The sequence below is a fragment of the Takifugu rubripes genome, unplaced genomic scaffold, assembly GCF_901000725.2.
Source record: "Takifugu rubripes unplaced genomic scaffold, fTakRub1.2, whole genome shotgun sequence".
Lineage (NCBI taxonomy): Eukaryota > Metazoa > Chordata > Actinopteri > Tetraodontiformes > Tetraodontidae > Takifugu > Takifugu rubripes.
In genome coordinates, this window is record NW_021821639.1 from 156291 (window position 1) to 228210 (window position 71920).

At 44.5% G+C, this 71920-nt stretch overlaps 3 long non-coding RNA genes, 4 other non-coding genes and 1 pseudogene across 7 annotated transcripts in view; 1 reads left to right on the forward strand and 7 right to left on the reverse strand.

Moving 5' to 3' along the window:
* The first annotated feature begins 11980 nt into the window (after positions 1 to 11980).
* Positions 11981 to 13286, forward strand: LOC115248541 (uncharacterized). The gene is made up of 3 exons (XR_003887370.1): positions 11981 to 12020; positions 12939 to 13115; positions 13226 to 13286. It is a non-coding gene; the product is annotated as an uncharacterized lncRNA (long non-coding RNA).
* A 6236-nt stretch (positions 13287 to 19522) lies between these two features.
* Positions 19523 to 20373, reverse strand: LOC115248532 (uncharacterized). Its single transcript, XR_003887363.1, has 4 exons — positions 20317 to 20373; positions 20142 to 20219; positions 19813 to 19867; positions 19523 to 19715 (listed from the first exon to the last, which is right to left on the reverse strand). It is a non-coding gene; the product is annotated as an uncharacterized lncRNA (long non-coding RNA).
* Positions 20374 to 26412: 6039 nt separating this feature from the next.
* LOC115248571 (uncharacterized) lies at positions 26413 to 26521 on the reverse strand (annotated as a pseudogene).
* A 22361-nt stretch (positions 26522 to 48882) lies between these two features.
* On the reverse strand, positions 48883 to 49001 carry LOC115248566 (5S ribosomal RNA). Its single transcript, XR_003887395.1, has one exon. It is a non-coding gene; the product is annotated as a 5S ribosomal RNA (ribosomal RNA).
* Positions 49002 to 50010: 1009 nt separating this feature from the next.
* LOC115248559 (5S ribosomal RNA) lies at positions 50011 to 50129 on the reverse strand. Its single transcript, XR_003887388.1, has one exon. It is a non-coding gene; the product is annotated as a 5S ribosomal RNA (ribosomal RNA).
* A 1061-nt stretch (positions 50130 to 51190) lies between these two features.
* On the reverse strand, positions 51191 to 51309 carry LOC115248557 (5S ribosomal RNA). The gene has a single exon (XR_003887386.1). It is a non-coding gene; the product is annotated as a 5S ribosomal RNA (ribosomal RNA).
* A 1014-nt stretch (positions 51310 to 52323) lies between these two features.
* On the reverse strand, positions 52324 to 52442 carry LOC115248560 (5S ribosomal RNA). Its single transcript, XR_003887389.1, has one exon. It is a non-coding gene; the product is annotated as a 5S ribosomal RNA (ribosomal RNA).
* Positions 52443 to 71803: 19361 nt separating this feature from the next.
* The window catches only part of LOC115248533 (uncharacterized), a 548-nt gene continuing 431 nt past the window's right edge, over positions 71804 to 71920 (reverse strand). The window contains exon 3 of the long non-coding RNA XR_003887364.1: positions 71804 to 71858. This is a non-coding gene — a long non-coding RNA (uncharacterized lncRNA). The remainder of the gene's footprint in view (positions 71859 to 71920) is intronic.

Genomic DNA, 71920 nt, shown 5'->3' on the forward strand with positions numbered 1-71920 from the left:
CCGGCAGCGCTGATGAAACCATTTCATTCCTTCAAAAAAGCAGAACATGAAGCTCCAGAAAAGGTTTTTGGATCAAGTTTCCAACAGAACGAGGACAAGTGGGTAAAAGCGCCACTTTAAAGCCTCCACGCCTCAGAAAACATCCACCTTTAGGATGCCTGACTTTAGAGGATCGTCGGTTCGCTCCGAGCACAAGAACAAACATGTTTAACCTCAGTCCAAGAACATCTGACCTGAAATGATCAAAAACCTTCAGCGTAAAAAGATGGTGGAGAGAAAGCTGCTGGGAGGTTCTCAGAAGAGAAGTGGCATTAAAGCCAGCTGGAAGAGTCCAGCCTGCTTCCTGCTCCTCCAAACAGGCGTCTCCACACCAACACTGAGGAACACGGGCTTCTGTTCTTCCTTCTTCTCTTCTGACTATTGTGTGTTTGATGAATGCAGCATCCACTCACTGCCACCCCCCCCCCCCCCCCCTCATTTACACTGCTCCTGGTTTCACAATGCTCCTCAGACAGATGCAACCAGAGACACTGATGCCGTCAGACAATAAACCTGAGTGTTGTTGTGTCCGGTTATTAACATGTTCCATGCTTTTCCTTCTGCAACAGTTCATCACACCTGCTCAGGGAAACCTCGGTGTAAAGGAGGTGAAGCCGTGCCTCAGTGACTCTACTTTGCTGTTTTAGAAACTAACAGTTATTAGATGAATATACAGTGTGCACGTACGCGCACACGTGTGTATAAACACTTAATACACGCATGTGCGTGGATGTAGACTTTTTAGTACTTTGGGTTCATAGACTTTTTAGTATTTTGCAGATACGTGTCTGTATATAAACCAGATCCTCCTGTAATAAAGAACTAAAGGCTGACTGTTGTCACGTGACCTGTCTCCGTCTGTGTCCCATGATGGAACCTGCCTGGAACATCTGGTCCACAGAAAAAGCAAAACAGCTCACAGAATTGGCCCAGTTTAGACCCAAAAATGACAATAAATAATGAAAATGTGTGACACAGTAGAACAATGGACGAACTTTCTATTGGTCATTGACAGTTTCACTCATCGTCATCAGAATTCATCAAAAATATTCAAACCAACAAATTACACATCGAACCGCAAAGTTTAGAGCTTAAAGGGAGCGACAGGTGAAGATTTAAAGCTCAACGCAGCTGAAGAAGTTCCAAAAAGGAGAAATATCATGTGGTGCTTTACCGCCACCCGGTGGACACGCATGGAACTGCAGACAATAGTTAAACGCGCTCCGACACATTCTGACCTCTGCTGCTCCTCCTGGACTCCAGGGCTGCAGAAATATGCCGCTTTTACAAGTCTTTCTAAATCTGTGAAGCATCATAAATCTTATTTATTTAACCAGGTTGAATAATGGTGGAGAATGGTGTCCGAAAAGCGTCTTTATTTTAAAGTGAACAAGAACAGTTCGGTCCGCGTTCTCAGAGAGGCGGAGAGACCTCGACTGAGTCTAAAACAAGTCCGCTAGGAAAACTCTCAAAAATAGTCAAGCCACAGAAGTCAGGGTTTGGCGATGAGGACGAAAACCCTCCGCCGCTGGCAGACGGGAGTTCTGTCCTTAAATCTAACGGGAGATTGAAGAGAGACCGCAGGTGCGTGTGTCTGCGGGGCCAGCTGTGGCTGATGAGCGGCTCCTCCACCCCCCCTGCAGGTAGACACCCGCAACAACGGTCCCAGAAACTGGGAAACTCAAAGAACTGTAAACCCTCCCAGAACGCTTTTATGGTAGTAATATATACGCCATGAAGCTGTTGATTGGGTTGTAAAAGTGAAAGTATTCTGTTCAGACAAGTATTATGCTGTTAACGTTGTTAGAGAGTCTTAACAGGTATTAACAACATTTTAAAACTTTTTTGTGACAGGTGAAAAGCTCTTAGAGTTATTAGAGTTGTTCAACAGTCCAGGTCACAGCTGGATATTTTGATATTACCTGTCAAACAACATCTAATCGTGTGCAAGTTAGCATCTCTCAGCCGGACCAATTTAAGACAATAAACTAAATAACTAAATCCACACAGGATCACAGGACACCAACAGGATTTTGGGTTCATGTTGCACGTTTTCTCACAGTGGTTTATTGTTCTATGTTGTGGAACCACTGTGAAAGAAATGCAGGAGTGGGTGTCATTTCTTTCATCTATTTTAAATAGAGCAGTGATCTTTGAGGACTTGGATTATAGAAATAATTGAAGAGGGAAACAAATCAAATCAAATCAATCTTTATTTCTATAGCGTCTTATACTGTTAAACTGTTGCAGAATGCCTGCTACTGTTCTTGAATGTGCCCTCATGCTGACACCAGTGCACCAGGTGAAGCAAATCATAATAAATGACTGATGGCTTTCCTTTGAGCCAAGATGTATGTTGATTGAGAGTAACCTGCCAAAAGAACTCTGGACATATGCAGTTCAGACTGCTGCAGCTGTCCGCAGTAGATGCTACAACAAGCGGACAGGACAGACTCCATACTACATGCTGACTGGGAAAGTGCCTGATCTGACAAGAATGAAATGTTTTGGGTCGGTATGTTATGTACACAAATATAACAAAAGGAAGCTTGACTCACAAGAATAGTCCGGCATATCTAATCTTCTACCCTGAAACAGGGAGAGTACTCAAAAACAGGTTGGTAAAGTTTATCAGCAAATGTGTGAATGAGTGTCAGACTCGGACAGACCAGGAGACTGAATACATCCTGTATAGGGAGAGGGGTGAAACCACTTTTCCAAAAAATGATGTAGGGACACCAATCACACAGGAAATTAAAGCTGAGATTTGTGACACAGACAACACTACAGGTGAGGGTGAGAGTGTTAAAAATGCCCGATATCCAAAGAGGGAGAGGAGACCACCTAAGTACTATAATGATTATGAATGCAAGATAAAATGTGTGATGATGATGGTCAAGGCTTAACTGTTGACTATTGTTACCAGGTTATGTCAGATGCACCTCGAACTTTGCAGGACGCCATGAGCTCACCGAAATCAAATTTGTGGGTTAAAGCTATGAAAGATGAAATGGACTCTCTGAAAGAAAATGAGACATTTACGCTAACCACGTTGCCAGAAGGTAGACATGCAGTGGGGGGAAGATGGGTTTACACTGTAAAAGAAAATCCAGATGAGACAAAAACATACAAAGCCAGGTATGTAGCAAAGGGTTATAGTCAAGTTGCAGGGGTTGATTATAATGAAAGCTTTTCTCCAACTGCTAGTATGACATCTGTGCGCAGTCTGATGCAGCTCGCAGTGCAGCATGGCTTAGAATTGCACCAGATGGATGTTAAGACTGCACACCTGCATGCTCCTATTGATTGGGAAGTGTACATGGAGCAGCCTGATGGGCTTGAAGTTAAGTCAGAGATGGGTGAGAAACTAGTCTGGAAACTTAGTAGATCATTGTATGGTCTGAAGCAGTCGGGACGAAATTGGAACAAAATGCTTCATGATTTTCGATGTGAAAATGGTTACAGTCCAAACCCGGCTGACCATTGTGTTTATAGTAGACAGACTGCAAGTGAGAGGGTTATATTGTTCATCTGGGTTGATGACCTTATCATTGCTGCTAATGACAATCAAACTGTGAAAAATGTAAAAGAAATGCTGGGAGCAAAATTTAGAATGAAAGATCTTGGTGAACTCAAACATTTCTGGGGTATTGATTTTGTGCAAAGAGGAGGTGAAATAAAGATGAGTCAGAAAAGGTACATTTCAAAGATTTTGGAGAGGTTTGAAATGATCAACTGTGAACTTAGATTTACTCCATGTGAAAACAAACTGAAATTTGACAACGAGGGTCAACCTGTTGATCAAAAGAAATATCGTGAGGTTGTTGGCAGTTTGCTTTATGTCATGATATGTACAAGACCAGATCTAAGTTGGATTGTAAGCAAACTGTCACAATACCTGTCTGGACCAAAAGAACAACAGTGGGTAACAGCAAAACATGTGTTGAGATATTTGAAGGGAACTGTAAATCAGGAATTGTGTTTCAAAAGAAGTGATGTAAATCTTAAACTTGTGGCATATAGTGATGCAGATTGGGCAGAAGACCAGAATGACAGGAAAAGTACAACTGGGTACTGTTTTAGTTTGTCTGAGACAGGGCCTGTTATTTCCTGGAAGTCAAGGAAACAGCCCCCAGTTGCTTTATCCACATGTGAGGCCGAGCACATGGCCCTGGCAGCAACAACTCAGGACAGCATGTATCTCGTACAGCTGGTAAATGCAATGGACTGTGACAGTGAATATGCACCAGGGACAGTTTTGGAGGACAATCAGGGTGCTATTGCTTTGTCGAAAAATCCGGTATTGCGCCAGAGATGTAAACATGTGGACATCAAATATCATTTTGTTCGGTCTGCTCTCTGTGATGGGAAAATCTGCATTGAATATTGCCCAACTGTTGACATGGTGGCAGATGTATTAACTAAACCTGTAACAAGGGTCAGGATGGATAAGTTTGTGTTTTTTATGTTTGGGAGGAAGTGAAATGTATGTCATGTTACTGTAGATCTTGCTGTCAGTATCAGATCAAGTGGGGGTGTTAAACTGTTGCAGAATGCCTGCTACTGTTCTTGAATGTGCCCTCATGCTGACACCAGTGCACCAGGTGAAGCAAATCATAATAAATGACTGATGGCTTTCCTTTGAGCCAGTTCCTCCCCAGTCAAACAAAGACCACGATTGTGGCGCTTTCCAGAATCCCAGGGCCTGACCCCAGACAAGCAACAGTGGCAAGGAAAAACTCCCCTTTAACAGGAAGAAACCTTGAGCAGGACCAGGCTCATGAAGGGGGACCCTCCTGCTGAGGGCCGGCTGGGTAGAGAGGGAGGAGAGGGGGGAGGACAGGTAGAGGATAGAATAGGTAGGAGAGGAGAGGAGAGGGGTAGAGGAGAGGAGAAGTAGAGTGAAGGGGAGGTAGAGGAGAGGAGAGGAGAAGGAGAAGGAGGAGGAAGGGAGAGGAGAGGGAGAGGAAAAGGAGAGGGAGGGGGAGAGGAGAGGAGAGGGACAGGAGAGGCACAGAGCACAGAAACACACACAAAAATACGATATACAGTATATATATATATATATATATATAAATAGTAAGAATAGTGCAGGTCCATGCAGGAGTAGTGTATTGTTCGTGAGTCCGACTGGCTGCTGTACATGGTGCTTAAGTGATAAGTCACTTGGTGTTCAGCAGCCTGATGGCAGAGGGGAAGAAGCTGTTCATGTAGCGCAGTGCTTCTCAATTATTTTCTGTTACGCCCCCCCTAGGAAGAAGAAAACATTTTGCGCCCCCCCCAACCCCCCCCCCCCCGGTCGTGACTATAATTAGTATAATTTGTCTATGAAATTGTTATAAGTACACCTCTGCATAACATTGTATCCTTATTAATATTAAAGAAAACAAAAGAAAGAAATATAGACCAAAGCGGGATGATTGTTGCCAATATTCGGCACGTTTTTTGCCGAAAAAACTCAAGCGGCTGATCAGCGTGACTGGGGTGTAATGTCTTTAAGTTAGGGTTAGTGCTAGGGTTAACCAGGGTTAGGGTTAACCAGGGTTAGGGTTAACCAGGGTTAGTGTTAGGGTTAACCAGGGTTAGGGTTAGTGTTAGGGTTAACCAGGGTTAGGGTGAACCAGGGTTAGGGTTAGTGTTAACCAGGGTTAGGGTTAACCAGGGTTAGGGTTAGTGCTAGGGTTAACCAGGGTTAGGGTTAACCAGGGTTAGGGTTAACCAGGGTTAGGGTTATTAGCGTGACTGGGGTGTAATGTCTTTAAGTGAGGGTTAGGGTTAACCAGGGCTAGGGTTAACCAGGGTTAGGGTTAGTGCTAGGGTTAACCAGGGTTAGGGTTAACCAGGGTTAGTGTTAGGGTTAACCAGGGTTAGGGTTAGTGTTAGGGTTAACCAGGGTTAGGGTTAACCAGGGTTAGGGTTAGTGCTAGGGTTAACCAGGGTTAGGGTTAACCAGGGTTAGGGTTAGTGCTAGGGTTAACCAGGGTTAGTGTTATCAGCGTGACTGGGGTGTAATGTCTTTAAGTGACACCTTCATTTATTTGGCTTCATGCTGTCCTGCCAACATTTTTAGACACAGTAAACACACCGGTCTTTCCTCGTCTCCCACCGTAGTCGCAGTGAAGCCAAGCGCTATAAAGGCTTCGTCATATTTCCTCGTCTGAGCTTTCGGGAGACTTTCGTATGTCTCATTATCTCCGTCTCTCTCCGCCTTTCTTTTCATCACTGTTAAGTATTTTTTCATGCTGTCTCTTGGTGGTTTGTTCACTGCACTTCCTGTCTCTTGCTCTGTGGTGTGTGCGCGCGGGATGTGCAATTACACTTTATTCTAGTACGGCAAAAAAAAAAAAAAAGTTCTCCGGGGTCACACGTGCCCCCCTGGCATCGCACCACGCCCCCCCCCCCCCCCGCCCCGGGGGGGGCGCGCCCCACTATTTGAGAAGCGCTGATGTAGCGGGAGGTTTTGGTCCGAATGGACCGTAGTCTCCTGCCTGAGGGGAGGGGGGAAAACAGTCCGTGACCAGGGTGGGAAGGGTCGGCCGTGATCCGACCTGCACCCCTCCGGGTCCTGGAGATATACAGGTCCTGGATGGATGGAAGCCTGCAGCCCATCACCTTCTCGGCAGCGCGCACGACGCGCTGCAGCCTCAGTCTGTCCCTGGCGGTGGCACCAGCAAACCACACGGTGATGGAGGAGGTGAGGATGGACTCGATGATGGCCGTATAAAACTGCGCCAACATCCTGGGAGGCAGTTTGAGCTTCCTCAGCTTCCGTAGGAAGAACATCCTTTGCTGGGCCTTCTTGATGAGGGAGCTGATGGTTGGCTCCCACTTAAGGTCCCGGGTGATGGTGGTGCCCAGGAAGCGGAAGGAGTCCGCGATGGTGATGGGGGAGTCCATGAGGGCAAGGGGGGGCAAAGGGGCTGTGACTTTCCTGAAGTCCACAATCATCTCCACTGTCTTCTGAGCGTTCAGCTGCAGGTTGTTGTGTCCGCACCAGGACACCAGTCGAGCCACCTCCCTCCTGTAGGCAGTCTCGTCGCCATTGGAGATGAGACCGGTGAGGGTGGTGTCATCCGCAAACTTGATCAGTTTGACAGACTGGTGGCTTGAGGTGCAGCAGTTTGTGTACAGGGAGAAGAGGAGGGGGGAAAGTACACAGCCCTGGGGTGATCCAGTGCTGATGGAGACAGAGTCCGAGACTCTTCCCCAGCCGCACATACTGCCTCCGATCCGTCAGGAAGTGAGTGATCCACCTGCAGAGGGAGGCAGGCACACTAAGCTGGGACAGCTTGTCCTGTAGCAGAGCGGGGCGGATGGTGTTGAACGCAGAGCTGAAGTCCACGAACAGGATCCTCGCGTAGGTTCCCGGGGAGTCCAGATGCTGCAGGATGTAGACTTTTTAGTACTTTGGGTTCATAGACTTTTTAGTATTTTGCAGATACGTGTCTGTATATAAACCAGATCCTCCTGTAATAAAGAACTAAAGGCTGACTGTTGTCACGTGACCTGTCTCCGTCTGTGTCCGATGATGGAACCTGCCTGGAACATCTGGTCCACAGAAAAAGCAAAACAGCTCACAGAACTGGTCCAGTTTAGACCCCAAAATGACAATAAATAATGAAAATGTGTGACACAGTAGAACAATGGACGAACTTTCTATTGGTCATTGACAGTTTCACTCATCGTCATCAGAATTCATCAGAAATATTCAAACCAAGAAACTACACACAGAACCGCAAAGTTTAGAGCTTAAAGGGAGCGACAGGTGAAGATTTAAAGCTCAACGCAGCTGAAGAAGTTCCAAAAAGGAGAACTATCATGTCGTGCTTTACCGCCACCCGGTGGACACGCGTGGAACTGCAGACAATAGTTAAACGCGCTCCGACACATTCTGACCTCTGCTGCTCCTCCTGGACTCCAGGGCTGCAGAAATATGCTGCTTTTACAAGTCTTTCAAATCTGTCAAGCATCATAAATCTTATTTATTTATTTAACTAAGTTAGTCAGTTTTAATTTAAATGCAAAAACATATTTATGGCATTAAAATAGCAAAACAACTTTTAATCTTGAACCCTCCCAGAATGCTTTTATAGTAGTGGAATATTAATCAACAGCCATAAAGTTGTTCATTAACAGAGGAAAAGGTAAGGTAAAAGTTTTCCGTTCAGACTGAGCAGGAAGACTGAAGACCGACAAGGTGAGTGGAAACGAGAGCATTATTGAAAAGAATTGACAGTTGTGATTGGAGATAAAATCAAGATTTGAAAACATTTTTGTGACTATTGAAGAGCTGCATAGAGCTGAAGAATTCTTGGCTGAAGAAAATTCAACTAGACTTCATATTTAGTTTTAGCACAAAACATCGTTATACATTATAAATGAATCGGTCTTATTTAACTTTCTTATAGTCTGGCTTTAGTTATAGTTGAATAGTCTTCCTAAGTGAAGTTTAGTTTATTTTTCTGCTCTTTGCTACTGATCCTAAAAGAACTTTAAACCCTCCCAGAATGCTTTAATGGTAGTAATATATACGCCATAAAGCTGTGATTAGGTTTTAAAAGTTAAAGTGAAAGTATTCTGTTCAGACGAAGCAGGAAGAGCAACAAGCTGAGTGTAAGGTGAGTATTGTGCTGTTAACGTTGTTAGAGAGTCTTAACAGGTAATAACAACATTTTAAAACTTTTTTGTGACAGGTGAAAAGCTCTTAGAGTTATTAGAGCTGTTCAACAGTCCAGGTCACAGCTGGATATTTTGGTATTACCTGTCAAACAACATCTAATCGTGGGCAAGTTAGCATCTCTCAGCCGGACCAATTTAAGACAATAAACTAAATAACTAAATCCACACAGGATCACAGGACACCAACAGGATTTTGGGTTCATGTTGCACGTTTTCTCACAGTGGTTTATTGTTCTATGTTGTGGAACCACTGTGAAAGAAATGCAGGAGTGGGTGTCATTTCTTTCATCTATTTTAAATAGAGCAGTGATCTTTGAGGACTTGGATCATAGAAATAATTGAAGAGGGGAACAAAGGAGGGAAGTTAAAAAGTCCTGACTAGCATGTTTATGTAGCACCAGATAATTTAGTGGCTGAGCTGAAGACAGTCCTTTCACCATGTTGGCCTGTGGAAAACCAGTGTTGTGGGCCGATGGACCAGCGTCCCCGTCGTTGCCGGACCACCGTTGGCCACCAGTTGGGTTTTGGGATCAAAGTGGGGGCGTTTCCTGTATCCGGTTCTCCTCACGGATCCATGACTACAACATGTTGCTGCAAGTGCAGAGACGTTTGCTCTGGAAAGAACTTTAGAGCACATTCAGTGCTGCAGGATGAGGGGCTGGAAAAGGTGCCAGTTCTTTTCTCACTGCAGGGAACAGTTAAAAAAAGCAGCTTAAACTCTGAAAACATGAAAATGATACAGAGACATCATTGATTTATTGATTCAGTTGTTATCCAGAATGGATTAGAAATGTTCCTGTTTGATAAAAATGCAGTGAATTGGGATTATTGAACTACAACCTCTACAGATTATTTACCTTCATCACAGTCTCATCACTATTTCTGATGTTTCCTCAGGATGGACAAGGACAGAGCAGAGTCCACAGTGCCCAGCTGGGTGTCCCTGAAGAGTGACCGGTCCAAAGATAGAGGAATAGACTTCAGAAGTTCAGAGGAAATGTGAGAAAACTAAAGCGTGATGATGTGTTTGTGTGGCAGCTGTTAGTCACATTAACAGCAGCAGGTTGTGAGTTTATTATTGGAGATGTTTAACACTTAAACCTCAGACAGTCATAGAGTTACAGACTTAATGTGAATATTGTTGATTAGAAACAAGAATCAGGTTTAAACTGAAAGATGAATTCAGACATAAATGCTGGAACAATATTGAGTCTTGATCAGGTTCTTTCATCCTATAAATCAAAGGACTAATAGAGATGTGTTTCATAGAGAGGGGGGAGCACATCCTATCAAACTGGGACCAGTCAGCTCCACCAGGAGAGTCCTCTTGTTCACAATCTGGAAGCAGATCTGGAGATGCTGAAATGAAGCCCAAACAAAGTAAAACTGTTCAATATGAGATTTAATTTGTGATGTCATGAATTTGTAGTTGTGTTGATGATTTATTATAGATGGAAATCATTGGTTTACTTATGTTCAGGAAGTGATCTGCAGGAGGTGATAGAAGGTCATAAGATGAGTCTGAAGAGAAGATGTGAACATGTGACTGAAGGAACTCATGAAGCAGGAAGTGGAACCCTGCTGAACAAGATCTACACTGAGCTCTACATCACTGAGGGACAAAGTGAGGAGGTGGACACACAACATGAGGTGAGACAGCTTGAGAGAACCTCCAAGAAGAACATCCAGGACACTTCAATCAAGTGCCAGGACATCTTCAAAGTCTTATCTGAGCAACGGGGACACATCAGAGTGGTTCTGACCAACGGTGTCGCCGGCGTTGGAAAAACCTTCTCAGTGCAGAAGTTCAGTCTGGACTGGGCAGAAGGTTTGGAGAACCAAGACATCAGTCTGGTGCTTCCGCTCTCATGCAGGGAGCTGAACTTGATCAGAGATGAGCAGCACAGTCTTCTCTCACTGCTTCATGTTTTCCATCCAACATTACAGAAGATCAGAGCAGAAGATCTGACTGTCTGGAAACTTCTGTTCATCTTTGATGGCCTGGATGAAAGCAGATTTTCACTGGATTTCAACAACCATCAGCTCATCTCTGATGTCACACAAGTATCGTCAGTTGAGGTGCTCCTGGTGAGCCTCATCCAGGGGAACCTGCTTCCCTCAGCTCTCATCTGGATCACCTCCAGACCTGCAGCAGCCTATCAGATTCCTCCCTCGTGTGTTGACAGGATCACAGAAGTACGAGGCTTCACTGACTCCCAGAAGGAGGAGTACTTCAGGAGGAGGTTCAGTGATGAAGATCTGTCCAAGAGAATCATCTCACACATCAAAGCCTCCAGGAGCCTCCACATCATGTGTCTGATCCCAGTTTTCTGCTGGATCACTGCTATAGTTCTGGAGGACATGATGACCAGAGACCAGAGAGGAGAGCTGCCCCAAACCCTGACTGACCTCTACTCACACTTCCTGATGGTTCAGATAAAGAGGAAGAAGCAGAAGTATGGAGGGAAGCAGAGACCAGAGGAACTGACTGAGGCTGATAAAGAACTCCTTCTGAAGTTGGGTCGGCTGGCGTTTGAACATCTGGAGAAAGGAAACATCATGTTCTACTCAGAAGACCTGGAGCGATGTGGACTGGACGTCTCCGAGGTGTCGGTGTACTCAGGAGTTTGTACAGAGATCTTCAAAAGAGAGAGTGTGATCTTCCAGAAATCAGTCTACTGCTTTGTTCATCTGAGCATTCAGGAGTTTCTGGCTGCCGTCTACATGTTCCACTGTTACACCAGGAAAGACACAGCAGTTATAAATCAGTTCCTAAAATATTCTGAACCAAAGGACTTTTCCTGGTTTGCTGGGTTGTATAATAACGATCCAGTCACATCTCTTGATGACTTCCTCAGGAGAGCACTAATGAAATCTCTTGAAAGTGAAAATGGCCACCTGGACTTGTTTGTTCGCTTCCTTCATGGTCTCTCTCTGGAGTCCAATCAGAGGATCTTGGGTGGACTGTTGGATCAGAGGAAAATCCACCCAAAAACCATCCAGAAGGTCCTCAACAACCTGAAGGAGGAGAACAGTGATGGAATCTCCCCAGACAGAAGCATCAACATCTTCCACTGTCTGATGGAGATGAAGGATCAGTCAGTCCATCAGGAGATCCAAGAGTTCCTGAAGTCAGGGAAGAAATCAGAGAGGGAACTGTCAGTGATCCACTGTTCAGCTCTGGCCTACCTGCTGCAGATGTCAGAGGAGGTTCTGGATGAGCTGAACCTGCAGCAGTACAACACCTCAGAGGAGGGACGACGTTGCCTGATTCCAGCTGTGAGGAACTGCAGGAAGGTCGAGTAAGTAAAGATTTCTCGGGTCGGACATCGGCGTTTAAATCAAGCGAGTGGATCATGTCAGGTAGCAATACCCCCTCCAGTGGTCATTCCTTCAATTCTTTATCTCCATTGCAGCGTCCATAAATTAAAAAACAACAATTCATCCAGAAATGTTCAACACTGGCTGGATATAAGTTCAAAGGTCAATCCAGACAAACCAACATAAGGCAGGAATAATAGGAGCCACAAGTTAACTGACTATCATGAAATTACTGTCATGTCATTAAATCACTTTTGTTTGTTTGTATACATCGTATTCTAACGACAGAAAAACACATTTTAACTAATGACACGTGACTATTTTGCTTCATTTGTTCAACGTAAAAACAGCCGGCCTCGTTGGTTTAAATGGGTGTTTTAGGTCTTTGTGGCGGTTCCGTTTGGAGCCTTTATGTTAAGTTGTTTGACCCTTTCCACACCCGTTAGGTGGCAACTTCATCACTAGCAACAAAAGGTGCAGTGAAAATGATTTGAAGGGAAACAGGCAGATAGAACAGAAGCTGAGGGCGATCGATGCAACCAGAGACTCTGATGTCATCGATTGGATCGCTGAATTAAGACTTGACGCACGATCGTACAAATTGGATGAAATGCAAAATATCCAAAGAGCCGATAGACAGATAAAAATATGCACGTTTCTTTAAACCATTTGCTACAATCGTTTTAAATATTGAGTAATTATGAGCTGTTCTAAAATAAGACAAATGTTGAGAATAATTCAGTTGCATTTCAGATCTGATGGTCGTTCAAACTGTTGCTCTACGGTGTTGAATTTAGCTTTTCCAGGAAATGAGCTACATTTGTGTTGAGGTAGATTCTCAGATAAGTTGATTAGAAATCCCAAAGTTTGACTCACTATTTTTGTTTCATACACAACAGACTGTCTTACAGTGTTCTTTCAACGAGTCATTGGGAAGTTGTGGCCTCAGCAATGACGTCAAACCCTTCTCATCTACGGGAGCTGAGCTTAATCTGGAGCCAAAGCCTGGCAGATGCCGGAGTAAAGTTACTGTCTTCTGCAATGATGCATCCAAACTGCAGACTGGAGACGCTCAGGTCAGGAGGCCTCTGTTGGTCTTTTCTAAATTTCTTTACATTTTCTGCTTTTCTCTTCATTTTCAGATTTAGAAATGTGTTTTTATTTGCCCCATTTATTCCTTTTCCAGGCTGGGGTGCTGCAGTTTATCAGAGACCAGCTGTGGCTCTCTGGCCTCGGCGCTGAGGTCCAATCCCTCCCATCTGAGGGTTCTGGACCTGGGTGGGAACCAGCTGAAGGATCCAGGAGTGAAGCAGCTCTGTGGTGCTCTCCAGGATCCTCTCTGTGAGCTGGAGACTCTCAGGTCAGTCAGAGATGATCCAGTACTTTCCCAGGTGTAACTAGTTAGACAATAACTGTTTACATGTTTGATCTTTGTTATAAACGTAGTGTTACAGTTCTCAGGAAAAAGACCACACAGGACAGATTTGCAGTATTAAATTGGTTGTGGAAATCTGTCCCATGTGAGGATGGTCATCAATGACTAGAAAGGAAGTATCAGTTGTAGATTTGTCTTGTTTTATTTTAGGCTAGCCACAAAACCACCCAAACATTCAGACCAATCAAAAATGGTTCTTCCTGTCTTTTAAAGATCAGAAGGAAAACTAGAAACCCCAAAAAGAAAGCTGCTGCAGTGTGCCATGCCCCTTCTCTCCTGAGAAAAGCCATCCCAAAAAAGAGAAAAGCCCAAGTGTGAAGTGAGCACCCTGTTAAACCTTGGTACCGAAAGCCTGCAGTCATTCTCATCTTAGGTGGCTTCATTCCAGCCAGAAGCCCAAACCTGCCTCCCTCTTAAAGGGGCAGCAGGTCAGTCCAACCACAGAAACCTTCATGAAGATCTGAAGCTTTCAGCATCCACAATTGTTGCACCTCACTTCCATTGGAGTCCAAATCAGAAGTCAACAAGTTGATTCTACACCGATTCTACACAATGCAACCGTTTTAAAAAGGTTTCCATCCATAAGTTTTCACACATTTTTATATAAATCTGTTTGTTCATCGCCTCCTTCTTTTGTAATGGTCATTAAAGAAAATGACCTTATTGGAGTTTTTCTCCTCACAAATATGACTTTCTATGAACGATGCAATAAATGCAGCTTGCAATCTAAGACAATATGGAAGTATGTGTATATAATAGTAGTGGAAGTAGCTCATAAAATAATACATTTGCTCTTCTCATCGAATCTTTCTATGTTATTAAAGAAAAACCTGCTCTTAGTCAACAACATCTAAGACATCAACCAAAAATCCTAATTTTCTACAATCTAATATAAAACAGTAGAGAAGACTCTTTCTGCAGAGACACTGGTGGCAGGAATGCAGAAGTATCACCTGCTCAACTTGGAAGGTGGAGCAGAAACCACCAGCTGAGAAGGTCCTCAGCGAGAGGAAGTGGTGGAGAACCATGAAACTTGCTAAGCTCCACCTCAGCTCCAGAGACGGGCTGAGCTGGAGCTGTGGCACCAGGTATCGCCCAGAAGAGCCTCCAACAAACAAGCTCTTCTCTTGGGAGGATAGGGCTTTGAATCTCAGCTCAGTGTGCTTGTCTCTAGTAGGTGGCAGCTGCACCTTTTCCTGAGCTCCTTGTTGATGCCCTGAGGGGAATTGATGCTCCTGCAATGTTTTCTGGCAGCATTGAGCTTGCAGTGGGGCAATCAAACACACTGTGGGGTGGCTCTCTTTCCTTCTCTCATCTGGAGAACAAGTGACACCAGCTGCCAATCATTGTTGGAGAAATGTGCAGTCAGGGGAACGATGCGTCCAGACTATAGCCACCCTTCCAGCATCCAGCAGTGTCTAAAACCTTTGATTTGGTTTCACCAGAGAGTGTAGGGATTGCAGGGTCGCTGCAGCATCGCCCACAAGCTATCAGGAGTGGGTCGCTTTGTCCCAACTCCTGACAAGAGTTGAGTGCTATTGAGAAATGTGGTCTCACAAACTTGGAAGGTATTTTGACCTACACACACTTTACATACGGTGTAGATCTTGTCCAACCGCCCTGAAAGAACCCAAAATAGGAACATACGGCAGATAAGCCGGTGCAGGACCAGAGGTTTGTTGCTTGTAAGCTGTGTTTTGCTCTGGTACATGTTGATTTTTATTTGTCTTCTCTCAAAATAATTGTTATTTTAGACTAAGAGGATGCAGGTTATCAGAGACCAGCTGTGATTCTGTGGCCTCAGCTCTGAAGTCCAACCTCTCCCATCTGAGGGTTCTGGACCTGAGCCACAACCCGTTGCAGGATTCAGGAGTGAAGCGGCTCTGTTCTGGACTGAAGAGTCCAAACTGTAAACTGGAGAGGCTCAGGTCAGTCTTCATTTTTCTACCTATATACCAGCTGCTAAGATGGTGAAGTGAGGCTGTTCTCAACACTGCTGTGATGCACCACATTAAAAAAATTCCTTGGAATATCGTGAATTCAGGTCTGACCCCACTAAGAACTAACGTAGGTTTAGTACTGACGCAGATAACATGCAGACCTGCACCGTATAACCTCATCCTGCATTTTTCAGATTGATTGGCTGCAGCTTATCAGAGATCAGCTGTGACTCTCTGGCCTCGGCGCTGAGGTCCAATCCCTCCCATCTCAGAGAACTGGACCTGAGTCAGAACCAGCTGCAGGATCCAGGAGTGAAGCTGCTCTGTGGTTTTCTCCACTTTCCAAACTGCCGACTGGAAACTCTGAGGTAAACACCATTCTCAAAAATGTCCATTATTCCATCCGAGGGTCCTCACACTTTCTGAGTGTGTGTGTTGTGCCCAGTTCCTTCAGGAGGGAGGGCCACACGGGGACCACTTATTCATGATAAATTGATTTAAGGACAATGAAAAAGCCGACAGATGGTAACCAAAATTAGACAAAACTACGTGAGGGTGCCTGGTAGACACCAGCCAACGAGGAGGGAGATGGTGAGGGAGACAGGAAGTCATCTAAGACAGGTTGTGCCTTTAAAGATGAGCCACAGGTGAGATGGATCTCCATGATGAGATGGGAGGGAAAGAGGTGGGAGAACCTGGGAAGAGTGAGGGCCAGAACAATATAGATTCTCCTTTGGAACAGTGCAAACCTGAGAGGTTGGAATTGTGGTAATTACAGATTACTATCATTTTTTAACCTGTAACTAAATTAAATATTTACAGATCATGCCTTTGATTAACCTTTCAGATTAATACTGGTTTCACTTATAACCTTATAAAAGTTTCCCTTCTTTATTTAGATTAAGTAGCTGCAGGTTATCAGAGATCAGCTGTGACTCTCTGGCCTCGGCGCTGAGGTCCAATCCCTCCCATCTCAGAGAACTGGACCTGAGTCGGAACCAGCTGAAGGATCCAGCAGTGAAGCTGCTGTCTGATCTCGTAGAGAATCCACACTATGGGCTGGAGACATTGAGACGGTAGCTGGTAGGAGCCAGTCAACTCCCGCTCATCTGCTGCATCACTCACTGACCACTGGTGAAGAGCATCTGTGGAAACATCTGCCGTCTACTCCCTCCATAGATGAAAAATTCAGTTTTTAAAAAGCGCTGGTGGACTTTCAGGAGATCAGTCGATGGTCGACAAAGCAGAAGCAGCTTCGCCTTGAAGTTAAATTAGTTCCTGGTATCACACAATGCATCTTTATAAAGTTCTAAATGGCTCCTCGGCCACTCTTAGAAGCATGGAAACATTCTCTTAATTGTCTCTTCAAATGTCTGTATTATACGTTACTATTTCACATCATGCCTTCAGAATCTTTAGGGTTTAGTATTTACTGTCTCTGTGACATGGAGCATTGGAATATTTCAGCTGCAGCCAGCAAAAACCCATCAGAATGACGGCTATCGGTGGGAACCGCAGCTCATTTGACTTTAGTCAGTCTGTTCAATGTTATAGGATTTATTGCAATCTAATAAAAACTATGAATAAATGTGGGAAATAGGAAATAAGAAGAAGCAAAATGACCAAATAAAACTCCCATGAATACAGTAAATTTAAAGATGTCAAGAATGGAATATCAGCTTAAATGGAATCAAACATAAAGTGAAAAGGCCTCCTTTAAGTTTACTGCAAAAATAAACACAAAATCAAGAGCGACACGCGCCAAAAACGTCTCATTCTCTCTTCTGTCTCCACTCATTCTCTTATATTCTCTTAAGATAATGGGGACGGGGTCGTGTGATAACAAAACAACCTAATTGGGGACTATATTTTTGTTGCAGGAGCTTTGGCTCTTCAGAAGTTTCTATGTTGGCTTCCACAGATTGTGCATCCACTAGAAACTCAGTGTTATTGAGGAACTACCAGGAGTGGCTGGAGTGGAGGCCAATGACGCTATAGCTACATATAGCTACATATAGATCACCGTTATCCTCAACCCAAAAGACCACCAGTTGGCGCAGCAATACTAAAGATAGGAGGTTGTGGGGTTCCCCAATGGTCAATCTTAGGTCCAACCCTTTTTAATCTTTACATGCTTCCTCTTGGGGACGTCATCAGGAGCCACGGCATCAGCTTCCACAGCTATGCTGACGATACACAGCTGTACATCGCCGTGGCTCCTGGTGACACAGGGCCAGTTGATGCCCTTTTTAACTGTATTCTAGATATCCAGTCATGGATGGCAGAAAACTTCCTACAGCTCAACCAGGACCAAACAGAGGTCTTAGTCATTGGTCCTGAAGGTCAGAGAGAGAAACTTGTACCAAAATTAAAGGATTTTAAACCATCTCAATCTGTAAGAAATCTGGGTGTGATCTTTGACTCTGAGCTTAGTTTTATCCCACACATCAAAAACATAACAAAGGTGGGTTTTTACCACCTGAAGAATATAGCCAGAGTCCGCCCGTTTCTCTCTCAGGCCAGCACGGAGGTGCTGATGCACGCTTTTATCTCTTGTGGTCTAGATTATTGTAATGCCCTGCTCTCTGGTCTCCAAAAAAGAGCCTCTCTAACCTACAATTATTACAAAACTCAGCTGCACGGGTGCTGACGAGGACCAGAGGGCGGGAGCACATCACACCGGTTTTAGAATCGCTGCATTGGCTACCCGTGCGTTTCAGGATCGATTTGAAGGTTCTTTTATTCGTTTTTAAATGTCTTAATGGTCTTGGCCCGACTTATTTATCAGACATGCTTTTATTCTATCAACCCTCACGGACTCTGAGGTCCTCCGGCACCGGCCTTTTAACCATTCCACATGTAAGCTCTAAAACGCACGGGGAAGCGGCCTTCAGTTATTATGGTCCCCGATTGTGGAACAGCCTGCCGGAGAACCTCAGGGCCGCAGAGACTGCTGAGGTTTTTAAAAAGAGGCTCAAGACACACCTTTTTAATCAGGCCTTTAACTGATTTTCTGATTATTTTTAATTTCTTTTATGTTCTCATGCTTTTTTATGTCTTATCCTTTTTTTACTTGATACCTTTACTGTTTTACTCCCTTAGTTCTTATTCTCAGTTTTTAGCTTTTACGCCTTTTATCCCATTTACTGTTTCAGTCCTTCCGTTTTTAGCTCCAGTGTTTCCTCATGGGGTTTCCTCATGGGGGCCTGCCAGGCTGGGAGATGTTTCCGGTCTACCGCTGGGGGTGCTGTCCCGTGGACAGCTCTGGCCTGGGTGGTTAGGGGGCTCTGTGCTTTGGTGTGGAGCCTCCGGTCTGTCCGGGTCGGGCTGGTCTTTGTGGCGGTACCACCTGTGGCCACGGACCGTGACCTCCCTCGGCCTGGTGGGCCTCCAAAGGTGGCGTCTCCTTCGCCTCAGGTCTCGGTGCCCAGCCATGTCTCAGCTTGTTTGTGTGTGTGTTTGATTTTGTGTATGCATGTGTGTGTGTGTGTATCTGTGTGTGTGTCCTTTTTCTTGATTCTCTTGTTTCTCTTTGTTGTTTTTATCCTTTGTGAGGCACTTTGTGCTACCCAGTGTATGAAAAGTGCCATATAAATAAAGATTGAATTGAATTGAAAAATTGAATCACTTATGTGTAATAACTATAATCAGTTAATCAAGAATGAGACAAATGTTATTCATTGACCTTCCTTTCCTGAATCCTCATTGGTCTTTATCCAATGATCTCCTTATGGTTCCTGGATCAATACAAAGACAGGTCAACCAGCATTTAGTTGGGCGAGTGGAGCTTCCGTTGGCTAACGTATTGCGTCCTAACCCTCCTGCCCATATTAATTATCATATTCCTCGTGGCAACAATATATCACTCCAATTTATTAACTAACCCTCAACCAAAACATGGGCTTGGGTTCATTTGAAAGACTGACTCACTGCATCACCCATCTGGACTGAAGGACACAATAGCCACTTTTGCTAACCCTTTTGCCAGGTCACATTCAGCTCCTGTCTGAGTCCTCTAAATGAGCCTGGGTCCATGCGTTGACCATCAGGATTCAGCATTTGTTCTTTATTTTTGAATCTGCTAGTAAATGATCAGATGAAGACCAGAAGATGATGCAACTGTTTATTTATAGCTGTCAATCAAACAAATCATCAGCTTCAAAATCACCATGGCAACAACAGAAGTAAAGCTTGATAGATTCACTGGTAGAAGGCATCAAACTGCTGCTGGTGATGATGATGAGGATGATAGAAGACTTGTTTCAGCTGTGTCGTCCTCTGTTGTCATGACAACACAGCTGCTGGATAACATGAAGTTTGGAAGAGCATCAAATATTCATGTTAGAGTGAACAAAACAGATGAACTTAATAAACTGAAAGACAAAAGTAAAGTCCAACCTTTGACAGCTGTCATGGAGAGAAAACCTTCATCCACATACTGGCGGGCAGAGTTCTGAAGAAAAGGGTATCACACGTCAGTCAGGTGCTTCTAAATGCTTCTGATTAAACCTTTAATCATGTTGTTGTGTTCTTGTCTTTGACTCAGGAGATCATCTGATTTAAAGACTGTCTGTGTCAAATATATGGACATTCTCCAGATGAAAAGAGAAAAGAAAGTAAATGTGCGTCCCCTGGAAACTGTCGGACTTGGTCCCCTTCTACTGCCCCTGCTGACGAGCAGCAAATAGAGCTGAGAGACACTTTTCTATCTGAGGCTTCTGACTTACCGCTGGCCTCTCCAGATTCATCAACTGGATGATCATTTGTCCCCTCCACATGATGAAGATCGCTGCCTTCAGCTTCATCTGCACAACACATTCAGAGGGGAGATTTTCTTCATCCTGGCACATTTGAATCCCTCTGAATTCTTCTAGACTGCAGATTAAAGGCAGCTTTCTTTACCCAGTGGCTGACTGGAGGTCTGACAGACAGCTGAATCAGGTGGCTGGCTGGCTGGCTGGCTGGCTGGCTGGCTGGCTGGCTGGCTGGCTGGCTGGCTGGCTGGCTGGCTGACTGGAGGTCTGACAGACAGCTGAATCAGGTAGGTGGCTGGCTGGAGGTCTGACAGACAGCTGAATCAGGTAGGTGGCTGGCTGACTGGCTGGCTGGCTGGCTGGCTGACTGGAGGTCTGACAGACAGCTGAATCAGGTGGCTGGCTGGCTGGCTGACTGACTGACTGACTGACTGACTGGAGGTCTGACAGACAGCACTCAGCAAGAGGAAGAAGACAAGCTTCATGGTTCTGAGGGACAGGAAGCAGACAGACAGCTGAATCAGGTGGGTGGGTGGCTGGCTGACTGGCTGGCTGGCTGACGGATTGACTGGCTGGCTGACTGGCTGACTGGCTAACTGACTGACTGACTGGCTGGCTGGCTGACGGATTGGCTGACTGACTGACTGACTGACTGGCTGGCTGGCTGGCTGACTGACAGACTGGCTGCCTGACTGACTGACTGGCTGGCTGGCTGACTGACTGACTGACTGGCTGCCTGACTGACTGACTGGCTGACTGGCTGCCTGACTGACTGACTGGCTGGCTGGCTGACTGACTGACTGGCTGACTGGCTAACTGACTGACTGGCTGGCTGGCTGACGGATTGGCTGACTGACTGACTGACTGACTGGCTGGCTGGCTGGCTGACTGACTGACTGGCTGACTGGCTGGCTGACTGACAGACTGGCTGCCTGACTGACTGACTGGCTGGCTGGCTGACTGACTGACTGACTGGCTGCCTGACTGACTGACTGGCTGACTGGCTGCCTGACTGACTGACTGGCTGGCTGGCTGACTGACTGACTGGCTGACTGGCTAACTGACTGACTGGCTGGCTGGCTGACGGATTGGCTGACTGACTGACTGACTGACTGGCTGGCTGGCTGGCTGACTGACTGACTGGCTGACTGGCTGCCTGACTGACTGGCTGGCTGGCTGACTGACTGACTGGCTGACTGACTGATTGACTGACTGACTGACTGACTGACTGACTGACTGACTGACTGACTGACTGACAAGTCCGCATTACTGCGGACACCGCACCAATCCACCTGTCGATCTCCTGCTCCATTCTTCCCTCAATCGTGAACAAGACCCCAAGGTATTTGAACGCCTCCACTTGGGGCAGGATCTCCTCCTTGACCCGGAGAAGACACTCCTCCTTATTCCGTTTGAAAACCATGGCCTCGGATTTGGAGGTGCTGATTTTCATCCCAGCCGCTTCACAAACCGATCCAGTGATCTTTGGAGGTCACGGGCCGATGACGCCAACAGGACCACATCATCTGCAAAGAGCAAAGACGCGATCCTGAGGTCACCAAGCCGGACCCCCTCAACACCATGACTGCACCTAGAAATTCTGTCCATAAAAGTTATGAACAGAATCACTGACAAAGGGCAGCCATGGCGGAGACCAACCCTCACCGGAAACAAGTTCGACTTACTGCCAGCAATGTGGACCAAACTCTTGACACCGATCGTACAGGGAGTGGATGGTGTGTATCAGGGGGCCCGGCACCCCATACTCTTGAAGGACCCATAGGACCCCCCGAGGGACACGGTCGAACGCCTTCTCCAAGTCCACAAAACACATGTGGACTGGTTGGGCAAACTCCCATGCACCCTCGAAGACCCTGCTGAGGGTGTAGAGCTGGTTCACTGTTCCATCCCCAGGACGAAAACCACATTGCTCCTCCTGAATCCGAAGTTCGACTATCTGGCGGACCCTCCTCTCCAGTACCCCTGAATAGACCTTACCAGGGAGGCTGAGGAGTGTGATCCCCCTATAGTTGGAACACACCCTCCGGTCCCCCTTCTTAAAAAGAGGGACTACCACTCCGGTCTGCCAATCCAGCGGCACCGTCCCCGATGTCCACGCGATGTTGCAGAGTCGAGTCAACCACGACAGCCCTACAACATCCAGAGCCTTAAGGAACTCTGGGCGGATCTCATCCACCCCTGGGGCCTTGCCACCGAGGAGTTTTTTGACTACCTCGGCAACTTCAGCCCCGGAGATACGTGAGTCTGTTCCCAGGTCCACAGGCCCTGCTTCCTCACTGGAAGGTGCATGGTGGTATTACGGAGGTCTTCAAAGTATTCCTTCCACCGATCCACAATATCCCAAGTTGAGGTCAGCAGCACACCATCGCCACTATACACAGTGTTGACAGTGTCCTCCTTCCCCTTCCTCAGATGCCAGATGGTGGTCCAGAACCTTTTCGAAGCCGTCGAGGAAGTCGTTCTCCATGGCCTCATCCAACTCTTCCCATGCACGGGTCTTTGCCTCGGCAACCACCGTAGCTGCTCTCCGCTTGGCCTGCCATTACCTATCTGCTGCCTCAGGAGTCCCACAGGACAAAAAGGCCCGATACGACTCCTTCTTCAGCCTGACGGCCCTCACAATATGTTTGGGTCCGACATCCTTCCCCACCAACAGAGCCAACTCACCACCAGGTGGTGATCAGTTGACAGCTCTGCCCCTCTCTTCACCCGAGTGTCCAGAACATGCGACTGCAAATCCGATGACACGACCATAAGGTCAATCATCAATCTGCAGCCTCAGGCGTTCTGGTGCCAAGTGCACATGTGGACGCCTTTATGCCTGAACAAGGTGTTTGTTATGGACAATCTGAGATGAGCACAGAAGTCCAATAACAAAACACCACTCAGGTTCAGATCAGGGGGACCGTTCCTCCCAATCACACCTCTCCAGGTCACACTGTCACTGTCAACGTGAGCATTGAAGTCACCTAGGAGGACGAGGGAGCCCCCAGAAGGAGCACCCTCCAGCACTTCCTCTAAGGACTCCAAAAAGGGTGGATACGCTGAATTGCTGTTTGGACCATAGGCACAAACAACAGTCAGGATCCGTCCCCCCACCCGAAGGCAAAAGGAGGCTACCCTCTCATCCACCGGGGAAAACTCCAATATACAGGCACTGAGCTGGGGAGCAACGAGAATTGCTACCCCTGCCCGTTGTTTAACATTCAATTTAATGCTTAACGGTTGCATCGCCATCGTAGAAGAATCATAGCAAAATATTTGGGTATTAATTTGGGACACGGTGGGGTAAAAACACAAGATTTAATTATTTTCAGAACAAGATTTACAGTACGTCATATATGCAGCGATTTAACCCACTCATACATTTACGTTTTTGGCTTTAATGCGAAGCACACCAGCTTTAAATACTTCACATGAGATTATTTTTGTGAAGTCATCACAGATAAAAGGCCATTTTGGGTTGTAAGCTTTGATTCAAAGTAAAAAAGTCTTCATATTAAAGTGTTGCTGCTGCACCTACAGACATTACCCGTTAAAGGTTGAGCTGAAACCACCATCAGATCTGTCGCCTCATTCTTCGATCCTTCCACCGAGCATCACCCTCCAAGAGAGACAATCTCCATACTGACGTGCACACGCGTTAAAGGTCCAAAGGTCAGTAACTGGGAGTTGATGGTTGGGATCAAGTTGAGCTCTGCTGGCAGCTCTACCAAAGTCTAAATGTTCTCAGTATAAATCCAATTCTGCTAATGTGGTTGCGCTTCTTCGTGTCAGTGCAGATTCGTGCGCGGGGCTCGTGCACATGAGGGTTAGGCTGGTTTGATGCAAGTCACAGCGAAGCAGGTGGGGGCGGGGCTTGTGTAGCATGTGACGGCCCCTCTCAAACTGTCGCCTAACTGGGCCTTGCTCACGCCCTGATGACTGGCGGGGGCGTGAGCCCCTCACCTGTGCTAGTCTGGGCTGGGGAGGGGGCGAGGCGGGACTTTCCTCTTTCTCCATGAGGCGGGAGCAGTGAATGGATCTGTTCATGACTGTTAGAGTGTGTGTGGTCATGGCAGTGGCTTTTTGTTGTTTCTGCTTCAGGCTGCAGAAGATGGGCTGTTCCTGTAGTACTTCTTCTGAGGAGTGGAGCGACAGCGACAGCGACAGCAGTCTGTCAGAACTCCCACCCTTCGTTAGACGGAGCACAAAGACGGTGGAGCTGAGGCAGCACACCTCCGCAGGAACCCAGCATGCATGCTTGGATGAGGAGGTTAAAGGAGACGGCAGTGGCACATGTGAGGAACTCCTGGAATCACATCCCCGTGTGGCGCTGCCCAGACTGAGCACAGGCGGAGAGGAAAACACTCTCGATGGGTCAAAGCCGTCCAAACCGGTCCAGTGTGCAACAGATGAGCCTGGTCCATCCACGGTTCTGAAAAACAGTTTATTACCACCTCCTCCTGAACCAGAAACTGGCTTATTACCACCACCTCCTGAACCAGAAACCAGTTTATTACCACCACCTCCTGAACCAGAAACTGTTTTTTTACCACCACCTCCTGAACCAGACACTGGTTTATTACCACCACCTCCTGAACCAGAAACCAGTTTATTACCACCTCCTCTTGAACCAGATACTGGTTTATTACCACCACTTGCTGAACCAGAAACTGGTTTATTACCACCACCTCCTGAACTGTCTCTATTGAGCGAGGTCAACGTGCGTCTGACCACGGGATCCTCGCCACATATCGTTCAACAAACTCACCGTGGATTCACCAAATCCGAGATCGACTGGCAGGACAATGCGGCGCTCCAACGTCCGTGGCTTCCTGTGAATTCCCACGTAAGGAAAATCGCAAGCCGAGAAGAGGGCGATGGTCCCTCAGTCTCAATTTGCTTTTATAAAACACTCGAAGACCTGGGCACCCCGAGACCTGAGTGTCAGGATGTTGGCACTCAAACTTTGCCCCCTGGTGCTGGTGGAGATGCTCCTACTCCATCTTCCAAGATTGACTCATCTGTCCTGAGCGGCGGGTGATGGCTGAAGGGGGCAACAGCGGGGACAAGCCGAAGGCAACGGTGTGGTCCCAGGGCACACCCCAGGCTGGGTTCCCCCAGAGGGGGGGCGGCGTGGACACCCCAGGGCCAGTGTCAGAGCTCCAGCCCTCCAAGGCTCAGAATTGTGGGCCAATGTTGAATCAGTAAGTTTATGGCCCCCACCCTCGCTCACACTTTATTTCACTTGTGGAGCACTTGGTAACACCTGAGACCTGTTCCTCTTCAGGGGTCTGGAGCAGAGTTCAAAGACCAAGGCTGACCACCAACCAGCTCATCCGCCAGGACAGCAAGTAAGTTTTGGGTGTTGAGTTGTTTTTGATGCTTAATTTGATGCTTGATTTCATTGTGTCCATTCGTGTTACTCATTCATAAAGTGAATGTCCTGATTGGTCATAGACACATCAACATTTATCGGGTTTAAGACCCCCGACAGGACAAATACCCCAGGTTATAGCAGACCTGTTGCAAAGATGCTCATGGTGGAAACTAAATCCTGGTTCTCTGACTTTTCAGGTGGGCTCCAAACTGACGTACGCACAGGTCTTGATGATGCCCCCACGGAAGCGTGCCCCACCCCCAGACCTTAGCCCCCCCTACCCAGAACAAGAGCCCCAATCAGCTGGGACTCGCCGTCCACTAAAGCTGAGATATGCAAGGCTATGAATGGACCGCTATGGATATTTGGTTTTCAGTCTTTACAAAAGAAGCTGAACAAAATCAACTCTTCAATTGCTGCTTTAGGGGATTTTTTTCTTTAGTTTGTTTAGGGTCTTTTTTTAAAATCCGGGTTCTGTTCCCATGTTTGAATGTTCCAGTGTTTTTCTTTTAACACACATACATAATTGATGCTCATAATTCTGATTTCTTCTATTAAAAAGCACTGAGCAATATGTCTGTTTGCATCTTTTTTATCTCATGTTGGTACTGAGTTTGTTCGGCTTTTATTTGAGTTAATCAGGAGTGTTTTGGATGTAGAAACTTCTGTTTAAGTAAAGAGGATTTGTAGATGTAACTCATTCACATTCTGTCCAGTGTGAAATCACAGAATCTGAAAACACTGACTTTGATGAGTGTTTAAAACCATTACAAGTGTTTAAACACCATTTAAACATGAATGTGTGAAGAATGTCCAGGTACAGGTGAGTTACTGATGGACGTAAAGTGGAGGAGTGCAAAAAGCTTACAGCACCTGGTATTCCCAGGCGGTCTCCCATCCAAGTACTTACCAGGCCCGACCCTGCTTAGCTTCCGAGATCGGGCTTTCTCAGGGTGGTATGGCCGTAAGCGAGAGCAGGTGCAAGAAAATGGCCTTTTGAAGTTAATACACTCAAACTTATTTTCTTGAAACTCTTATTCTGGTGCAGGTTGTCCATTTTGCTTTGTCACAGTCCAAACCTCAATGTTGGAGCAGCCTCCAATCCATTCCCCCCAAAAAGAAAAGGCTATATAGCCTATGAGCGTCATATCATCAAATCTGCCTAGAACGGCTCTTGGATGAGAGGTGAAACGTCTTCAAAAAAATCAAACAAGATTCAACTCCGATAAATGAAATCAACTTAAAAGCAATGTGCCATGGCCGGGAATTGAACCCGGGCCGGTGCGGGGCAGTCGGCAATTGCTGTAACAGACAACCTGATTAAAACCTCCTGAAGACCCCAGAGGGAGAGTTCGAATCCAGCTTTGGGCATTATAAAAGAGAAGATATTTGATTGAAAAATTCACGATCATAAAAATGTTTAAAGAGCATAGCAGTGTCTGTGAGGTTTATGAGCCACAAATGCTGCTCTTTTTAGGAGCACAGCCATCTATTAAACTGTAGTTTGTGTCATAGCATAGTTTTATTGACAAATTCTAAATTGCAAGTAGCAGATATGAACAGGGAAATGCTACGTTATCTGCTTATTCTGTTACAAATAATCTGATGAGATAGGTGTGGAGTTAATTCAGTTGGGGATAGACAGATGGAATATTAGTTTAACTGCCATAAATATCATTTATGTTGTCATTTTATGTCTGTAGAATATTTTATTTAACATTGTTTATTTTTATGAATATTTAATTCCTTTATTTAACACATCATACAGGCGGAAGTGGTTTCTGTTCTTTGTTTAGTGACGGACCTTTAATGTGGTACTCCTTTCACGAACTTTTATTTGAGGTAATACTGCAAGAAGAGGAAGTTGCAGAAGACATTCTTTTTAAGACGTTTTTCTTTGCTCATGGTGGACTCATTCCCTCAGGGGTGCAGCCAGCGAGGTAATCTGTTTTTCTTATGTTGCGTTTGTACGTGTTGTATATGTGAAACCTGTTTTATTGTGTGTTGTGCTAAACAGTTCGACGGTGGTGATGGCGTTTACGGTGATGTCGTGGCAATAAATCATCTGTATCAAAAGAACTGTGGTCGTGCTTCTCTGACGGGAGTGATAGTCGAACTCGAGTCTGCTTCGACGGACCTGCTCGGGCCCAGCAAGGAGGCGCAGACGGCTCGTCACGAAGGAAAAGCAGATAAGCCGATGTTTAACAAGAAGACACATGTTCAACGGTTCTCCATGAACGTCCACAAGTCAGACACACAAGTTAAAATGCTCTGAAAAGGGACACAAGTCTGGAAAACCACAAGGGACTGTGAAGTTTAGTGACAGTGGTCATAAGTTTAATGAGCAATTAATGTCGTTTACGTTTGATGTCTTATTTGAGCACCTCATTCGTTAAAGGGGTAATCTGTACATTTTGAAAGGTTTGAAATAATTCATGAGCATTTAAGTTTAGTCCTTTAATGCTTGCTTTAAGGGTTAATTAGAAGCAAAATTATCTTTAAGTTTATTGACCTGAGTGCCTCAAGAACATGTTTAGGGCTAAACTGCTTATGTCAGACAAGCTAATGACATATAGTTAATTTCTAAGTAATTCATTTGTCAAAAGTAAAAACTGTCACTCTGAAGTAGCTTTCAAATGGCAGAACCAGAGCAGATAGATGAGCCTGATGATGCACAAGTAGTCCAGTTTGAAGAGCCTCGTAGAAGTGAAAGAGACCGCACATTAACAGAAAAAGGAAAAGAATTTCACAAGGAAAAGACTAAAGGGCTACTTCTACGCTTTGACAGCATTTATGAGCGCTGGAAAGCTCTCAGCAAGGTTGCTAAAAGGTCTGTAATAAAAGAGGACCCTAGCAACATTCTAGAAGAACATATCAGCACTGTTCAAAGGGAGTTGTCAGAGCTGAATATTGTTTATGATGAATATCGGAGGATTGACGGCCCAGAACATGAAATGCGCCGCAAGATGGATAAGTGTGTATCTGTTACAGGGATTGTGGTTCAGAATGCCCAATTTCAAATGCAAGGAACAGCAGAGAAGATTGTTTGGCCTGATGCTGGTTCTGTATTTGCGTCGTCTGTATCAAGCGGCTCACATTCAGCCTCTAAGTATTCTAAAGCTAATTCTGTTGTCTCTAATGTATCCTCAGCCAAAAGACAAGAAGCTGCAGCAGAATATGCAGCCACACAAGCTGTACTGAAGATTATGGCTGAACAAGAGGGTCACCAAGAGAAACTGCAAAGACTTGAGGTCGAGGACAAGCTGATAGCTGCAGACCAAGAAGCAGCTGCAGTATCTCGCCGTCTACAAGCAGAAAAGGAAGAAACTGAACGCAAAATAGAAAGAGAGAGAAAAGAAGCTGCACTTTTAAAGCAACAAGAAGAAGAAAGTGCAGCAAGAAAAAGGTCAGTCAAAGACTTAAAAAGAGAACTTGAGCGTTTGGAGGAGCTGAAAAGACTGAACTCAGCCAGAGCAAAGCTTCAAGTTTATGATGAAGGTGAGATGCTACACAACACAGAACTATCTACAGATATGCAAGCAACCAATCAGATGAATCCTGTGTATCAACACACACAAAGTGATTCAGCTCCAAGACATGTTGTTCAAGATAATTCAGGAGAGCTTGTCAAAGTTTTGGCTGAGGCCATATCAGCAAATAGGCTACCTGTCCCAGAGCCTATCATCTTTAGCGGTGATCCACTCAAGTTTAACCACTGGAAGTCATCCTTCCATACACTGATTGAGAGGAAAAATATTCCAGCAGCAGAAAAAATCTTCTTCCTTCAGAAATATGTAGGAGGAGCTGCTAAAGAGGCTTTAGAAGGATATTTTTTGACTGATTCAGAAGACTCGTATCAAGCAGCATGGGACTTGCTTAATGAACGATATGGTGAGCCCTTTGTAATTGCTAAAGCCCTCCAAGACAAACTACATGCTTGGTCAAAAATAGGCCCAAAGGAGAGTGCTGAACTGAGAAAGTTTGTGGATTTTTTACGTAGCTGTAAATCTGCCATGACCCATAATGAGAGTTTAAATGTTCTTAATGATGGAATTGAGAATCAGAAACTTACTGCCAAGCTACCTGACTGGCTAAGTACCAGATGGAATCGGAAAGCTACTCAGTATCAGCTGGAACACAGAAGGTTCCCAAGCTTTGATTATTTTGTGACTTTCCTAAGCATGGAAGCTAGCATCGCATGTAACCCTATAACCTCTTACCATGCTTTACAGCAGAGTGAATCTGAGAGACTAAAAGTTAAGAACCAAACCACAGTTGTTTTCAAGAATAGAACTGTTGGTGCAAAGATCCTCACAACTAACACTAGTGAGAAGAGCATAGTCACATGTGTGTTTTGTCAGAAAACAGGACACAGCTTATATAAGTGCAGAAGATTCATTGAAAGGCCTGTTGCTGACAGAGTAAAGTTTATTCAAGTCGAGAAATTGTGTTTTGGATGCTTAAGTCATGGCCATCAATCCAAGAGCTGCAGTAAGCGAATGGTGTGTGACATCTGCTCAAAACGTCACCCGACATGTCTTCATGAAGATCGCTTAAAACATGAATCAAAGAAAGAAAATTCTGAAGCACAAAGTGTAACCAAAGAAATCACATCTAACAGAGTTGTACAAGACAGTAATAATACTCAGACTTCAACAATTATACCTGTTTATGTATCAACCTCAAGTGATTCAAGCAAGGAAGTTCTCGTCTATGCACTGCTTGATTCACAAAGTGACTCGTCATTCATTCTTGAGGATGTAGCAGTCGTTCTAGATGTGAATTCAGAGCAAGTTAAAATGAAACTCTCTACTATGACATCAAAGAAAACAGTAGTCACCTGTAAAAGACTGAAAGACCTACAAATAAGAGGGCTATTCTCCTCTAAGAAAATCACAGTGCCAACAACTTACACTCGTGAATTCATTCCTGCTAATCGCTCACACATTCCAACGCCAGAGACTGCCAAGGCATGGCCTCAGCTGATGCATCTTGCAGAGCACATTGCTCCACTAATGGAATGCGAGATTGGCCTACTGATCGGTTACAACTGCCCACAAGCTCTGATGCCCAGAGAAGTTGTAATTGGGGAAGAGAACCAACCATTTGCTCAGAGAACTGATTTAGGTTGGAGCATAGTGAGTTATGGTGAACAAAAAGAAAATGAGATTGATGCAATTGGTGTAAGTCACCGCATCATTGTAAGGCAGGTAATACCAGCACACAAACCAACAGTCAAGCTCAAGAGTGAAGTTCACTATGTTTGTAACACTCGCATCAAAGAAGTGGTTACTCCAGATGATGTCATCAAAGTGCTGGAATCAGACTTCAGTGAGCGAGTGGGAGAAGAAGCAGTCTTCTCTCAGGAAGATCTCCAGTTCTTGAACAAGCTGAAAGATGGAATCAAACATAAACCGGATGGTCATTGTGAAATGCCCTTACCCTTTAAACAAGACAAGCCAGACTTACCCAATAACATGCCATGTGCTGTTCATCGTTTGAAGTGTCTAGAACGAAAGCTCAAGAGAGACAAACAATACTGCATGGATTACATTAACTTCATGCAAGACATCATCACATGTGGTGATGCAGAAAAGGTCCCAGAAGAAGAACTCAACAATCATCCAGCCTGGTATATTCCCCACCATGGGGTATACCACCCTCAAAAGCCTGGGAAAATTCGTGTAGTCTTCGATTGCTCAGCGAGGTTCCAGGACACATCATTGAATGATCACCTTACTGGACCAGATCTAACAAACAGCCTGGTGGGTGTCCTTTGCAGATTCCGTAAGGGCCCTGTTGCTGTTATTTGCGATGTGGAACGATTGTTTCATCAGTTCCATGTGAGACCTGAGGACCAAGACTACTTGAGGTTCTTATGGTGGGAGAATGGTGATCTTGAGTTTCCACCATCAGTTTTTCGGATGAGAGTTCCTCTCTTTGGGGCAGCCTCTTCACCTGGGTGTGCCAATTTTGGTCTGAAACACATAGCTCTTGAAGGTCAAGACCAGGTTAGTCAAGACACTGTGAAATTTGTTCAGCAGAATTTTTATGTGGATGATGGGCTTGTTAGTGTGATGTCTGACTCAGAGGCTATCCAGCTTGTCGAAGAAGCTAGGAAGCTTTGCAGTGTAGGCAAGTTGAGGCAACACAAGTTCATCTCCAACAGTGACAAAGTGTTAAAGTCGATACCCAAGGAAGAGTGTGCAGAAAGCGTGAAAAACCTGGATATGGCTTTGGGAGAGCCACTGATGGAACGTGCACTCGGCGTGCAGTGGTGCGTCTTCTCTGATGATTTTCAGTTCAGAGTTACTGTCAAGGAACGCCCACTGACCAGAAGAGGAGTGTTATCCACTGTAGCTTCCATCTATGACCCATTAGGGTTTGTTGCACCATTCATCCTCCGTGGAAAACTGCTTTTACAACAAATGTGTCGAGACAAAATTGACTGGGATGAGCCACTCCCTGAAGAGCTCAGATCACAGTGGGAGTTATGGCTACAAGATCTTCAGAATTTATCTAGTGTAAAAATTAGGAGATGTTACATTCCAGAAAGGTTCACAGATGTTGAGAAGTACGAACTCCATCACTTTTCCCACGCCAGCGTCACAGGTTATGGTGAGTGTAGTTATCTCAGAGCAGTTAGTGCTGGGGGAGAGGTTCATTGCTCGCTAGTGATGGCGAAAGCGCGTGTTGCTCCCACCAAAGTAACTACTATACCGCGCCTTGAGTTGTCTGCAGCGGTGGTAGCAGCAAAGATGAGTGTCATGCTCAAAAATGAGCTTGATATAGATGGTCTTCAAGAATATTTTTGGACAGACTCCAAGGTCGTTCTTGGATATATAAACAATGATGCCAAAAGGTTTCAAGTGTTTGTCGCAAACAGAATCCAAAGAATTAAGTCCATCACTGATGCTGAGCAATGGCAGTATGTGAAATCTGAAGATAACCCGGCAGATCACACTTCAAGGGGCCTGATGGCACATCAGCTTGTCAGTTCAAATTGGCTCACTGGCCCAGAATTTCTATGGAAACAGGACCTACCTGCAGGAAATATCAAGGTGGGAGAAATCCAAGATGATGATCCAGAGCTACGGAAAGTTCAGGTTCTAAACACAAAAGCAAAGGAAGAGAAGACTTTGCTTGATTGTTTATCAAAGTTTTCTGACTGGAGAAGAGCTGTGAAAGCCATCGCCTGTCTTAAAAGATATGTACAGCAAAGAAAGGGTCTCAAAGCTAAGACTAATGAAACCACAAACATTGAAGAAAGACAGGAAGCGGAGCTTTTCATTATTAAACTGGTCCAAGAGGAAGCATTCAACTCTGAGATCAAAGGTATAAAGCAATGCAAGGAAGTAAGACCTAAGGATAAAACAAACAACTTACACAAGCTAAGTCCATTCTTGGATGAGCATGGTGTGCTCAGGGTAGGAGGACGTTTGACAAGGTCTAGTCTTCACCCACATGTCAAGCATCCTGTCATTTTGCCTAAGACAAGCCATGTATCTTCTTTACTCATCAAGCATTACCACCAAAAGGTGCATCATCAAGGAAGAGGCATAACTGTAAATGAACTAAGATCGAGTGGAATATGGATCATAGGCTGCAGTAGTGCAGTTGCCTCACACATCCACAAATGTATGATGTGCAGAAAGTACAGAAGAAACACACAAGATCCAAAGATGGCAGATTTGCCAGAAGACAGGATGGAAAGTACTCCTCCATTTACATATTGTGGCCTAGATTGCTTTGGACCATTCTACATGAAGGAAGCAAGAAAAGAACTCAAGAAATATGGTCTCCTTTTTACATGTATGTGTTCAAGAGCCGTACATATAGAAATGTTGGATGATCTTACCACAGATGCTTTCATCACACGCTGCGCACATTCATTGCAATCCGTGGGAATGTGAGACAGCTGAGATGTGATCAAGGCACAAACTTTGTAGGTGCGAAAAGAGAGTTCATGAATGTGATGAAAGATCTGAACCATGAACAAATGAAGGGATATGGATGTGAGTTCCTAATGAACACCCCATCATCAAGCCATATGGGAGGTGTATGGGAAAGACAAATAAAGACAATCAGAAGTGTTCTCACTGCAATCCTGGATGAATCTGCTAAAAGACTTGACACTGATTCACTTCGCACATTTCTGTATGAGGTGATGGCTGTTATAAACAGCAGACCTCTAACAATTGAACACTTAAATGATCCCACAAGTGTCGAACCTTTGACTCCCAACCACATTCTCATGATGAAGTCTAGCATAGTGTATCCCCCTCCCGGTCAATTTGTGAAGCAGGATCTGTATTTGCGTAAGAGGTGGCGACAGGTGCAGTTTCTGTCAAATGAGTTTTGGGTTAGGTGGAGGAAAGAATATCTCCTTAATCTTCAGCAGAGACAAATCTGGCAAACAGATAAGAGAGATACAAAGGTTGATGACATAGTTATCATTTGTGAGGACAGTTCTCCAAGAAATCAGTGGAAACTGGCAAGAGTGACAGAAGTGTATCCCAGTGCAGATGGAAAGGTTAGAAAAGTGAAACTGTTCGTCAGTGACTCAACCTTAGACAAACAAGGGAAGCGTACTACTAAGTCAGTATCTTGATCGGCCTGTGCAAAAGATTGTTGTGTTGATTGAAGCAGAATAAGTGTCATAGTTCACTTGTTACGTTAAATGTTACGTTAAAACGTAAGGTTGTAGCAAAGGTGTAAAGTGTGTATTGAAATCACAATAACTGTGATTTGGTGGGAGTTTAACTGCCATAAATATCATTTATGTTGTCATTTTATGTCTGTAGAATATTTTATTTAACATTGTTTATTTTTATGAATATTTAATTCCTTTATTTAACACATCATACAGGCGGAAGTGGTTTCTGTTCTTTGTTTAGTGACGGACCTTTAATATGGTACTCCACAAACTTTTATTTGAGGTAATACTGCAAGAAGAGGAAGTTGCAGAAGACATTCTTTTTAAGACGTTTTTCTTTGCTCATGGTGGACTCATTCCCTCAGGGGTGCAGCCAGCGAGGTAATCTGTTTTTCTTATGTTGCGTTTGTACGTGTTGTATATGTGAAACCTGTTTAATTGTGTGTTGTGCTAAACAGTTCGACGGTGGTGATGGCGTTTACGGTGATGTCGTGCCAATAAATCATCTGTGTCAAAAGAACTGTGGTCCGTGCTTCTCTGACGGGAGTGATAAGATGAATATACAGTGTGCACGTACGCGCACACGTGTGTATAAACACTTAATACACGCGTGTGCGTGGACGTAGACTTTTTAGTACTTTGGGTTCATATACTTTTTAGTATTTTGCAGATACGTGTCTGTATATAAACCAGATCCTCCTGTAATAAAGAACTAAAGGCTGACTGTTGTCACGTGACCTGTCTCCGTCTGTGTCCGATGATGGAACCTGCCTGGAACATCTGGTCCACAGAAAAAGCAAAACAGCTCACAGAACTGGTCCAGTTTAGACCCAAAAATGACAAATAATGAAAATGTGTGACGCAGTAGAACAATGGACGAACTTTCTATTGGTCATTGACAGTTTCAGTCGTCATCAGAATTCATCAAAAATATTTAAACCAACAAACTACACACAGAACCGCAAAGTTTAGAGCTTAAAGGGAGCGACAGGTGAAGATTTAAAGCTCAACGCAGCTGAAGAAGTTCCAAAAAGGAGAAATATCATGTGGTGCTTTACCGCCACCCGGTGGCCACGCGTGGAACTGCAGACAATAGTTAAACGCGCTCCGACACATTCTGACCTCTGCTGCTCCTCCTGGACTCCAGGGCTGCAGAAATATGCTGCTTTTACAAGTCTTTCAAATCTGTCAAGCATCATAAATCTTATTTATTTAACCAGGTTGAATAATGGCGGAGAATGGTGTCCGAAAAGCGTCTTTATTTTAAAGTGAACAAGAACAGTTCGGTCCGCGTTCACAGAGACGCGGAGAGACCTCGAGAGAGTCCAAAACAAGTCCGCGAGGAAAACTAATAGTAAAGCCACAGAAGTCAGGGTCTGACGATGAGGACGAAAACCCTCCGCCGCTGGCAGACGGGAGTTCTGTCCTTAAATCTAACGGGAGATTGAAGAGAGACCGCAGGTGAGTGTGTCTGCGGGGCCAGCTGTGGCTGATGAGCGGCTCCTCCACGCCCCCTGCAGGTAGACACCAGCAACAACGGTCCCAGAAACTGGGAACCCAACAAACCAGTTTTTCAAAGTATTCCTTTCAGACTAAGCAGGAAGACTGAAGACCGACAAGGTGAGTGGAAACGAAGAGCATTATTGAAAAGAATTGACAGTTGTGTTTGGAGATAAAATCAAGATTTGATTCAACAAGACTTCATATTTAGTTTTAGCACAAAACATCGTTACACATTATAAATGAATCGGTCTTATTTAACTTTCTTATAGTCTGGCTTTAGTTATAGTTGAATAGTCTTTCTAAGTGAAGTTTAGTTTATTTTTCTGCTCTTTGCTACTGATTCTAAAAGAACTTTAAACCCTCCCAGAATGCTTTAATGGTAGTAATATATACGCCATAAATCTGTTGATTAGGTTTTAAAAGTGAAACTATTCTCTTCAGACGAAGCAGGAAGAGCGACATTTTGTGACAGGTGAAAAGCTCATAAAGTTATTAGAGTTGTTCAACAGTCCAACAGCTGGATATTTTGGTATTATTTAAGACAATAAACTTTAAAAATAATTAAATAAATCCATACAGGATCGCAGGACACCAACAGGATTTTGGGTTCATGTTGCACGTTTTCTCACAGTGGTTTATTGTTCTATGTTGTGGAACCACTGTGAAAGAAATGCAGGAGTGGGTGTCATTTCTTTCATCTATTTTAAATAGAGCAGTGATCTTTGAGGACTTGGATCATAGAAATAATTGAAGAGGGGAACAAAGGAGGGAAGTTAAAAAGTCCTGACTAGCATGTTTATGTAGCACCAGATAATTTATTGGCTGAGCTGAAGACAGTCCTTTCACCATGTTGGCCTGTGGAAAACCAGTGTTGTGGGCCCGATGGACCAGCGTCCCCGTCGTTGCCGGACCACCGTTGGCCACCAGTTGGGTTTTTGGGATCAAAGTCGGGGCGTTTCCTGTAACCGGTTCTCCTCATGGATCCATGACTACAACATGTTGCTGCAAGTGCAGAGACGTTTGCTCTGGAAAGAACTTTAGAGCACATTCAGTGCTGCAGGATGAGGGGCTGGAAAAGGAGCCAGTTCTTTTCTCACTGCAGGGAACAGTTAAAAAAAGCAGCTTAAACTCTGAAAACATGAAAATTATACAGAGACATCATTGATTTATTGATTCAGTTGTTATCCAGAATGGATTAGAAATGTTCCTGTTTGATAAAAATGCAGTGAATTGGGATTATTTAACTCCAACCTCTACAGATTATTTACCTTCATCACAGTCTCATCACTATTTCTGATGTTTCCTCAGGATGGACGAGGACAGAGCAGAGTCCACAGTGCCCAGCTGGGTGTCCCTGAAGAGTGACCACTCCAAATATGATATATTAAACTTCAGAAGTTCAGAGGAAATGTAAGAAAACTAAAGCGTGATGATGTGTTTGTGTGGCAGCTGTTAGTCACATTAACAGCAGCAGGTTGTGAGTTTATTATTGGAGATGTTTAACACTTAAACCTCAGACAGTCATATATATCTTTCATCCTATAAATCAAAGGACTAATAGAGATGTGTTTCATAGTGAGAGGGGGGAGCACATCCTATCAAACTGGGACCAGTCAGCTCCACCAGGAGAGTCCTCTTGTTCACAATCTGGAAGCAGATCTGGAGATGCTGAAATGAAGCCCAAACAAAGTAAAACTGTTCAATATGAGATTTAATTTGTGATGTCATGAATTTGGAGTTGTGTTGATGATTTATTATAGATGGAAATCATTGGTTTACTTATGTTCAGGAAGGGATCTGCAGGAGGTGATAGAAGGTCATAAGATGAGTCTGAAGAGAAGATGTGAACATGTGACTGAAGGAACTCATGAAGCAGGAAGTGGAACCCTGCTGAACGAGATCTACACTGAGCTCTACATCACTGAGGGACAAAGTGAGGAGGTGGACACACAACATGAGGTGAGACAGCTTGAGAGAACCTCCCAGAAGAACATCCAGGACACTCCAATCAAGTGCCAGGACATCTTCAAAGTCTTATCTGAGCAACAGAGACACATCAGAGTGGTTCTGACCAACGGTGTCGCCGGCGTTGGAAAAACCTTCTCAGCGCAGAAGTTCAGTCTGGACTGGGCAGAAGGTTTGGAGAACCAAGACATCAGTCTGGTGCTTCCGCTCTCATGGAGGGAGCTGAACTTGATCAGAGATGAGCAGCACAGTCTTCTCTCACTGCTTCATGTTTTCCATCCAACATTACAGAAGATCAGAGCAGAAGATCTGACTGTCTGGAAACTTCTGTTCATCTTTGATGGCCTGGATGAAAGCAGATTTTCACTGGGTTTCAACAAGCATCAGCTCATCTCTGATGTCACACAAGTATCGTCCGTTGGCGTGCTCCTGGTGAACCTCATCCAGGGGAACCTGCTTCCCTCAGCTCTCATCTGGATCACCTCCAGACCTGCAGCAGCCTATCAGATTCCTCCCTCGTGTGTTGACAGGATCACAGAAGTACGAGGCTTCACTGACTCCCAGAAGGAGGAGTACTTCAGGAGGAGGTTCAGTGATGAAGATCTGTCCAAGAGAATCATCTCACACATCAAGGCCTCCAGGAGCCTCCACATCATGTGTCTGATCCCAGTTTTCTGCTGGATCACTGCTATAGTTCTGGAGGACATGATGACCAGAGACCAGAGAGGAGAGCTGCCCCAAACCCTGACTGACCTCTACTCACACTTCCTGAGGGTTCAGATAAAGAGGAAGAAGCAGAAGTATGGAGGAAAGCAGAGACCAGAGGAACTGAATAAGGCTGATAAAGAACTCCTTCTGAAGTTGGGTCGGCTGGCGTTTGAACATCTGGAGAAAGGAAACATCATGTTCTACTCAGAAGACCTGGAGCGATGTGGACTGGACGTCTCCGAGGTGTCGGTGTACTCAGGAGTTTGTACAGAGATCTTCAAGAGAGAGAGTGTGATCTTCCAGAAATCAGTCTACTGCTTTGTTCATCTGAGCGTTCAGGAGTTTCTGGCTGCCGTCTACATGTTCCACCGTTACACCAGGAAAGACACAGTGGTTATAAATCAGTTCCTAGAATATTCTGAACCAAACCCCTTTTCCAGGTTAACATTGTTGTTTGCAAAAAACAATCCAGTCAAATCTCTTGATGACTTCCTCAGGAGAGCACTAATGAAATCTCTCAAAAGTGAAAATGGCCACCTGGACTTGTTTGTTCGCTTCCTTCATGGTCTCTCTCTAGAGTCCAATCAGAGGATCTTGGGTGGACTGTTGGATCAGAGGAAAAGCCACCCAAAAACCATCCAGAAGGTCCTCAACAACCTGAAGGAGGAGAACAGTGATGAAATCTCCCCAGACAGAAGCATCAACATCTTCCACTGTCTGATGGAGATGAAGGATCAGTCAGTCCATCAGGAGATCCAAGAGTTCCTGAAGTCAGGGGAGATATCAAAGAGGAGACTGTCAGTGATCCACTGTTCAGCTCTGGCCTACCTGCTGCAGATGTCAGAGGAGGTTCTGGATGAGCTGAACCTGCTGCAGTACAACACCTCATATGAGGGACGATGTCGCCTGATTCCAGCTGTGAGGAACTGCAGGAAGGCCGAGTAAGTAAAGATTTTTGGGGCTAGACATCAGCGTTTAAATCAAGCGAGTGGATCATGTCAGGTAGCAATACCCCCTCCAGTGGTCATTCCTTCAATTCTTTATCTCCATTGCAGCGTCCATGAATTAAAAAACAACAACAATTCATCCAGAAATGTTCAACACTGGCTGGATATAAGTTCAAAGGTCAATCCAGACAAACCAACATAAGGCAGGAATAATAGGAGCCACAAGTTAACTGACTATCATGAAATTACTGTCATGTCATTAAATAACTTTTGTTTGTTTGTATACATCGTATTCAAATGACAGAAAAACACATTTTAACTAATGACGCGTGACTATTTTGCTTCATTTGTTCAACATAAAAACAGCCGGCCTCGTTGGTTTAAATGGGTGTTTTAGGTCTTTGTGGCGGTTCCGTTTGGAGCCTTTATGTGACCCACAAAGTTGTTTGACCCTTTCCACACCCATTAGGTGGCAACTTCATCACTAGCAACAAAAGGTGCAGTGAAAATGATTTGAAGGAAAACAGGCAGATAGAACAGAAGCTGAGGGCAATCGATGCAACCAGAGACTCTGATGTCATCGATCAGATCGCTGAATTAAGACTTGACGCACGATCGTACAAATTGGATGAAATGCAAAATATCCAAAGAGCCGATAGACAGATAAAAAGATGCACGTTTCTTTAAACCATTTGCTATAATCATTTTAAATATTGAGTAATTATGAGCTGTTCTAAAATAAGACAAATGTTGAGAATAATTCAGTTGCATTTCAGATCTGATGGTCGTTCAAACTGTTGCTCTACGGTGTTGAATTTAGCTTTTCCAGGAAATGAGCTACATTTGTGTTGAGGTAGATTCTCAGATGAGTTGATTAGAAATCCCAAAGTTTGACTCACTATTTTTGTTTCATACACAACAGACTGTCTGATAGTGTTCTTTCAACGAGTCATTGGGAAGTTGTGGCCTCAGCAATGACGTCAAACCCTTCTCATCTACGGGAGCTGAGCTTAAGCGAGAACCAAAGCCTGACAGATGCCGACGTAAAGTTACTGTCTTCTGCAATGATGCAGCCAAACTGCAGACTGGAGACGCTCAGGTCAGGAGGCCTCTGTTGGTCTTTTCTAAATTTCTTTACATTTTCTGCTTTTCTCTTCATTTTCAGATTTAGAAATGTGTTTTTATTTGCCCCATTTATTCCTTTTCCAGGCTGAGTGACTGCAGTTTATCAGAGATCAGCTGTGACTCTCTGGCCTCGGCGCTGAGGTCCAATCCCTCCCATCTGAGGGTTCTGGACCTGAGTCGGAACCAGCTGAAGGATCCAGCAGTGAAGCAGCTCTGTGGTTTTCTCCAGGATCCTCTCTGTAAGCTGGAGACTCTCAGGTCAGTCAGAGATGATCCAGTACTTTCCCAGGTGTAACTAGTTAGACAATAACTGTTTCCATGTTTGATCTTTGTTATAAACGTAGTGTTACAGTTCTCAGAAAAAAGACCACACAGGACAGATTTGCAGTATTAAATTGGTTGTGGAAATCTGTCCCATGTGAGGATGGTCATCAATGACTAGAAAGGATGTATCAGTTGTAGATTTGTCTTGTTTTATTTTAGGCTGGCCACAAAACCGCCCAAACATTCAGACCAATCAAAAATGGTTCTTCCTGTCTTTTAAAGATCAGAAGGAAAACTAGAAACCCCAAAAAGAAAGCTGCTGCAGTGTGCCATGCCCCTTCTCTACTGAGAAAAGCCATCCCAAAAAAGAGAAAAGCCCAAGTGTGAAGTGAGCACCCTGTTAAACCTTGGTACCGAAAGCCTGCAGTCATTCTCATCTGAGGTGGCTTCATTCCAGCCAGAAGCCCAAACCTGCCTCCCTCTTAAAGGGGCAGCAGGTCAGTCCAACCACAGAAACCTTCATGAAGATCTGAAGCTTTCAGCATCCACAATTGTTGCACCTCACTTCCATTGGAGTCCAAATCAGAAGTCAACAAGTTGATTCTACACCGATTCTACACAATGCAACCATTTTAAAAAGGTTTCCCTCCATAAGTTTTCACACATTTTTATATAAATCTGTTTGTTCATCGCCTCCTTCTGTTGTAATGGTCATTAAAGAAAATGACCTTATTTGAGTTTTTCTCCTCACAAATATGACTTTCTATGAACGATGCAATAAATGCAGCTTGCAATCTAAGACAATATGGAAGTATGTGTATATAATAGTAGTGGAAGTAGCTCATAAAATAATACATTTGCTCTTCTCATCGAATCTTTCTATGTTATTAAAGAGAAACCTGCTCTTAGTCAACAACATCTAAGACATCAACCAAAAATCCTAATTTTCTACAATCTAATATAAAACAGTAGAGAAGACTCTTTCTGCAGAGACACTGGTGGCAGGAATGCAGAAGTATCACCTGCTCAACTTTGAAGGTGGAGCAGAAACCACCAGCTGAGAAGGTCCTCAGCGAGAGGAAGTGGTGGAGAACCATGAAACTTGCTAAGCTCCACCTCAGCTCCAGAGACGGGCTGAGCTGGAGCTGTGGCACCAGGTATCGCCCAGAAGAGCCTCCAACAAACAAGCTCTTCTCTTGGGAGGAGAGGGCTTTGAATCTCAGCTCAGTGTGCTTGTCTCTAGTAGGTGGCAGCTGCACCTTTTCCTGAGCTCCTTGTTGATGCCCTGAGGGGAATTGATGCTCCTGCAATGTTTTCTGGCAGCATTGAGCTTGCAGTGGGGCAATCAAACACACTGTGGGGGGGCTCTCTTTCCTTCTCTCATCTGGAGAACAGGTGACAGCAGCTGCCAATCATTGTTGGAGAAATGTGCAGTCAGGGGAACTATGCGTCCAGACTATAGCCACCCTTCCAGCATCCAGCAGTGTCTAAAACCTTTGATTTGGTTTCACCAGAGAGTGTAGGGATTGCAGGGTCGCTGCAGCATCGCCCACAAGCTATCAGGAGTGGGTCGCTTTGTCCCAACTCCTGACAAGAGTTGAGTGCTATTGAGAAATGTGGTCTCACAAACTTGGAAGGTATTTTGACCTACACACACTTTACATACGCTGTAGATCTTGTCCAACCGCCCTGAAAGAACCCAAAATAGGAACATACGGCAGATAAGCCGGTGCAGGACCAGAGGTTTGTTGCTTGTAAGCTGTGTTTTGCTCTGGTACATGTTGATTTTTATTTGTCTTCTCTCAAAATAATTGTTATTTTAGACTAAGTGAGTGCAGGTTATCAGAGACCAGCTGTGATTCTGTGGTCTCAGCTCTGAAGTCCAACCTCTCCCATCTGAGGGTTCTGGACCTGAGCTACAACACGTTGAAGGATTCAGGAGTGAAGCGGCTCTGTTCTGGACTGGAGAGTCCAAACTGTAAACTGGAGAGGCTCAGGTCAGTCTTCATTTTTCTACCTATATACCAGCTGCTAAGATGGTGAAGTGAGGCTGTTCTCAACACTGCTGTGATGCACCACATTAAAAAAATTCCTTGGAATATCGTGAATTCAGGTCTGACCCAACTAAGAACTAACGTAGGTTTAGTACTGACGCAGATAACATGCAGACCTGCACCGTATAACCTCATCCTGCATTTTTCAGATTAGACTACTGCAGGTTATCAGAGATCAGCTGTGGCTCTCTGGCCTCGGCACTGAGGTCCAATCCCTCCCATCTCAGAGAACTGGACCTGAGTGTGAACCAGCTGAAGGATCCAGGAGTGAAGCTGCTCTGTGGTTTTCTCCACTTTCCAAACTGCCGACTGGAAACTCTGGGGTAAACACCATTCTCAAAAATGTCCATTATTCCATCCGAGGGTCCTCACACTTTCTGAGTGTGTGTGTTGTGCCCAGTTCCTTCAGGAGGGAGGGCCACACGGGGACCACTTATTCATGATAAATTGATTTAAGGACAATGAAAAAGCCGACAGATGGTCACCAAAATTAGACAAAACTAGGTGAGGGTGCCTGGTAGACACCAGCCAGCGAGGAGGGAGATGGTGAGGGAGACAGGAAGTCATCTAAGACAGGTTGTGCCTTTAAAGATGAGCCACAGGTGAGATGGATCTCCATGATGAGATGGGAGGGAAAGAGGTGGGAGAACCTGGGAAGAGTGAGGGCCAGAACAATATATATTCTCCTCTGGAACAGTGCAAACCTGAGAGGTTGGAATTGTGGTAATTACATATTACTATCATTTTTTAACCTGTAACTAAATTAAATATTTACAGATCATGCCTTTGATTAACCTTTCAGATTAATACTGGTTTCACTTATAACCTTATAAAAGTTTCCCTTCTTTATTTAGATTAAGGTACTGCAGGTTATCAGAGATCAGCTGTGGCTCTCTGGCCTCGGCGCTGAGGTCCAATCCCTCCCATCTCAGAGAACTGGACCTGAGTTGGAACCAGCTGCAGGATTCAGGAGTGAAGCTGCTGTCTGATCTCGTAGAGAATCCACACTATGGGCTGGAGACATTGAGTCATTTCTGGTAGAAGCCAGTCAACTCCCGCTCATCTGCTGCATCACTCACTGACCACTGGTGAAGAGCATCTGTGGAAACATCTGCCGTCTACTCCCTCCATAGATGAAGAATTCAGTTTTTAAAAGCGCTGGTGGACTTTCAGGAGATCAGTCGATGGTCGACAAAGCAGAAGCAGCTTCGCCTTGAAGTTAAATTAGTTCCTGGTATCACACAATGCATCTTTATAAAGTTCTAAATGGCTCCTCGGCCACTCTTAGAAGCATGAAAACATTCTCTTAATTGTCTCTTCAATGTCTGTATTATACGTTACTATTTTGCATCATGCCTTCAGAATCTTTAGGGTTTAGTATTTACTGTCTCTGTGACATGGAGCATTGGAATATTTCAGCTGCAGCCAGCAAAAACCCATCAGAATGACGGCTATCGGTGGGAACCGCAGGTCATTTGACTTTAGTCAGTCTGTTCAATGTTATAGGATTTATTGCAATCTAATAAAAACTATGAATAAATGTGGGAAATAGGAAATAAAAAGAAGCAAAATGACCAAATAAATCTCCCATGAATACTGTAAATTTAAAGATGTCAAGAATGGAATATCAGCTTAAATTTAATCAAACATAAAGTGAAAAGGCCTCCTTTAAGTTTACTGCAAAAATAAACACAAAATCAAGAGCGACACGCGCCAAAAACGTCTCATTCTCTCTTCTGTCTCCACTCATTCTTTTATATTCTCTTAAGATAATGGGGACGGGGTCGTGTGATAACAAAACAAGCTAATTGGGGACTATATTTTTGTTGCAGGAACTTTGGCTCTTCAGAAGTTTCTATGTTGGCTTCCACAGATTGTGCATCCACTAGAAACTCAGTGTTTTTGAGGAACTACCAGGAGTGGCTGGAGTGGAGGCCAATGATGCTATAGCTACATATAGGTACATATAGATCACCGTTATCCTCAACCCAAAAGACCACGCTACGATAGCTTAAAACATGCATGCTAGCGTGTATTTAGCAATTTTGCGAAAGCCGGCAAGTCGACCGCTGTAGTCGGCCGCTCACAGCAGGAGCCCCGTCTGTAGTCACTGATACCAGCTTTTCCACCGGCACTTTTTTCTCCCCCAAAAACTCCTTCAACTCGTTATATATGTCGACTCCCCTCGTTATATGTGTCGACTCCCCTCGTTATATATGTCGACTCCCCTCGTTATATGTGTCGACTCCCCTCGTTATATGTGTCGACTCCCCTCGTTATATATGTCGACTCCCCTCGTTATATGTGTCGACTCCCCTCGTTATATGTGTCAACTCCCCTCGTTATATAGGTCGACTCCCCTCGTTAAATATGTCGACTCCCCTCGTTATATATGTCAACTCCCCTCGTAGTTGTATTTAGGGGCAGTAGTGTGAGAAGTTCTTCTTTTGTGGAGAAATCATCAAACACCTTCCTGATAAAGATCCTCAGCAGCGCCGTACTGCTGCTGTCCACCGACTCGTCACAGGAGGCTAAACCACCTGCACCTCGCCAGGTCACGGCCCAGCTGGTCGGCCAAGTTCCCGGACATCGCAGATACTCTTCTTAGCATCGTAGCTGCCCCCAGTTGAACATTGGAGAGATTGGAGATCACGTCGGTTCCGTATTTCTCGTCTTCAAGTACAGTTTTGGCAATCAACATCATTGCTTCTTTAACTACCTCCCCGTCTGAAAATGCCTTCTTCTTTTTAATCAAGAATTGCGTAGCTCTAAATGAGGCTTCGGTTGCTTTTTGGGAGGCTTTAACTGGCCTTGTGAAAAAAGCTTGCTGTTTGCACAAAGCTGCCTTTAACTCTCGGGCTTTTCCTGCTGGCAGTGCCCTGCCCTGTGGATAGCTAGCATGGTAGCTTGTGTGACACGCCGTAAAATGTCTCTCCACATTGTGCCGCTTCGCCGTCGCCACAGTCGCCCCGCAAATAAGACAAACGCATGCTCCTTTCACAGTGGTAAAAAAAAAATCGACCTCCCATTCGTGGTGAAAATGATCTGTCTTCTTTCTTTTTTCTGCCATCTTTTTATGGGTCAGTCATCTCCTCGTTTTGGCTGCGCCCGCTAGGCTGTTTGGTCGTAGCGATCTGCGTAGACGCTACGTTTTGGTCACGCGCATCATACTGACCTTTGAACTATTTTTTATTTTTTTTAAATATATATATTGTTATTTCCAGTTTATGTGTAAGTGTGATTTACCGTATTGGCCCGAATATAAGATGGTGTTTTTTGCGTTGAAACAAGACTGAAAAAGTGGGGGTCGTCTTACATTCGCGGTCTAGACATTATACCCATTCGCAACGCTAGATGGCGCCAGATATATTTGAAGCGAATGCTGAACTTAACGTCCCAGGGAAAAGCGAACCCCTGTCACGAAGAAGAAAAATAAAAGTAGCGGTAGCACGAAGAGAAAGAAAAGAGAAGAAAATAAGAGAAGAGATAACAGAAAATAGAGAAATGTAGCGACAATCTGGAGAAAAGTGCGTCGAAGATATAATCATTTGTTTCAGATGTACTGTAATTATTTTCTGTATAAAAATTAAATTTGGTGTTCAAAAAGTCTTTTTTCAAACTTGAGTCTTGAAAAAGAGGGGGTCGTCTTATAATCAGGGTCGTCTTATATTCAGGCCAATATGGTAAACAAGAATAGCATACAAAATAAATTAGATGCAGCTCATTGGTAAGTGGTGCTATCTAGGAGTAACTTTTGACCAAAATCTCTCTTTCAACTAACACATTAAATGAGTCTCTAGAAGTGCCTTTTTTTCACCTGAGGAACATCACAAAGATCAGGAAGCTACTGACCCACCATGATGCTGAAAAGTTAGTCCAGCATTTGTTACTTCCAGGCTGGACTATTGTGATTCTTTATTATCAGGGTGTCCAAACAACTCTTTAAGAAGCCTCCAGCTGATCCAAAATGCTGCAGCCAGAGTTCTGACAGGTATTGACCACAGAGATCACATGACTCCTGTACTGGCATCACTTCATTGGCTGCCCGTTAAATTTAGAATACCGTAATTTCCGGACTATAAGCCGCTACTTTTTTCCTACACTTTAAACACTGCGGCTTGTTCTACGGTGCGGCTTATTTGTGTATTTTTTCTATCGGCCGCCAGGGGCGTTCGAGCGGAAAAGGTAAGAGAGACGGGTGGAATATATGTGTCGAGGAAGATGCAAGTTTAGTGTAACTTCGCGCTTTGTGTATGAATAAAATTAGCATAAACAGACCCTCATCATGGAAAATGCAAGAAGAAATTTTATCGGTATGTTTTTTTACTGCCTATGTTAGTGTTACTGCCGTATTGCTGCTGTGTTACTGCCGCGTCACAGGCACCGTTTGAAAAGAAAAGCAAAGGTAGTGTAGCGTGTTGGGGAGGGTCAGTGTGAGAATTTCCCAGCATGCTTTGTGGCAGTGTGTCTGTGGGTTCAGGTTGGTGTTAACCCTGTTTTTGTTCGTTGTAAATGTTATCTTTTGCTACTTTCAATGTTAATGTTCTATTTATTGAGTTCTGGTTGGTGATGTATTTAATTACTGTTTTAATTACTGTTTGCACCTGCACACCATAAACCAGGTTGTGTGTGTGATTGAAGACCTCCCTTCGTTGACTTATCTTTAGCTTAGTGTAAAGTGGCGCTTTAAGCTGGCAGAAGTTTGCGACAGGTGCGGCTTGTGTAAATTCAAAATTGACTTTTTCTTAAATTAGATAATGCAGCTTTTAATCAGGTGCGTTCTATAGTCCGGAAATTACGGTTTCGACTATAAAATGACCAAAAACAGAGAACAACAAAGTGCAGAATACACTTTAGTGGTGTTCAGTCATATTTACGTCCATCAGTAACTCACCTGTACCTGGACATTCTTCACACATTCATGTTTAAATGGTGTTTAAACACTTGTAATGGTTTTAAACACTCATCAAAGTCAGTGTTTTAAGATTCTGTGATTTCACGCTGGAAAGAATGTGAATGAGTTACATCTACAAATCCTTTTTGTTCAAACAGAAGTTTCTACATCCAAAACACTCCTGATTAACTCAAATAAAAGCCGAACAAACTCAGTACCAACATGAGATTAAAAAGATGCAAACAGACATATTGCTCAGTGCTTTTTAATAGAAGAAATCAGAATGATAAGCATCAATTATGCAGGTGTGTTCAAAGAAAAACACTGGAACAATCAAACATGGGAACAGAACCTGGATTTTTTTTAAAAAGACCCTAAACAAACTAAAGAAAGCTCCGACATTGGCCCTGGGATGTCTACACCGCCGCCCAGGCGGAGAGACCTCGAGAGAGTCCAAAACAAGTCCGCGAGGAAAACTCTCAAAAGTAGTCAAGCCACAGAAGTCAGAGTTTCAACCTGATTGAAACCTCCTGAAGACCCCATAGGGAGAGTTCGAATCCAGCTTTGGGCATTATCAAAGAGAAGATATTTGATTGAAAAATTCACGATCATAAAAATGTTTAAAGTGCATAGCAGTGTCTGTGAGGTTTATGAGCCACAAATGCTGCTCTTTTTAGGAGCACAGCCATCTATTAAACTGTAGTTTGTGTCATAGCATAGTTTTATTGACAAATTCTAAATTGCAAGTAGCAGATATGAACAGGGAAATGCTACGTTATCTGCTTATTCTGTTACAAATAATCTGATGAGATAGGTGTGGAGTTAATTCAGTTGGGGATAAACAGATGGAATATTAGTGTTGTTAGTATGATACTTGAGTTCTTTAGATATTGTTTTCAATTCAGGAATCTGCCGCCTTGAGTTGGCTTTTGTTGAAGACAGAAATGTTGACAATAGTGTGGACCAAAGTGGGAAATTCAATTTTATTTAAACACAAACACACACACACACGCACGCACGGACGGACGCACGCACGCACAGACACACACATACACACACACACACACACACACATAAAATATTAAATCTCAAACGATGTACAATAGTGCAACATTAAATCTCAATGTTAGAAGTACTTAAGAAGTGAATTACATCTGGCTGGATAATTATCAGGAACACTGGCGGCCTCTGCTGACCCAGTGGAAGAGTGCAAAATGCTTACAGCACCTGGTATTCCCAGGCGGTCTCCCATCCAAGTACTAACCAGGCCCGACCCTGCTTAGCTTCCGAGATGGGACGAGATCGGGCGTTCTCAGGGTGGTATGGCCGTAAGCAAGAGCAGGTGCAAGAAAATGGCCTTTTGAAGTTAATACACGCAAACTTATTTTCTTGAAACACTTATTCTGGTGGAGGTTGTCCATTTTGCTTTGTCACGGTCCAAACCTCAATGTTGGAGCAGCCTCCAATCCATTTCCCCCAAAAAGAAAAGGCTATATAGCCTATGAGCGTCATATCATCAAATCTGCCTAGAACGGCTCTTGGATGAGAGGTGAAACGCCTTCAAAAAAATCAAACAAGATTCAACTCCGAAAAATGAAATCAACTTAAAAGCAATGTGCCATGGCCGGGAATCGATCCCGGGCTGGTGCGAGCCAGTTGACAATTGCTGTGACAAACAACCTGATTGAAACCTCCTGAAGACCCCAGAGGGAGAGTTCAAATCCAGCTTTGGGCATTATAAAAGAGAAGATATTTGATTGAAAAATTCACGATCATAAAAATGTTTAAAGAGCATAGCAGTGTCTGTGAGGTTTATGAGCCACAAATGCTGCTCTTTTTAGGAGCACAGCCATCTATTAAACTGTAGTTTGTGTCATAGCATAGTTTTATTGACAAATTCTAAATTGCAAGTAGCAGATATGAACAGGGAAATGCTACGTTATCTGCTTATTCTGTTCCAAATAATCTGATGAGATAGGTGTGGAGTTAATTCAGTTGGGGATAGACAGATGGAATATTAGTGTTGTTAGTATGATACTTGAGTTCTTTAGATATTGTTTTCAATTCAGGAATCTGCCGCCTTGAGTTGGCTTTTGTTGAAGACAGAAATGTTGACAATAGTGTGGACCAAAGTGGGAAATTCAATTTTATTTAAACACAAACACACACACGCACGCACGCACAGACGCACACACACACTCATAAAATATTACATCTCAAACGATGTACAATCGTGGAACATTAAATCTCAATGTTAGAAGTACTTAAGAAGTGAATTACATCTGGCTGGATAATTATCAGGAACACTGGCAGCCTCTGCTGACCCAGTGGAAGAGTGCAAAAAGCTTACAGCACCTGGTATTCCCAGGCGGTCTCCCATCCAAGTACTAACCAGGCCCGACCCTGCTTAGCTTCCGAGATCGGACGAGATCGGGCATTCTCAGGGTGGTATGGCCGTAAGCGAGAGCAGGTGCAAGAAAATGGCCTTTTGAAGTTAATACACTCAAACTTATTTTCTTGAAACACTTATTCCGGTGGAGGTTGTCCATTTTGCTTTGTCACAGTCCAAACCTCAATGTTGGAGCAGCCTCCAATCCATTCCCCCCAAAAAGAAAAGGCTATATAGCCTATGAGCGTCATATCATCAAATCTGCGTAGATCGGCTCTTGGATGAGAGGTGAAACGCCTTCAAAAAAATCAAACAAGATTCAACTCCGATAAATGAGATCAACTTAAAAGCAATGTGCCATGGCCGGGAATCGGTGCCATGTCCGGGAATCGATCCCGGGCCGGTGCGGGCCAGTTGACAATTGCTGTAACCTGATTGAAACCTCCTGAAGACCCCAGAGGGAGAGTTCGAATCCAGCTTTGGGCATTATCAAAGAGAAGATATTTGATTGAAAAATTCACGATCATAAAAATGTTTAAAGAGCATAGCAGTGTCTGTGAGGTTTATGAGCCACAAATGCTGCTCTTTTTAGGAGCACAGCCATCTATTAAACTGTAGTTTGTGTCATAGCATAGTTTTATTGACAAATTCTAAATTGCAAGTAGCAGATATGAACAGGGAAATGCTACGTTATCTGCTTATTCTGTTACAAATAATCTGATGAGATAGGTGTGGAGTTAATTCAGTTGGGGATAGACAGATGGAATATTAGTGTTGTTAGTATGATACTTGAGTTCTTTAGATATTGTTTTAAATTCAGGAATCTGCCGCCTTGAGTTGGCTTTTGTTGAAGACAGAAATGTTGACAATAGTGTGGACCAAAGTGGGAAATTCAATTTTATTTAAACACAAACAAACACACACACATGCACGCACACACACACACACACACACACACACACACACACACACACACACACACACACACACTCATAAAATATTAAATCTCAAACGATGTACAATAGTCCAACATTAAATCTCAATGTTAGAAGTATTTAAGAAGTGAATGACGTCTGGCTGGATAATTATCAGGAACACTGGAGGCCTCTGCTGACCCAGTGGAGGAGTGCAAAAAGCTTACAGCACCTGGTATTCCCAGGCGGTCTCCCATCCAAGTACTAACCAGGCCCGACCCTGCTTAGCTTCCGAGATCGGACGAGATCGGGCGTTCTCAGGGTGGTATGGCCGTAAGCGAGAGCAGGTGCAAGAAAATGGCCTTTTGAAGTTAATACACTCAAACTTATTTTCTTGAAACACTTATTCTGGTGGAGGTTGTCCATTTTGCTTTGTCACAGTCCAAACGTCAATGTTGGAGCAGCCTCCAATCCATTCCCCCCAAAAAGAAAAGGCTATATAGCCTATGAGCGTCATATCATCAAATCTGCCTAGAACGGCTCTTGGATGAGAGGTGAAACGCCTTCAAAAAAATCAAACAAGATTCAACTCCGATAAATGAAATCAACTTAAAAGCAATCGGCCATGGCCGGGAAACGGTGCCATGGCCGGGAATCGATCCCGGGCCGGTGCGGGCCAGTTGACAATTGCTGTAACAGACAACCTGATTGAAACCTCCTGAAGACCCCAGAGGGAGAGTTCGAATCCAGCTTTGGGCATTATAAAAGAGAAGATATTTGATTGAAAAATTCACGTTTATAAAAATGTTTAAAGAACATAGCAGTGTCTGTGAGGTTTATGAGCCACAAATGCTGCTCTTTTTAGGAGCACAGCCATCTATTAAACTGTAGTTTGTGTCATAGCATAGTTTTATTGACAAATTTTAAATTGCAAGTAGCAGATATGAACAGGGAAATTTTACGTTATCTGCTTATTCTGTTCCAAATAATCTGATGAGATAGGTGTGGAGTTAATTCAGTTGGGGATAAACAGATGGAATATTAGTGTTGTTAGTATGATACTTGAGTTCTTTAGAAATTGTTTTCAATTCAGGAATCTGCCGCCTTGAGTTGGCTTTTTTTGAAGACAAAAATATTGACAATAGTGTGGACCAAAGTGGGAAATTCAATTTTATTTAGACACAAACACACACACACGCACACACACACTCATAAAATATTACATCTCAAACGATGTACAATAGTGCAGCATTAAATGTCAATGTTAGAAGTACTTAAGAAGTGAATTACATCTGGCTGGATAATTATCAGGAACACTGGCGGCCTCTGCTGACCCAGTGGAAGAGTGCAAAAAGCTTACAGCACCTGGTATTCCCAGGCGGTCTCCCATCCAAGTACTAACCAGGCCCGACCCTGCTTAGCTTCCAAGATCGGACGAGATCGGGCGTTCTCAGGGTGGTATGGCCGTAAGCGAGAGCAGGGGCAAGAAAATGGCCTTTTGAATTTAATACACTCAAACTTATTTTCTTGAAACATTTATTCTGGTGGAGGTTGTCCATTTTGCTTTGTCACAGTCCAAACCTCAATGTTGGAGCAGCCTCCAATCCATTTCCCCCAAAAAGAAAAGGCTATATAGCCTATGAGCGTCATATCATCAAATCTGCGTAGATCGGCTCTTGGATGAGAGGTGAAACGCCTTCAAAAAAATCAAACAAGATTCAACTTCGATAAATGAAATCAACTTAAAAGCAATGTGCCATGGCCGGCAGCTGAACGGCCCTAAACCGTTTCCCATTCATTTTCAATGGTAGTGCTAAACCACTACGGACGCAATATATTTCCGGCCGCTATGATCCCGTGGCGCTGTTCTGCCGTTTCTATGAAGAGCGGCTCCTCTCCGGAGGATCGGCCATTCTTGGTTCATTCTTTGGTAAACTTCGCTGAAGGTAAGTTTGGGCTTGATTTCCTACTAAATTAATGAGGAAACTTTTCGTAATTGTGCATAGGCTGTGGTCAATTTTGTCCTAAATTAGCAAGGAACGTGTTATAATTGGCCCTAAATTGTAATGTACTGTATTTGTCATGCTACAATATACTCATATTTTGTCAAGCTAGTTTTTCATAAATTAAATTACACGATAGTGATGAATGAACTTGTTCATATTTTATATTCAAGTAACCGATTTACTTGTCGTGGCACTGAAATCTCGGTATTATTATTATTACTATAATTATTATTAGTAGTAATATTAGTAGTGGTAGTATTACATTTTATTTCATCAAATGTGTGTTTTTGTTTCCAATGTCTTTGAGAGGGGATACTGTCCTCCTGCCCCCCCCAACATGTTCTCTCTCTCACACACACACACACACACACACACACACACACACACACACACACAGAGCTTTACACATGGTACCACACTTTATCTTTTACTGGCCTAAGATTCCTTTGATCACATTTATCAGGTGTGATTTGAAAAATGGGTGGAACTGTTTTATCAGTGTCTAATAAAAATGAGAAAATTAATAGACATTTTTCCTTTATGTCAGCTCAACATGCAGAAGCAATTCGCCTTTTTCCCTGGGAAACTTCGGGTCGTGTTCCGCAAGGGGCCTCTTGGGTTTCTCCTCCAGGAGCCATCTGATGAAGCCAAACGGGTGAGTTCCACTCCTCAGGACAAGTCTGCGGCCATGAGGGAGGACCTCGTACGGCAGAACGCTTTGGCCGTCATCCGACAAAGAGGGGGGGTCCCTCAGATAAGATGGAGGTGCTGGGAGACTATGTCCTGCAGTTTGGTAAATATAAAGGGAAGTCATTCTGATGGCTTTTGCAGAATGATGTAGGATCCACCGTGTATCTGATCAAGAACGTGCAGAGCGAGGAGGCAGCAGGTCTCTGTATGGCTGACAGCCACAGTAAGGACAGCCTCCAGTCATTTGTGAGTTATGCCCTCAGTTTCCAAGAAATCCAGGCTCTCCTCACTTATGAGGCCGGAAGAGGGGATGGAGTGACTGCCTCATCTGAAGACGACCAGCTGGTTGGATTTGGTGCCCGAGCCAAGAGCAGGTGGAAGGAGATCTGGGACAGCAGAGGTGATGGCTATGCTGATTTTGTCATAGGCAGGCGCTGCGTTCCAGGGACACGAATGTCCAGGTTGCAGCAGAACCTGCTGAAGAGGCAGCAGCCCACCACATCTTCCACACCTGCTGAGCATCCCATGAAGGCCCCAGCTGAGCCCCTGGGTATGCTCATTCCTTCATGTGACAAGTTCAGCTTTGGGAAAAGGTTTTTTTCTTTTCTACTAATAACCTGTAGCCGGTATTTTTGTCTTTAACACAGCCATGGAGGAGGACGTGGAGATGGAAAGGGAGATGCTGAGCATCCATAACTCTGATCTGCAAGTCCAGAGCTGTAAATACACCGTTACCACATTTATTTCATGTCAGACAAACAAAGTCCATGCCGTATCTGATTTCTGTTGTTTTTCTTTTCATCTGTGTGCAGATGCTATGCCAGTAGCAGCAGCCGCCCTGCCGAGAGTGCCACCAGGAGCAAAGACAGGTTTCTGAAAAATAGGTTTCAGAGCTGGAGTTCCGTTCCTTTCCATGAAGAATTCCTCTCCAAATCTGAAACTTATCTTATTATTTTTGTGTTCTTGATGTTCCGGCCGAGTTCCTTTAATATTACTCTTCATATGTTGGTGTGATAATAACCGTCGTGAGGACTATGAATTGATCCGTGCAATGATGAACTGATATTGACTATGAGGAGGAGGGTAAGTGTTTGTTTCTGTTCTCTTTGCTGCTTCGTTGAAAAACAGTTTCCTTTTCTTTTATTTAGGGCTGATGAACAACCTGATGTCTCTGTAATGTCCAGCTGACTGTTCTTTCCATGTTGTCATCAGGTGAAGTGACTGTAATTTCTTAATAGCAAGTCTGCACTTGTTTTCAGGACCTGACTCTTGCACGGCACAGACCTCTGACGGCAGAGTGCCTCCTTTGACGGACTCTACCCAAGACCAAAAGAGTGGGATGTTAAACCATGTCCATTTCCCCCATTCCGTGGGGTGTTGAACAATAATAAAGTGTCCCGGGGTGATTCAAATTGACACGATTCTTTGTCACTGACATGGAAAAAATCTGACGTGTGAGCTCTGGAATGAAACCAAGTGTCCGAGGCGCGTGTTTGTTTCCTTGTATCGTGTGTTTATATCATGTGAGGGCGGGGGCACTGAAATTGTCTATTCAGTAATGATAACTTTATGTTGTTCAACTGTCTTCTTTACTTTATCCTAGTTCCCATAGCTCCTGTTCCCATGCCTGTCCCTGACCACGACATGAGCAAGTGGATCTGCTCACGACATCAAAAGTTGTGGATGAGGACTTACAAGAAGGCTGTGTGCAAGTCGGTAATGGATGAACTGCGGCGTTCTGGCAAGTCACCGACCGATATGGCGAACCAGGTGAATGAGCTCATGCACCTCAAGTATGAACGAGCTCACCTGGCATATCTGCACGCCGTCCAGAACGTCAGGGAGGCCGAGGCTGGGGCGTACGGACAGAGAACCATGGGCCAGTACGTGAGGATGGAAGATCGGCCACGTGCTTTCGGGCCATACGAGGACCAAGAAGGTTGGGGTGGGGTGTCTGTGTCCGGATTCTACCTGACTGACTGCCTGCTGGATGAGTTCAAGCGTCAACAGCCGTCTCTGACCAAGCTCCTCCAGGGCACGTTGGGGCAGGTTTTCAGGTCGGACCACACGAGGAAGATGGCGAGGAAGGTGACACTGGCATCTGGAGCCATGTCCAGTTTCGCAGTGATGAATGAGAACTGGCTCATTGTGTCCTGGGTGATGGTTCAGGCTGAGACAGAAAGGTCCCTGCATCCGATGTAGCAAGGAATGGCCCAGAGGTACAGCCACGCTGGGGTGGAAAAGGCCGGCTACCACTGGATGGACAGGTGAGATCAGCCATCTTCTTTGTTTGCCGTCATTCAAACTGAAAAATGCTCCATGCTAACCCTAACCCTACCCATGCTGAAGACGTGGCACGTTCAGAGGGTTCACATCCTCCGTGGTTGCCTCAGTGACCCAGAACTGTCTGAGGGGATAATGGACAGGGACGGAGGGACCCTTCAGCTAAACCACGTAGCGGGCGAAGGTGCCAAAGTCCCCGTCTGGATCCCTGTCCGTGGTACATCTCAGCAGGAGGGCTACCATTTCCAGCAGGCCCAGTGGGTCACGGGTCCGCAGGTCTCCCCTGAACTGTTCCAGGCCCAGGCCATGACCGGCGTTGTGCGGTGGAACTTTCAGCGACCGGTAGACATGAAGAAGCCCGGCGCCGTCCTCCCTGCTGTCTTTGACCCTGCCTCAATGTGGGAGTTGAACTCTGCTTCCATGGCAGTGACGGGACAAGACAAGTGCCCTGCGTTCACCTCTCTGACAGAGACACTGGAGAAAGGTTTGGGCTGGAGTCCAGAGAACCGGGCTGCCGTCCGCTCCCTCTGGACTGGGACAAACACAAAATGCAGAAGAGGGATCGGCTTTCGGCTCTTGTGCCCCCTCCCGCTCCAGACGATGCTCCTGGGGCAACACCTTCCTCCAGCTGGGCAACAGCGACTGCTGTGCCGTCGCTTCCCCCTGCGCCACCTGTCAGCTTCCATCTCTCTGCTGCTGGACGTGTAAAGGAGATTCCAGCAGAGGATGACCAGGATCCTGAAGGATCAGTGGGCGGGTCAACGATAATCGGGTTTTTCAGAGCGCCATGTTGGAATTAAGGCGTTCGAATGATTGAAAATAAATAGATTTAGTTAGGTTGTGGTCAGTGTATCTCAATCTTTTGATGCGTTAAATATTACACTTTCTGTTATTAAGGGATGGATATTAATGTGTTTTCTCAATAGCCCATATGGCGATAATATGAGTTACTAAGGATGCATTATTGCTTTGTTTGTGTTCCAGACGTCTCTGGAGCTTTGCCCCTGCCGCTGAAGTCCTCGCCGAGGAGCGCCCGCACTGGACCCATGAAGACTGGTGGTGGAGTGTTTGTCTTGGACCACACACGCTGGACTCTTCCCATGAAAGACGCTATTGATAGTTTGCTGCAGTATCATCATGGGGACAAGGACATCCTGAGGCTCGTGGATCGAGACTACGCAGACATGGTCCATCGGTCTGCGGCCGATCCGAACAGCTTGCTCCGCCCCACAACCAGGTTTCACATATCCCGCTATGTGAAGCATCTGGCAAAGCTGTTGAACACCAGTTCTTCTCTGAACACCAGCCCAGAGAAGCTCCTGGAGACTCAACAGCTGTGGTGCTCCTTGACAGAGGGGAGCAAAACAACCAGCGTTCCTGTAGTCACCATGGAGACGGCTGTTGTCACTCCTCCCACAGCCGCCCTGCCCACGCCTCTGACGCAGGATTCCATTGAAAAAATTGTGCAGGGCATTCTAGAGATGGAGCAGCAGCAGCAGCGACCAGAGCAGAAGATGAGACAGACGAAACCCTGTCTGGCCTGTGGACAGCCCAAGTCTCCGTATGGGACGGGTGGATCTTCCATCCACTTTTTCTATCAGCAGGGTCCTGTTCGCTACTTCTACTGCTCAAGGAAGGTGCATCAGACTTATGCTGCTGAGGGACTCTCTGACCCCAGAATGCCCTTTGAACAATTTGCCGCGTCAGAGTTTTTCCAGAGGGAGCTGGAGGCCACCAAAAAGCGTGTGGAGGACAAAGCTCAGAGACAGATCGGCTGTGTTTAGCTTCATGATGGCGTCTCAGATGATATTCTTTCATTACCGCCACCCTTTCTCCACACAGAAGACACCCAGGTTTCCCAGCTGCCTCCGTGAACATGTGCTCCCACTCCCACCTTGTTTGAACCCCCGGTTCTCAGTGTCCACCTTCCCTTTTGCCATTTTATGGGGATCTGAAAGTTAACTTTTACTGTTATGCTAATGACTACTGATAAATAATGAAATGAAGCCACCTCCCGCTCAGACTGTCACCGTTGCATTGTGGGAAATGTAGTATTGGCCTGTGTAAAACATCTGCGGCCTGTGGGCCGGTTCTAATAATAAATCAATATCATCCCGGGGGCCATAGAAAACCCTCGACCTTGACTCTGACATATGAGCTTTAAATGATTTCTTTTGACTCCCATTTATTTGGCTGTTTGATATCATCTTTGCTAGTGTGTGTGTGCGCACGCTCTATGGAACTGGCATAAAGGATGTTAAAATTAGTCTAAATTAGTCTAAATTAAATAAAAATGCATCCATTCATCATTCCCAACAGGCGGTGTTTGATTAGAAACTCTTTCTGAGCTCTGGTGCTCTGAAACATCTCTGCTTCCATTTTCAGCTGTTTTTATTCTCAATAACATCAAATCATCCATCCATCCAAGTCGTGGTCCTGTTGGACCACCAAAGGACAAACACTTTCCATTTAGCACGGACAAAAAAACCCAAATCCTGTTTAGCAATGAAGCTGTGGGGAGAGTTTGAGGAGCGTTTGTGAGGAACACGCTGCCATATTGGGTCCAAGCTGCTGGGGTTTTTGTTGTTTCCAGGTGAATCGGTGGGCAGCGGCGTTACCGCCTGTCTCTGCCCCCCCCCCCCCTCTCTCCCCGTGGTCGTGGTCACGCCGGGCATCTTTACTGGTCCCGTTTTAAACAGGTTCTGTTGGGAACAGGTGTTCTCCAGAACTGTATTCCAGGCTGCTGTGCTGAAGGGCTGTTTTCAGTAGCAATAGAGCCAGAGTGTGCCTGCTCCATATGAACCCCCCCAGGCCGTGCTTTCCTCCTGGCTGAGCCATAATCAGCTCTGGATGGACTGGTTCACGCTTGGACTGAGTCAAGATTTGATAGCTTGACTGATTCTTACAGTTTTTGATCAAACCCCCATCTGCTGATTCCAGGAGATCTTTAAAGGATCTCAGAGCTTCAGATTTATGAAGCCTGCTCAGCCCCCGGCAGCGCTGATGAAACCATTTCATTCCTTCAAAAAAGCAGAACATGAAGCTCCAGAAAAGGTTTTTGGATCAAGTTTCCAACAGAACGAGGACAAGTGGGTAAAAGCGCCACTTTAAAGCCTCCAGGCCTCAGAAAACATCCACCTTTAGGATGCCTGACTTTAGAGGATCGTCGGTTCGCTCCGAGCACAAGAACAAACATGTTTAACCTCAGTCCAAGAACATCTGACCTGAAATGATCGAAAAGCTTCAGCATAAAAAGATGGTGGAGAGAAAGCTGCTGGGAGGTTCTCAGAAGAGAAGTGGCATTAAAGCCAGCTGGAAGAGTCCAGCCTGCTTCCTGCTCCTCCAAACAGGCGTCTCCACACCAACACTGAGGAACACGGGCTTCTGTTCTTCCTTCTTCTCTTCTGACTATTGTGTGTTTGATGAATGCAGCATCCACTCACTGCCCCCCCCCCCCCCTCATTTACACTGCTCCTGGTTTCACAATGCTCCTCAGACAGATGCAACCAGAGACACTGATGCCGTCAGACAATAAACCTGAGTGTTGTTGTGTCCGGTTATTAACATGTTCCATGCTTTTCCTTCTGCAACAGTTCATCACACCTGCTCAGGGAAACCTCGGTGTAAAGGAGGTGAAGCCGTGCCTCAGTGACTCTACTTTGGTGTTTTAGAAACTAACAGTTATTAGATGAATATACAGTGTGCACGTACGCGCACACGTGTGTATAAACACTTAATACACACGTGTGTGCGTGGACGTAGACTTTTTAGTACTTTGGGTTCATATACTTTTTAGTATTTTGCAGATACGTGTCTGTATATAAACCAGATCCTCCTGTAATAAAGAACTAAAGGCTGACTGTTGTCACGTGACCTGTCTCCGTCTGTGTCCGATGATGGAACCTGCCTGGAACATCTGGTGCACAGAAAAAGCAAAACAGCTCACAGAACTGGCCCAGTTTAGACCCCAAAATGACAAATAATGAAAATGTGTGACGCAGTAGAACAATGGACAAACTTTCTATTGGTCATTGACAGTTTCAGTCATTTTCATCAGAATTCATCAAAAATATTTAAACCAACAAACTACACACAGAACCGCAAAGTTTAGAGCTTAAAGGGAGCGACAGGTGAAGATTTAAAGCTCAACGCACCTGAAGAAGTTCCAAAAAGGAGAAATATCACGTGGTGCTTTACCGCCACCCGGTGGACACGCGTAGAACTGCAGACAATAGTTAAACGCGCTCCGACCCATTCTGACCTCTGCTGCTCCTCCTGGACTCCAGGGCTGCAGAAATATGCTGCTTTTACAAGTCTTTCTAAATCTGTGAAGCATCATAAATCTTATTTATTTAACTAAGTCAGTTTTAATTTAAATGCAAAAACATATTTATGGCATTAAAATAGCAAAACAACTTTGAATCTTGCACCCTCCCAGAATGCTTTTATAGTAGTGGAATATTAATCAACAGCCATAAAGTTGTTCATTAACAGAGGAAAAAGGAAAGGTAAAAGTTTTCCGTTCAGACTGAGCAGGAAGACTGAAGACCGACAAGGTGAGTGGAAACGAAGAGCATTATTGAAAAGAATTGACAGTTGTGTTTGGAGATAAAATCAAGATTTGAAAACAGTTTTGTTACTATTGAAGAGCTGAAGAATTCTTGGCTTAAGAAAATTCAACAAGACTTCATATTTCGTTTTAGCACAAAACATCGTTATACATTATAAATGAATAGGTCTTATTTAACTTTCTTATAGTCTGGCTTTAGTTATAGTTGAATAGTCTTTCTAAGTGAAGTTTAGTTTATTTTTCTGCTCTTTGCTACTGATCCTAAAAGAACTTTAAACCCTCCCAGAATGCTTTTATGGCAGTAATATATACGCCATGAAGCTGTTGATTAGGTTTTAAAAGTTAAAGTGAAACTATTCTCTTCAGACGAAGCAGGAAGAGCAACAAGCTGAGTGTAAAGTGAGTATTGTGCTGTTAACGTTGTTAGAGAGTCTTAACAGGTATTAACAACATTTTATAACTTTTTTGTGACAGGTGAAAAGCTCTTAGAGTTATTAGAGCTGTTCAACAGTCCAGGTCACAGCTGGATATTTTGGTATTACCTGTCAAACAACATCTAATCGTGTGCAAGTTAGCATCTCTCAGCCGGACCAATTTAAGACAATAAACTAAATAAATAAATCCACACAGGATCACAGGACACCAACAGGATTTTGGGTTCATGTTGCACGTTTTCTCACAGTGGTTTATTGTTCTATGTTGTGGAACCACTGTGAAAGAAATGCAGGAGTGGGTGTCATTTCTTTCATCTATTTTAAATAGAGCAGTGATCTTTGAGGACTTGGATCATAGAAATAATTGAAGAGGGGAACAAATGAGGGAAGTTAAAAAGTCCTGACTAGTATGTTTATGTAGCACCAGATAATTTAGTGGCTGAGCTGAAGACAGTCCTTTCACCATGTTGGCCTGTGGAAAACCAGTGTTGTCGGGCCGATGGACCAGCGTCCCCGTCGTTGCCGGACCACCGTTGGCCACCAGTTGGGTTTTGGGATCAAAGTGGGGGCGTTTCCTGTATCCGGTTCTCCTCACGGATCCATGACTACAACATGTTGCTGCAAGTGCAGAGACGTTTGCTCTGGAAAGAACTTTAGAGCACATTCAGTGCTGCAGGATGAGGGGCTGGAAAAGGTGCCAGTTCTTTTCTCACTGCAGGGAACAGTTAAAAAAAAGCAGCTTAAACTCTGAAAACATGAAAATGATACAGAGACATCATTGATTTATTGATTCAGTTGTTATCCAGAATGGATTAGAAATGTTCCTGTTTGATAAAAATGCAGTGAATTGGGATTATTTAACTACAACCTCTACAGATTATTTACCTTCATCACAGTCTCATCACTATTTCTGATGTTTCCTCAGGATGGACGAGGACAGAGCAGAGTCCACAGTGCCCAGCTGGGTGTCCCTGAAGAGTGACCACTCCAAATATGATATATTAAACTTCAGAAGTTCAGAGGAAATGTAAGAAAACTAAAGCGTGATGATGTGTTTGTGTGGCAGCTGTTAGTCACATTAACAGCAGCAGGTTGTGAGTTTATTATTGGAGATGTTTAACACTTAAACCTCAGACAGTCATATAGTTACAGACTTAATGTGAATATTGTTGATTAGAAACAAGAATCAGGTTTAAACTGAAAGATGAATTCAGACATAAATGCTGGAACAATATTGAGTCTTGATCAGGTTCTTTCATCCTATAAATCAAAGGACTAATAGAGATGTGTTTCATAGTGAGAGGGGGGAGCACATCCTATCAAACTGGGACCAGGCAGCTCCACCAGGAGAGTCCTCTTGTTCACAATCTGGAAGCAGATCTGGAGATGCTGAAATGAAGCCCAAACAAAGTAAAACTGTTCAATATGAGATTTAATTTGTGATGTCATGAATTTGTAGTTGTGTTGATGATTTATTATAGATGGAAATCATTGGTTTACTTATGTTCAGGAGGTGATCTGCAGGAGGTGATAGAAGGTCATAAGATGAGTCTGAAGAGAAGATGTGAACATGTGACTGAAGGAACTAATGAAGCAGGAAGTGGAACCCTGCTGAACAAGATCTACACTGAGCTCTACATCACTGAGGGACAAAGTGAGGAGGTGGACACGCAACATGAGGTGAGACAGCTTGAGAGAACCTCCAAGAAGAACATCCAGGACACTCCAATCAAGTGCCAGGACATCTTCAAAGTCTTATCTGAGCAACAGAGACACATCAGAGTGGTTCTGACCAACGGTGTCGCCGGCGTTGGAAAAACCTTCTCAGTGCAGAAGTTCAGTCTGGACTGGGCAGAAGGTTTGGAGAACCAAGACATCAGTCTGGTGCTTCCGCTCTCATGCAGGGAGCTGAACTTGATCAGAGATGAGCAGCACAGTCTTCTCTCACTGCTTCATGTTTTCCATCCAACATTACAGAAGATCAGAGCAGAAGATCTGTCTGGAAAACTTCTGTTCATCTTTGATGGCCTGGATGAAAGCAGATTTTCACTGCGTTTCAACAAGCATCAGGTCATCTCTGATGTCACACAAGTATCGTCAGTTGAGGTGCTCCTGGTGAACCTCATCCAGGGGAACCTGCTTCCCTCAGCTCTCATCTGGATCACCTCCAGACCTGCAGCAGCCCATCAGATTCCTCCCTCGTGTGTTGACAGGATCACAGAAGTACGAGGCTTCACTGACTCCCAGAAGGAGGAGTACTTCAGGAGGAGGTTCAGTGATGAAGATCTGTCCAAGAGAATCATCTCACACATCAAGGCCTCCAGGAGCCTCCACATCATGTGTCTGATCCCAGTTTTCTGCTGGATCACTGCTATAGTTCTGGAGGACATGATGACCAGAGACCAGAGAGGAGAGCTGCCCAAAACCCTGACTGACCTCTACTCACACTTCCTGAGGGTTCAGATAAAGAGGAAGAAGCAGAAGTATGGAGGAAAGCAGAGACCAGAGGAACTGACTGAGGCTGATAAAGAACTCCTTCTGAAGTTGGGTCGGCTGGCGTTTGAACATCTGGAGAAAGGAAACATCATGTTCTACTCAGAAGACCTGAAGCGATGTGGACTGGACGTCTCCGAGGTGTCGGTGTACTCAGGAGTTTGTACAGAGATCTTCAAAAGAGAGAGTGTGATCTTCCAGAAATCAGTCTACTGCTTTGTTCATCTGAGCATTCAGGAGTTTCTGGCTGCCGTCTACATGTTCCACCGTTACACCAGGAAAGACACAGCGGTTATAAATCAGTTCCTAAAATATTCGAAACCAAACCACTTTTCCGGGTTTGCTGGGTTGTTTACAAATAACAATCCAGCCACATCTCTTGATGACTTCCTCAGGAGAGCACTAATGAAATCTCTTGAAAGTGAAAATGGCCACCTGGACTTGTTTGTTCGCTTCCTTCATGGTCTCTCTCTGGAGTCCAATCAGAGGGTCTTGGGTGGACTGTTGGATCAGAGGAACAGCCACCCAGAAACCATCCAGAAGGTCCTCAACAACCTGAAGGAGCTGAACAGTGATGAAATCTCCCCAGACAGAAGCATCAACATCTTCCACTGTCTGATGGAGATGAAGGATCAGTCAGTCCATCAGGAGATCCAAGAGTTCCTGAAGTCAGAGAAGAAATCACAGAGGAGACTGTCAGAGATCCACTGTTCAGCTCTGGCCTACCTGCTGCAGATGTCAGAGGAGGTTCTGGATGAGCTGAACCTGCAGCAGTTCAACACCTCAGAGGAGGGACGACGTCGCCTGATTCCAGCTGTGAGGAACTGCAGGAAGTTCCAGTAAGTAAAGATTTTTGGGGCCAGACATCGGCGTTTAAATCAAGCGAGTGGATCATGTCAGGTAGCAATACCCCCTCCAGTGGTCATTCCTTCAATTCTTTATCTCCATTGCAGCGTCCATAAATAAAAAAAACAACAATTCATCCAGAAATGTTCAACACTGGCTGGATATAAGTTCAAAGGTCAATCCAGACAAACCAACATAAGGCAGGAATAATAGGAGCCACAAGTTAACTGACTATCATGAAATTACTGTCATGTCATTAAATAACTTTTGTTTGTTTGTATACATCGTATTCAAACGACAGAAAAACACATTTTAACTAATGACTCGTGACTATTTTGCTTCATTTGTTCAACGTAAAAACAGCCGGCCTCGTTGGTTTAAATGGGTGTTTTAGGTCTTTGTGGCGGCTCCGTTTGGAGCCTTTATGTGACCCACAAAGTTGTTTGAGCCTTTCCACACCCGTTAGGTGGCAACTTCATCACTAGCAACAAAAGGTGCAGTGAAAATGATTTGAAGGGAAACAGGCAGATAGAACAGAAGCTGAGGGCAATCGATGCAACCAGAGACTCTGATGTCATCGATTGGATCGCTGAATTAAGACTTGACGCACCATCGTACAAATTGGATGAAATGCAAAATATCCAAAGAGCCGATAGACAGATAAAAAGATGCACGTTTCTTTAAACCATTTTCTATAATCATTTTAAATATTGAGTAATTATGAGCTGTTCTAAAATAAGACAAATGTTAAGAATAATTCAGTTGCATTTCAGATCTGATGGTCGTTCAAACTGTTGCTCTACGGTGTTGAATTTAGCTTTTCCAGGAAATGAGCTACATTTGTGTTGAGGTAGATTCTCAGATAAGTTGATTAGAAATCCCAAAGTTTGACTCACTATTTTTGTTTCATACACAACAGACTGGCTGGTAGTTTTCTTTCAACGAGTCATTGGGAAGTTGTGGCCTCAGCAATGACGTCAAACCCTTCTCATCTACGGGAGCTGAACTTAAGCTGGAACAAAAACCTGACAGATGCCGACGTGAAGTTACTGTCTTCTGCAATGATGCATCCAAACTGCAGACTGGAGACGCTCAGGTCAGTCAGAGATGATCCAGTACTTTCCCAGGTGTAACTAGTTAGACAATAAATGTTTACATGTTTGATCTTTGTTATAAACGTAGTGTTACAGTTCTCAGAAAAAAGACCACACAGGACAGATTTGCAGTATTAAATTGGTTGTGGAAATCTGTCCCATGTGAGGATGGTCATCAATGACTAGAAAGGAAGTATCAGTTGTAGATTTGTCTTGTTTTATTTTAGGCTGGCCACAAAACCGCCTAAACATTCAGACCAATCAAAAATGGTTCTTCCTGTCTTTTAAAGATCAGAAGGAAAACTAGAAAACCCAAAAAGAAAGCTGCTGCAGTGTGCCATGCCCCTTCTCTCCTGAGAAAAGCCATCCCAAAAAAGAGAAAAGCCCAAGTGTGAAGTGAGCGCCCTGTTAAACCTTGGTACCGAAAGCCTGCAGTCATTCTCATCTTAGGTGGCTTCATTCCAGCCAGAAGCCCAAACCTGCCTCCCTCTTAAAGGGGCAGCAGGTCAGTCCAACCACAGAAACCTTCATGAAGATCTGAAGCTTTCAGCATCCACAATTGTTGCACCTCACTTCCATTGGAGTCCAAATCAGAAGTCAACAAGTTGATTCTACACCGATTCTACACAATGCAACCATTTTAAAAAGGTTTCCATCCATAAGTTTTCACACATTTTTATATAAATCTGTTTGTTCATCGCCTCCTTCTTTTGTAATGGTCATGAAAGAAAATGACCTTATTTGAGTTTTTCTCCTCACAAATATGACTTTCTATGAACGATGCAATAAATGCAGCTTGCAATCTAAGACAATATGGAAGTATGTGTATATAATAGTAGTGGAAGTAGCTCATAAAATAATACATTTGCTCTTCTCATCGAATCTCTTTATGTTATTAAAGAAAAACCTGCTCTTAGTCAACAACATCTAAGACATCAACCAAAAATCCTAATTTTCTACAATCTAATATAAAACAGTAGAGAAGAGTCTTTCTGCAGAGACACTGGTGGCAGGAATGCAGAAGTATCACCTGCTCAACTTGGAAGGTGGAGCAGAAACCACCAGCTGAGAAGGTCCTCAGCGAGAGGAAGTGGTGGAGAACCATGAAACTTGCTCAGCTCCACCTCAGCTCCAGAGACGGGCTGAGCTGGAGCTGTGGCACCAGGTATCGCCCAGAAGAGCCTCCAACAAACAAGCTCTTCTCTTGGGAGGAGAGGGCTTTGAATCTCAGCTCAGTGTGCTTGTCTCTAGTAGGTGGCAGCTGCACCTTTTCCTGAGCTCCTTGTTGATGCCCTGAGGGGAACTGATGCTCCTGCAATGTTTTCTGGCAGCATTGAGCTTGCAGTGGGGCAATCAAACACACTGTGGGGTGGCTCTCTTTCCTTCTCTCACCTGGAGAACAAGTGACACCAGCTGCCAATCATTGTTGGAGAAATGTGCAGTCAGGGGAACGATGCGTCCAGACTATAGCCACCCTTCCAGCATCCAGCAGTGTCTAAAACCTTTGATTTGGTTTCACCAGAGAGTGTAGGGATTGCAGGGTCGCTGCAGCATCGCCCACAAGCTATCAGGAGTGGGTCGCTTTGTCCCAGCTCCTGACAAGAGTTGAGTGCTATTGAGAAATGTGGTCTCACAAACTTGGAAGGTATTTTGACCCCCACACACTTTACATACGCTGTAGATCTTGTCCAACCGCCCTGAAAGAACCCAAAATAGGAACATACGGCAGATAAGCCGGTGCAGGACCAGAGGTTTGTTGCTTGTAAGCTGTGTTTTGCTCTGGTACATGTTGATTTTTATTTGTCTTCTCTCAAAATAATTGTTATTTTAGTCTATGGGACTGCAGTTTATCCAAGACCAGCTGTGATTCTGTGGCCTCAGCTCTGAAGTACAACCTCTCCCATCTGAGGGTTCTGGACCTGAGCTACAACACGTTGCAGGATTCAGGAGTGAAGCGGCTCTGTTCTGGACTGGAGAGTCCAAACTGTAAACTGGAGAGGCTCAGGTCAGTCTTCATTTTTCTACCTATATGCCAGCTGCTAAGATGGTGAAGTGAGGCTGTTCTCAACACTGCTGTGATGCACCACATTAAAAAGATTCCTTGTAATATCATGAATTCAGGTCTGACCCAACTAAGAACTAACGTAGGTTTAGTACTGACGCAGATAACATGCAGACCTGCACCGTATAACCTCATCCTGCATTTTTCAGATTAGAATACTGCAGTTTATCAGAGATCAGCTGTGGCTCTCTGGCCTCGGCGCTGAGGTCCAATCCCTCCCATCTGAGGGTTCTGGACCTGAGTGAGAACAAGCTGCAGGATCCAGGAGTGAAGCTGCTCTGTGGTTTTCTCCACTTTCCAAACTGCCGACTGGAAACTCTGAGGTAAACACCATTCTCAAAAATGTCCATTATTCCATCCGAGGGTCCTCACACTTTCTGAGTGTGTGTGTTGTGCCCAGTTCCTTCAGGAGGGAGGGCCACACGGGGACCACTTATTCATGATAAATTGATTTAAGGACAATGAAAAAGCCGACAGATGGTAACCAAAATTAGACAAAACTAGGTGAGGGTGCCTGGTAGACACCAGCCAACGAGGAGGGAGATGGTGAGGGAGACAGGAAGTCATCTAAGACAGGTTGTGCCTTTAAAGATGAGCCACAGGTGAGATGGATCTCCATGATGAGATGGGAGGGAAAGAGGTGGGAGAACCTGGGAAGAGTGAGGGCCAGAACAATATATATTCTCCTTTGGAACAGTGCAAACCTGAGGTTGGAATTGTGGTAATTACATATTACTATCATTTTTTAACCTGTAACTAAATTAAATATTTACAGATCATGCCTTTGATTAACCTTTCAGATTAATACTGGTTTCACTTATAACCTTATAAAAGTTTCCCTTCTTTATTTAGATTAAGGTACTGCAGGTTATCAGAGATCAGCTGTGGCTCTCTGGCCTCGGCGCTGAGGTCCAATCCCTCCCATCTCAGAAAACTGGACCTCAGGCTCAACAAGCTGAAGGATTCAGGAGTGAAGCTGCTGTCTGATCTCGTAGAGAATCCACACTATGGGCTGGAGACATTGAGTCAGTAGCTGGTAGAAGCCAGTCAACTCCCGCTCATCTGCTGCATCACTCACTGACCACTGGTGAAGAGCATCTGTGGAAACATCTGCCGTCTACTCCCTCCATAGATGAAAAATTCAGTTTTTAAAAAGCGCTGGTGGACTTTCAGGAGATCAGTCGATGGTCGACAAAGCAGAAGCAGCTTCGCCTTGAAGTTAAATTAGTTCCTGGTATCACACAATGCATCTTTATAAAGTTCTAAATGGCTCCTCGGCCACTCTTATAAGCATGAAAACATTCTCTTAATTGTCTCTTCAAATGTCTGTATTATACGTTACTATTTTACATCATGCCTTCAGAATCTTTAGGGTTTAGTATTTACTGTCTCTGTGACATGGAGCATTGGAATATTTCAGCTGCAGCCAGCAAAAACCCATCAGAATGACGGCTATCGGTGGGAACCGCAGGTCATTTGACTTTAGTCATTCTGTTCAATGTTATAGGATTTATTGCAATCTAATAAAAGCTATGAATAAATGTGGGAAATAGGAAATAAAAAGAAGCAAAATGACCAAATAAAACTCCCATGAATACTGTAAATTTAAAGATGTCAAGAATGGAATATCAGCTTAAATGGAATCAAACATAAAGTGAAAAGGCCTCCTTTAAGTTTACTGCAAAAATAAACACAAAATCAAGAGCGACACGCACCAAAAACGTCTCATTCTCTCTTCTGTCTCCACTCATTCTTTTATATTCTCTTAAGATAATGGGGACGGGGGTCATGTGATAACAAAACAACCTAATTGGGGACTATATTTTTGTTGCAAGAACTTTGGCTCTTCAGAAGTTTCTATGTTGGCTTCCACAGATTGTGCATCCACTAGAAACTCAGTGTTTTTGAGGAACTACCAGGAGCGGCTGGAGTGGAGGCCAATGACGCTATAGCTACATATAGCTACATATAGATCACCGTTATCCTCAGCCCAAAAGACCACCAGTTGGCGCAGCAATACTAAAGATAGGAGGTTGTGGTCGTTCCCCAAGGGTCAATCTTAGGTCCAACCCTTTTTAATCTTTACATGCTTCCTCTTGGGGACGTCATCAGGAGCCACGGCATCAGCTTCCACAGCTATGCTGACGATACGCAGCTGTACATCGCCGTGGCTCCTGGTGACACAGGGCCAGTTGATGCCCTTTTTAACTGTATTCTAGATATCCAGTCATGGATGGCAGAAAACTTCCTACAGCTCAACCAGGACCAAACAGAGGTCTTAGTCATTGGTCCTGAAGGTCAGAGAGAGAAACTTGTACCAAAATTAAAGGATTTTAAGCCATCTCAATCTGTCAGAAATCTGGGTGTGATCTTTGACTCTGAGCTTAGTTTCATCCCACACATCAAAAACATAACAAATGTAGGTTTTTACCAGCTGAAGAATATAGCCAGAGTCCGCCCGTTTCTCTCTCAGGCCAGCACGGAGGTGCTGATGCACGCTTTTATCTCTTGTGGTCTAGATTATTGTAATGCCCTGCTCTCTGGTCTTCCCAAAAAGAGCATCTCTAACCTACAATTATTACAAAACTCAGCTGCACGAGTGCTGACGGGGACCAGAGGGCGGGAGCACATCACACCGGTTTTAGAATCGCTGCATTGGCTACCCGTGCGTTTCAGGATCGATTTGAAGGTTCTTTTATTCGTTTTTAAATGTCTTAATGGTCTTGGACCGACTTATTTATCCGACCTGCTTCTATTCTATCAACCCTCGCAGACTCTGAGGTCCTCCGGCACCGGCCTTATAACCATCCCACATGTAAGCTCTAAAACGCACGGGGAAGCGGCCTCCAGTTATTCTGGTCCCCGACTGGAACAGCCTGCCGGAGAACCTCAGGGCCGCAGAGACTGCTGAGATTTTTAAAAAGAGGCTCAAGACACACCTTTTTAATCAGGCCTTTAACTGATTTTCTGATTATTTTTAATTTCTTTTATGTTCTCATGCTTTTTTATGTCTTATCCTTATTTGACTTGATACTTTTACTGTTTTACTCCCTCAGTTCTTATTCTCAGTTTTTAGCTTTTACACCTTTTATCCCATTTACTGTTTCAGTCCTTCAGTTTTTAGCTCCAGTGTTTCCTCATGGGGTTTCCTCATGGGGGCCTGCCAGGCTGGGAGATGTTTCCGGTCTACCACTAGGGGTGCTGTCCCGTGGACAGCTCTGGCCTGGGTGGTTAGGGGGCTCTGTGCTTTGGTGTGGAGCCTCCGGTCTGTCCGGGTCGGGGTGGTCTTTGTGGCGGTACCACCTGTGGTCACGGACCGTGACCTCCCTCGGCCTGGTGGGCCTCCAAAGGTGGCGTCTCCTTCGCCTCAGGTCTCGGTGCCCAGCCATGTCTCAGCTTGTTTGTGTGTGTGTTTGATTTTGTGTATGCATGGGTGTGTGTGTGTATCTGTGTGTGTGTCCTTTTTCTTGATTCTCTTGTTTCTCTTTGTTGTTTGTATCCTCTGTGAGGCACTTTGTGCTACCCAGTGTATGAAAAGTGCCATATAAATAAAGATTGAATTGAATTGAAAAATTGAATCACTTATGTGTAATAACTATAATCAGTTAATCAAGAATGAGACAAATGTTATTCATTGACCTTCATTTCCTGAATTCTCATTGGTCTTTATCCAATGATCTCATTATGGTTCCTGGATCAATACAAAGACAGGTGAACCAGCATTTAGTTGGGAGAGTGGAGCTTCCGTTGGCTAACGTATTGCGTCCTAACCCTCCTGCCCATATTAATGATCATATTCCTCGTGGCAACAATATATCACTCCAATTTATTAACTAACCCTCAACCAAAACATGGGCTTGGGTTCATTTGAAAGACTGACTCACTGCATCACCCATCTGGACTGAAGGACACAATAGCCACTTTTGCTAACCCTTTTGCCAGGTCACATTCAGCTCCTGTCTGAGTCCTCTAAATGAGCCTGGGTCCATGCGTTGACCATCAGGATTCAGCATTTGTTCTTTATTTTTGAATCTGCTAGTATATGATCAAATGAAGACCAGAAGATGATGCAACTGTTTATTTATAGCTGTCAATCAAACAAATCATCAGCTTCAAAATCACCATGGCAACAACAGAAGTAAAGCTTGATAGATTCACTGGTAGAAGGCATCAAACTGCTGCTGGTGATGATGATGATGAGGATGATAGAAGACTTGTTTCAGCTGTGTTGTCCTCTGTTGTCATGACAACACAGCTGCTGGATAACATGAAGTTTGGAAGAGCATCAAATATTCATGTTAGAGTGAACAAAACAGATGAACTTAATAAACTGAAAGACAAAAGTAAAGTCCAACCTTTGACAGCTGTCATGGAGAGAAAACCTTCATCCACATACTGGCGGGCAGAGTTCTGAAGAAAAGGGTATCACACGTCAGTCAGGTGCTTCTAAATGCTTCTGATTAAACCTTTAA